This window comes from Urocitellus parryii, chromosome 9 (assembly GCF_045843805.1).
Source record: "Urocitellus parryii isolate mUroPar1 chromosome 9, mUroPar1.hap1, whole genome shotgun sequence".
Classification (NCBI taxonomy): Eukaryota; Metazoa; Chordata; class Mammalia; order Rodentia; family Sciuridae; genus Urocitellus; species Urocitellus parryii.
Window position 1 is genome coordinate 33,737,595 of NC_135539.1, and position 71,563 is coordinate 33,809,157.

General features: G+C 42.3%; 2 protein-coding genes across 2 annotated transcripts; one reads left to right on the forward strand and one right to left on the reverse strand.

Moving 5' to 3' along the window:
- The first annotated feature begins 379 nt into the window (after positions 1-379).
- Positions 380-26,643, forward strand: Rac1 (Rac family small GTPase 1). The gene is made up of 6 exons (XM_077802331.1): positions 380-698; positions 11,302-11,373; positions 13,724-13,841; positions 23,538-23,600; positions 24,505-24,664; positions 24,992-26,643. Exons 1-6 carry the CDS (start codon positions 664-666, stop codon positions 25,120-25,122), a joined length of 579 nt encoding a protein of 192 aa, XP_077658457.1. The 5' UTR covers positions 380-663; the 3' UTR covers positions 25,123-26,643.
- A 2,420-nt stretch (positions 26,644-29,063) lies between these two features.
- On the reverse strand, positions 29,064-56,534 carry Daglb (diacylglycerol lipase beta). Its single transcript, XM_026404133.2, has 15 exons — positions 56,350-56,534; positions 54,792-54,943; positions 48,286-48,457; positions 47,117-47,375; positions 45,134-45,256; positions 44,117-44,244; positions 43,239-43,365; positions 42,477-42,560; positions 40,718-40,795; positions 36,602-36,682; positions 36,391-36,518; positions 32,477-32,545; positions 32,319-32,391; positions 30,028-30,278; positions 29,064-29,918 (listed from the first exon to the last, which is right to left on the reverse strand). The coding sequence occupies exons 1-15, from the start codon at positions 56,442-56,444 to the stop codon at positions 29,720-29,722; spliced, it is 2,019 nt and encodes a 672-aa protein (XP_026259918.1). The 5' UTR covers positions 56,445-56,534; the 3' UTR covers positions 29,064-29,719.
- Between the last annotated feature and the right edge of the window lie 15,029 nt (positions 56,535-71,563).

The window sequence follows — 71,563 nt, forward strand, 5'->3', positions numbered from 1 at the left end:
ATTATGATTATTTTAATGGTACGGGGTACAATTTTAGATTTCGAATTTTTTGGAAAGACCCATATCAATGACATAAGTTATGGTTATTATATAAAAAGGATAAAAAAAGGGGATGCAGGTGGTTCGGCGGGCCTGGTCAGGAGCTGACGAGGGCCCGTGGGGCTCCCGGAACCTGGGTCTCCTTTTCAGACCCAAAGCCGGGCGGACCGCGAGGTGGGGATCTCCAGGCCTGGACACGCCCAGGAGTATTAGCGCGCAAACATGGCGGCCACTCCGCTGCCCTCCGAGGCGCGCCCGCGGCCCGAGCCGAGCGCTTCCGAGCATTCCCGAGCGCTCCCGAAGCCCAGAGGAACCCCGGGAGCCGCGCGGGCGGGAGCGGCCCCGCCCGGAGCCTGGGAGCGGCGGCGCCGGCGCGGGGGGAGGGGAGGCCGGATGTGAGTGGAGCGGCCATTTCCTGTTTCTCTGCAGTTTTCCTCAGCTTTGGGTGGTGGCCGCTGCCAGGCTTTAGCTTCCAGTCCGCGGAGGGCGAGGCGGCGTGGACAGCGGCCCCGGCACCCCGCGCCCCGCCGCCCGCAGCCGCGCGTCCGCCCGCCCGCCGCTTTCCGCGCCCGCCGCTTCTCATCTCAGCGCTCGGCCGCTGCCGCGGCCCCGCGAGCGGCCCAGATGCAGGCCATCAAGTGTGTGGTGGTGGGAGACGGGTGAGTGCCGGCGGGCTGGGGGCTGCGGGGTGGGCCAGGGAGGGCCGGGGGCGGCGAGGGCGGCCGGCTGGGCCCGGCTGCCGGGCTCGCGTGGCCGCCGCGGGCCTCGCGGGGCGCTGGCTCCCAGCCTCCCGGGCCGCGGCGCGGGCCTGGTTCTGGCGCTTCGGTGGGGGAGGGCTTGGGCGCTCCGGGCCGGAGGGAAAAGTGAACTCCACCCTCCGCTTTCTTCCCGGGCGGACGCCGCCCGCCCTGGTTGGCACGAAGATTAGGCGGGTTTGGAGGTGGTTGTCCCTTTTCCCCATGGAGGAAGGAGTTCTTTTTGGTTTCTTTCTTCATCTCTAACCCGGAGTCGGTCCTGTTGGATGCCTGTTTGCACGGGCCACTTTGGCGGCCTCCAAACTTACTTAGGACCACCAGGTTGCTTCTGATTGGCACGTCTCCACTTTAAGGGTTCTAAAATGATCCTTTTCGTGGAGAAACTTAATTGAGATGCTATCTGTGAGGAGCCCGATCTGATAGAGAAGGTTCTGAAAAGAGCCTGGTGTCATAAAGATTAAAAAAAAACAACAACAAAAAACCAGACCCAAACTTCCAAATGGACCTTCGTTTAATGCATTAGGTATGGCTGGAGCAGAACGGGCTCCGTGTGACTCTAGGCTTTTCTTTTCATTACTGTCCGTGGTGGTTACAGGCCCTTGAGGAAGACAAGACTTGTCTTATTCGTCCCCCCCCCCCCCCCGTATAGAAACAAGAATCTCAGTGTAATCCGAGCAAAATTGCGCGTCTGAGCTTTGCTTGTGTAGGTTAGTGTTAACAAGGAAGCTCAGAGAATTACTAGCAGTTTCATGAAACTCAGAATGCAACTGGTACGTTGTGAAGTTGAGTAAAGTCGAAGGACAAGTTCTGGCATCCCGTTAATTTTTGGTTAATATTCTCCAAACTTAACTTTAGCATTGATTTTACTTTTATGCTTCTAAATGTATTTGTTGATTTTCAACTTATTTAGATGATTCTAGGTAGGACATTTGAAATTGTTTCTATAACTAATTGAGATGAAAGACAAACAACTGATATTTGTAAGATAACCAGTCTTTGGGATTTGCCCATTTGCTGGCTTCTATGTATATAACTAGAAATTGTAAAGTTCACTTAATTTGAATGTATCTGCGTCTTCAACTTTTTGAAAGAAAGCTTTACTCTGTCACTTGGAAAAGATGTTCAGTTTTATAGTGAATTATTTTAGATGAAGTTTTCTTCTTTTTGCATGTCATATAGTTATCTGAATTTCCTTTAAAAGTTAAAAATACTGAATCAGTAGTGGCATGGGATATATAAAAGTACTACATACTAGTTTTTTAAAAGTTAAATTGGCCAGTTGCAGTGGTGCAAGCCTGTAATCCCACTTTATCCTAGATACTTAGGAGGCTGCTGTAGCCCAGGCTGGCTTGGGCAATTTGGTGGGACACTGTCTCAAAAAGTGCTGTGGATGTAGCTCAGTGGTAAAGCCCTCCTGGGTTCAATCCCCAGTACCAAAAAATAAATAAAATAAAAAGTTGCTGCTAATTCATTACTCAATCATAGTATGTGATGTTATTTGAAGAATTCCAAGACTAAAATCTAAGGAGAAACCTGGTGTGGTGGCACCCAGTGGTTCAGGAGGCTGAGGCAGGAGGATAGCAGATTCAGAGCCAGCCTTAGCAACTTAGAGAGGCCCTAAGCAATAATAAAAAGAGCTTAGGATGTAACTCAGTGGTTAAGTGCCTCCAGAGGCACTTCTATTCCTGGTATCCTCCCACCCCCCCAAAAATATATATGTATGCACACAACAGTTACATTTAATTTAATTAATATGAGCAAGTCATGGACCTGTAATGTCTTGTTTTGGCTCCCCAGCTCCTGTTGCTAGGTATCAATCCAGGGCTTTGAATGTGTTAGGTAAGTGCTCTAACCACTGAGCAACACCTCCATCCCTGTATTAGCTTTTTTTTCTTTTTTTTAAAAAATATTTTAGTTGTAGATGGACATGATATCTTTATTTTATTCGTTTGTTTTTATGTTGTGCTGAGGATTGAACCCAGTGCTCACCTATGCAAGATACGCCATCTGCCCCTGAGCCACAACCTTAGCCCTAGCTTTTTAAAATATAGTCAGATACTTGTTGAATGCCCACTATGGGAACTATATCCTTCCTTAATCCCCACCCCACCACTTATGGGGTAACCTTGAACATATCACTCATCCTGAAGAGATGCATCAAGGGAAAGGTAAATATTAAGAGCCTGATAAGTGCCTTACTCTTTGCTAAGTGCTTAGTAATTGCCAGTTATTGTTGTCATTGTTACTATTGCTCTTTTTATTACTGGAAGACTCTGAGGGAATATGTAGTTCCTGCTGTGCATAATGTTGCAGCAACCTAGAGAGGCGGAAGTGGAGGATGGCAAGTTCAAGTCTAGCCTCAGCAACTCACCCAGACCCTGTCTCAAAATAAAAAAAATAAAAGACCTGGGGATGTAGCTCAGTGGTAGTAGAGTATTCCAAGAGACCCTCATACTGGACACCAGAAAGCCACAGTTCCTGGCTTTTTTTTTTTCAGTATGATTTTTAAGATTGCATTTGACATTTGGTATTGACTAGTGATATAGCTAAGTGATGTAAATGAAATGTGCCTTTACAGAAGAGTTTAAGCTGTATTACGTCAAGGGATAATATGTAGCAAACATTATTTTAGTGAAAAATCTAGGTACATACGTAATTTTCACACCAGAAATATTTTTCTGCTTTTAACCAAATAATATTCCTGATATTATAGTTTGAATTTTTTTTATTCAGAAATTGCTAATTATAAATATGGGCCTAAATTTTGTGGGGCTTAAAGCTACTTAATGTTGAAGCTACTTAATGTTATAGAATTATAAGCAATTAAAAATAATAAAAGCAATGAAGGCAAACTGAGGTTTCACAAATTGCAAGCTTTCTTTTTTTTAATATTTATTTTTTAGTTGTAGTTGTAGTTATTTTATTTATTTATTTTTATGTGGTACTGAGGATCAAACCCAGGGCCTTGCACGTGCTAGGTAAGCGCTTTACTGCTGAGCCACAACCCCAGCCCCAAGCTTTCTTGTTTAAGGAATTATAAACTATGTTATAACCGTATTATAGTGAGAATAATTTAGCTTGTATTCTTTTTGTTTTTAAATTTTATTTATTTTTTTAGTTGTAGTTGGACATAATACCCTTATTTAATTGATTTATTTATTTATAAATTTTTTGATGGGGCTTTATTTTGTTTATTTATTTATATATGGTGCTGAGAATCAAACCCAGGCAAGCACCCTACCACTGAGCCACAAACCCAGCTCCAATACCTTTATTTTATTTATTTTCATTTGGTGCTGAGGATGCATGTGCTAGGTAAGTGCTCTACTGCTGAGCCACAACCCCAGCCCCTAGCTTGTATTCTTTTGGTATATAATTTCCTGTATAGCAGTAAATTGGCATTGGGTATAAAATATGAGATAGGATTTATTTTTTAAAGATAGTCTTTCCTGGCACTGGGGTTATAGTTCAGTGATAGAGCACTTGCCTCACATGTGAGGCACTGGTTTCGATTCTCAGAACCACATAAAAATAAATAAAATAAATAAAGATATTGTGTTCATCTTAAAAATCTTTAAGAAAAAAAGGTAGTCTTTCCTGAATGTAGGACCTATAATTTTTATTTGAGGGGGACCTCTGCCCTAAGATTGTCTCTTTACTTAGGTAAGACAGCATCTCACAACTGTTTTGAAAATTTTTTTTTTTTTTTTAGAATTTTTAATGTTTATTTTTTTAGTTCACAACATCTTTGTTGGTATGTGGTGCTGAGGATCGAACCCGGGCCGCACGCATGCCAGGCGAGCGCGCTACCTCTTGAGCCACAACCCCAGCCCCTGTTTTGAAATTTTTTAAATAAAAAAAAATTTTTGATGCTGGGGATAGTATATGCTTCACCACTGGGGTATACCCACAACCAAAAACAGTATTTAATAGTGTTGTTTTAACTTTGGTTGACTAGAAGGTGGAGGGTGAATAACTTGAAGACCTCATACAAAATGATTTTTGGTTGGACCAGTGATCTGTGCGCCACAGTGTCTGACTTAAGACATAGCTGCCTACGTGTTTTTTTTTTTAGTTGAGTGTGATAAATGCCTCTTGTGACATCATCTTTATAAGAATGTGTGCCATTTAGTATTTCCATTGAACTGTGTGATAACATGAAAAATGAATTTCAGTTCTTCAAAAATTGTCTTGGTGTGTTTTGAGGTTTACTTTTTATCTTCTTTAGTTTTGACCTGTTATAAAGGTATTTGAATTCTCTGTACTGGCTTACAAGCTTAGATTTAATGTATGACTGATAATGGTTGGCAAAATTATATATAATAATATACATTTTTTTTTTTTTTTAAATACAGGACTAGGGATACAAGATACAGATACTAGTATGCCTGAAGCCCTGGGTTCAATTCCCAGCAATGTGGGGGTGTGGAATGGCAGTACTAGTAAAAGTTTGGGATTGGGTTAAGTGGAAGAGTATCAGGAAGCCATTTTTAGAAACCTTCAATCTGTCATAATCTTCTGTCTTTTGCATTTGTCATTTAATATCTTAGTGCTTCCTACTTTTTCACCTCTGTATCACAGATAGCTCTGTCTTCTGATTGTAGTCTTCCTAGAGGGAGATGTTTCTATCAGGAGTCTTGTTATCAGTGTAGTTATCACATGTCATCAGAAGGAACATTTTTCCACCAACAGGTTAATATGAAAAATTTCAAGCATACAGAAAAATTGAGTATAGTCAACACCCGTATTCTCACCACTATAATCTGTAGTCAGTATTTTACTCTATTTGCTTTATCACATATCATCCCACTAACAGGGGATTTAATAGAGGAGTTGAAGGAGAATGGAGTGGTATGCAGTTAAGATATGTATTTTTGAACTCTGTATCTTGAGCTCACTCATATCTGCTACACCATAGTTGGACTTGATTCTAGAAGGGTGGACTGGAAAAAAATCTGCTTCACACTTCAGTATTCATTCTCTCTCTCTCTCTTTCTCTCTCTCTCTTTTTTTTCCTTTTCAGAGACACAACTGTTTATTTAGGAAAGTAAAGATATTTAAGGGATAATGTAGGCTGTGTCAAGAGTGAGAAGTTTTTGAGATAAAGCAAGAAATACACATTCAGGAGAGAATGTGGGCCTTCTCCAGAGGAAGAGACAGCCCATAATTCAACAATTCATATGTAGTGTCTTCAGCCTTGAGTGTTTGAGAAACTTTAAACAGAATCTTAATTTGTATGTGTGTGTGTTTGTGTCTGTGTGTGTGTGTGTGTGCACATGTGTGTGCGCTGTGCTGGAGATTGAACTGGGGTCTCACACATGCTAGGCAAGTACTGTCCCATTGAGCTATATCTCCAGTCCTGGAATCTTAATTTTTTAGGGAGCCTCTAATGGTGATGATGGCTAGCTTTCTGTTTTTGTTTGGTTTTGGCTAGCTTTCTGTTCATTTGCTGTGATATTCACTGTTGGAAATAGAACTTAAGATTTCAGATTGGGTTTTGTGTTTTTGTAACACTGAACTTCTGTCTCTCTCTTTTTTTTAATATTGGTTGTCACTGTGCCTTTCTTTAAATTTATATGTGGTGCTGAGAATCGAACCCAGTGCCTCACACATACTAGGCAAGCGCTCTACCACAGAGCTACAACCCCAGCTCTGACCTACTCTTTTTAAAAATAATTTTTTTGTAGATGAACGTAATACCTTTATTTATTTTTATATGGTGCTGAGGATTAAACCCAGTGCCTCACACTTTCAAGGCAAGTGCTTTACAACTGAGTCACAACCTCAACCCCTGAACTACTCTTACTAGTTCATATTTTTTCTGTACATATTCTCTTTAAGCATTTGTTACAGAATCCCCATACCTTATTTCTCACTGTAAATTGAGGCTGAGGCAGGAGGATCTTGAATTCAAAGCCACCCTTAGCAACTAAGTGGGAGTGTAAACAACTTAGTGAGATCCTGTCTCTAAATAAAATATTAAAAGGGCTGGTTATGTGGCTCAGTGGTTGAGTGCCCCTGGATTCATTCTCCAATTAAAAAAAAAAAAAACTAAAACAAAACTGTGTTTTTAGATGACATTGCATGCTCTTTGTTTTGGTTTACAGTTGTTCTTGGAAGAATGTTTTTTCTTTCCTAAGATCAGTTTATCTTAAAAAGCAGTGCAGAAAATTATTTAAGCTTCCTAGATCCCTTAAAAATTTTTTTTGACTTATAGATGGACACAATATCTTTATTTTTATGTTGTGCTGAGGATCAAACCCAGTTATCTCAGACATGCTAGGCGAGTGCTCTGCCTCTGAGCCACAACCTCAGTGCCCCCCTTTTATTTTTATTTTTTTAATGTGAGGAAATTGCCAGTGTTTCGTAATTATTGATTTTATGTGCTTTTAAGTTGTGGTTTATAGATTGCAAGAAATAATAAGGTTTGCAGAAAAAAAAAAGTAAAACATTCTCTTATTGGGAAAGTGAAGAACCTAACAGAATGTACGTTATTGGCTTTAGTCAAATACAGGTTTAAAAAATTGTAATGTCGTCGTGAACTTGGAGAAATCCAATATAGAACTGACATGAGCTTTCTCCCTGCAGGCCAATCCAGGTTCATTTTCTAGAGTGATGACATCTTTCAAAGATTTTTTTTTTTTTTTGAGAGAATTTTTTTAATATTTATTTTTTAGTTCTCGGCGGACACAACATCTTTGTTGATATGTGGTGCTGAGGATCGAACCCGGGCTGCACGCATGCCAGGCAAGCGCGCTACCGCTTGAGCCACATCCCCAGCCCTCTTTCAAAGATTTTTAACTGAGCAGTTAAATATATAAAACTGGAAATTCCAAAGCAAAACTTCCAGAAATTCTACAAGAGCCTGTCCACACTGTGATCCAACATGGCTGACATTCTTCATGCATTTATATTCAAGTTGTTTTGCCAAGTGCAGACATTGACTCTGACCTCTAGAGTTGATTTATATATGTTTGTATATGTATGTATGTATGTATATATAAACACACACATATTTAGTTGTAGTTGGACAGAATACCTTTATTTTATTTATTTATTTTTATGTGACGCTGAGGATTGAACCCAACGCCTCACATGTGCTAGGCTAGCGTTCTACTTCTGAGTCACAACTCCAGCCTCTGATTTATATTTTTATATATACAAGGAATGAATAAATAAAATTTTTAATTTTTTTGTTCTTAATAATTAAAAAAAGGTAGGGCATGTACTTATTTTAAAAATCAGAATTCCACAATTTAATCTTTTTCGCAAAGACTTATAGATTAGTGTCTCCGGAGACTGAGGCAGGAGGATGAGAGTTCAAAGCTAGCCTCAGCAAAAACAAGGCACTAAGCAACTCAGTGAGCCCCTGTCTCACTTTGTAAAATACAAAATAGGGCTGGGGATGTGACTCAGTGATTGAGTGCCCCTGAGTTCAATTTCCGGTAACCGCCCCCCCCCCCCCCAAAAAAAAGAACATAGATTTGTAGCCAGTAATCAATAATGATTGATAGTAAATTATCAGCCAGTATCAGATTATGCCAATATCTTTTTTCTTTTTTGGTACTGGGGATTGAATCCAGGAGTGCTTTACCACTGAGCTACAATCCCAGTCCTTTTTATTACTTATTTTAAGACAGGGTCTCAAATCGTCCTGCCTCAGTATCTTTAGTGACTGGGATTACAGGCCTGCACCAGTGTGTTCAGCAAGATATTTTATCTTAAAACATTTATAGTTGCTTGTCTTAGACATTAAGTGACAAGAATTGTTATCGTTTTCTACACAACATTTGTCATTTTGAAAAAGGGTTTATTTATCCTGGCCTTAGACTCCACTTTCTTTCTCAACTACCACATCCAAACCATGGCCAAACCATGATTGTTCTGCTTTGTGTCTAAGTAGCTCATGAAACAGCCCGTTTATTTTCACCCTACAGTCCCTCTCTGTGGTCCAGACTACCACTGGAACACAGCAGCAGCTTCCTTATTTTCCTACCTCATGTCACACCTTCCTCAGTCCTCTTTCCACAGTGTATTTGGATATTTCTTGGAAAATCGAATGCATTCTTGGCAATGTACCTTCTGGCTTGTAGGCAGGATCAATCCCACATCTCTTCTTAAGGAGATGACACCTCTTCAGATTTTCCTCTACCACTGCCCCCATATTTCTTGTTAAGTTATGCTGGGCTTCTTTCAACTCTGGGCCTCCCCATCTGCTGTTGCTTTGTTTGCCCATTCTGTCTCCATTCCTCATAAGTTTTTAGCATATATTGCAGCCTTCTCTGTCTACCCCAAAGACAAGGTTAGATTTTCTTCTGTGCATTCCCAGATTAGGTTAGATTTTTTGCTGTGCATTTCCAGAGCATCTTTACTAATATCATACTGATGATGATGATGATTATTTATTTTTTGGACTTATTTATTTGTTTGGACTCCAGGGATTGAACCCAGGGCTTTGTATATGCTAGGCAAGCACTCTACCACTGAGCTACATCCCCAGCCTCATACCAGTACTTCTGTGTAATGATTGTGTTCTTCATTTTTTAGTTTAATAAGTGCACATACTCTGTGAGGCCTTGTTCAATGAAATATCTTCGGTGCCTAATATACTTCTTATAGTACACACTTGCTATAAATTAAAACTGAATTTATGCTCACAATAGTTTGCTGAATGAGTTGGTAGTTTTGCATCTGTTTGATAAACACAAAAACTGAAGCACATAAAGAAAGTTGGAACTTGCCAAAAGATTGGAACCACTTAGTGATAGTTGGTTCTGGATCTCAAACGCAGGCTTCTGACTCTAAATCTTTTGACTCTTGCTTATACAGGTTCATTTTGAAAGTCTAAGCCTTTTACAAAATGTATGTCCAATGACTCATTTCTATTTAGGAAACCTTAGAAGTTGGAAGTTACCTTCTGATGATGTAATGTTTGATTGTGAGATCTTTGGGGTGGAGAGTTCCAACTTTTGTTAAGCCCTTAATAATGTTAGGAGTAAAACAAGTACTGACAAGACTGAATGAGCCTGTAATCTGCCCTTGTTGAGACATTTTCACTTTAAAACTTTAGAGTGTGAGGGAAAAATAGTAAAGCACTAAACTTTCTTTATGGTGAATCCATTTATGGCATTTGGGATTGAACAATAAAAAACTTTTAAACCAATACCATAGTGAACTCTTATCATCTTAACTTTGGTAAACCAACAGAAAACAGCAAGAAACTGGGCTCACTATAGAGGACATTTGGTGAATTTAGCCCTTAGAAAGCCCTGAAGAAGTCAACCTATGAATGCTGTAAAACTCCAACCATGCCCCTGCACAGTGGTGCAGTGACCTTAATTTATTTTTGTCCATTGATTGGTTTGTACTGGGGATTGAACACAAGGCCTTGCACATTCTACACAAGTGTTCTACCACTGATTACATACCTAGCCCCTTGTAAATTTTATTTTGAGACAGGGTTTTGCTAAGTTGCCCAGACTGGCCTCCAACTTGGGAGCCTCTTGAGTAACTGAGATTATATGTGTGCTACTACACCTGGGCTAGGAATCTTAATTTTTATTTTTTTTAAATTTTTTTTTAATATTTATTTTTTAGTTTTTGGTGGACACAACATCTTTGTTTATATGTGGTGCTGAGGATCGAACCCAGGCCACACGCATGCCAGGCGAGCGTGTTACCGCTTGAGCCACATCCCCGGCCCCAGGAATCTTAATTTTTAGAAATATTCTCTTGAAAAACATTTCAGGTGGTTGGGAGACTGAATCACCACTTTGACTTTTGCCTGATGATTTACTGGTAATATTGATCCAGTCTGTACCCATTACCAGTTGTACAGGTGGCTCTTTTGCCCTGAATATTTATTTCTACATGGTTCTCTTTTACTTTCTCTTTGTAACTGTTTGGGATGTTTACACTATCATCTCTGAGCTATTAATTAATATGTGTGGACTGTATTGTTAGACCCTGTTTTTAAAAGCTCATGACGTGGCAAATGCATACAGATAAATTAATGTGAGAACATTTGTGTAAGGTGGTTTTTAACTAAAAGCTCTGGAGAAGAGTCAAAACTGAGGGAAGCCTTTAGGAAGTGGGTGGGAGTTTGAGCTGTGTCCCTGAGGGATGACAAAATAAGTTAGTTCTTACAGAAATAACTGCATGTATGTTGCAGGGGCAAGCTATGTTTGCATTAGTATTAGTGAACTAATACATTGAGTATAGAACTTAAAACTTCTTGTATGAAAGGCTTGTTCACAGAAGAAACTTTTTTTAAATTTTAGAATGTTCTTCCTTTTGTAACTTCCTTTTGCAATTTGTACAAACAACTGTACAAATATTGACTATTGGTGCTAATACCACATCACCTTAATAGAACTAGATGGATCCAAAGTCTTACCTTTCTGAAAAAATGCTGGTTTGTTTGGATTTCTAGAAATTATTTTAACAGAACAAAGAAAACTATAATTATGTTCATGTCAACTAAGCAATCTTATTTTTCTCCTTTTAGAGCTGTTGGTAAAACTTGCCTACTGATCAGTTATACAACCAATGCATTTCCTGGAGAGTATATCCCCACTGTGTAAGTATCTTCAGTTATATTTGTATTGTCTGATATGTTTTTTTCTGATTTTTTTCCCATTTGTTGTTAACCCTATCTTAATGCTTGTATATGTGGATATAATTTGTTTTCCTCTCAAACATTGTCTGGGATTTAATTGTAAGTATTTTGGACTTTTATGAAATACCTGGTCAGTTTAATATAGTTTTCTCACATGATGGAACAAACACAGCCTTGCTTTTCTAATTTTTAGATACTCAAGAAAACAAAGTTAAAATTTAGTGTGAGATATAGCACTTGGTAGTAAAATAAAGAAATCCAGAGCTAGTCAAAAGGAAGCTGACCAGAGATTGGTCAGAGAACAATTCTTGTGAATGTAAGAGTTTTGGATAAATTTGGCTCTATGGGAAGTGAAACGTGAAGTATTCCATTAGATTTTAATTGGCTTTTTCTGACAAGTCATCCATCAGTTGGTTCTAGGTCACTGTTAAGTTACAGGCTTCACAGTTGAAACCAGGTAGGATAGAAATGGCCATTGAGCTGCATCTTCCCCAAGGGCAGCAGAATTGGGTGGAGAAGGAAAAGTGCTTTTTTGTTTTCAGTTGTAGTTGGACACAGTACCTCTATTTTATTTTTATGTGGTGCTGAGGAATAAACCCAGCACCCCGAACATGCTAGGTAAACTCTACTGATGAGCCACAACCCCAGCTCCAGCAAAATGCTTTTTTGATGTTGGGTTACCAGGGAGTTTCAAGTAGCCAAGCTTCACTGTGGCCCAGTGAGTCTTGTGCATCCCAGTGAAGGCAGAGACACTGTGGAGAGGAATGGCTTTAAGTCCCGCCCTGCTCAAGCACAGCACACTGCTTAGGTGCTCTCTGAAAGTGCCATTGAACATTTTAAAGTATGTAAATGGTAACACTCTGTCCTAGTTGTCTTGTATTTATGGTGGGAATTTACTTTATCTATGCATATAGATAGAGCTTAAATCCCTAATGATTATTGATTTTGAAGTACTATACCTGATTATACCACTGGTCACTTTTTTTTTTTTTTTTGCCTCGATGCAAGAATATTATCTAGTATTTTTTTTTTGTAGGCTTTTTTTGGCTAATGTTTTTAATTAAGTTTTGGTATAGTATGAGGCAAGCATCTGATTTTCCACCCATGTCAGTGGGGGGAAAATACAATACTGTTTATTGAATATTTATTGAATAATCTGTCCTTTCCTCATGGAAGTAGAATTACCACATTCATTTAACCTACTTTGCTACCAGTAGGGGCCGTGGGCACCTCCCAAACCTTTTCTTTATAAAAACAAGTTAGGTCATTAAATTCTGTAAATTATATTGGGAGCTTGCTTAGATCTCGACTCTGCTCTTCTTGCAGTATAGTAAGAGGCAGTATAGTATGAAGTATTAAAAGCATATAAAAAGTAAATCCTTGACTTTATTATAGACTAATAATGTATTAGGGTATTTGTCTTGGCTTAAATTGCAAAGCTTGAAAAAAATCATAAAGCCCTTATTTTTGTTTTAATTGGCTATGATACCAGTAGCACTTTTTAAATATCTGTCAGCCTATAAGCCTTTTTTCTCTGTTGCCTTTTCCTATAGTAACTAATTTGTGTATAGTAGCTTTAAGTTATTTTAAACATTGATGTGATCAGGTGTGCTCATTTTGAAAACATGGGTGGCTTCTAAAGTCAGGTATGTCTTGTTACCACTGTACTTTGGTTGCAGGCATGGATGACCAAGACTGTACCAAGTATCACTCCATATACTCAGATGTTTTAAGACTGGAAACACTTGTTGAAAATTATAAGACATGTACATGAAAAACCCCACACGTGGGATTTGAAGGAGGAACTAATTCCACTTTTTCCTGGGAAAAAAAGTCTTATTAAACTTTCTGTTTATTTTATTTTTTTAAATTTATTTTTTAGTTTTAGGTGGACACAATATTTTTATTTTACATTTATGTGGTGCTAAGGATTGAATCCAGTGCCTCGTGCATGCTAGGTGAGCACTCTACCACTGAGGCACAACCCCAGCCCCAACTTTTTGTTTATTAAGGCAAAGATTTTTTATTGCTGACAGAAATTTGTTTCACTTAAATTTAGTAGTTTGTCCTTTGTTTCTCAGGCATTTTTCTTTCTCACGTGTGTGTTTAGTTGGTTCCTCATACATTTCAGCCAGCCTGCCTGCCATTCTCTCTCAGAGCTCTTTCTCCTTTTGCCAGGTCATTTCCTGGCCTGGCAGTATCCAGGTCCACTTGCTGCCTTTTAGCAAACCTTCTATGAGATGTGAGGTACTGCTGGGACAGTGACTTTGATTCTTTGTCTGCGACTAACCACTTTTATCTCATTCTACAGTTTTGACAACTATTCTGCCAATGTTATGGTAGATGGGAAACCTGTGAATCTGGGCTTATGGGATACAGCTGGACAAGAAGATTATGACAGATTGCGCCCCCTCTCCTATCCACAAACAGTAAGGACTAAACTGAATTTTAATGTTTTATTCTTGAATGTTTTATTAATGCATATCTATGGTTTGCTTATTTTGCTGTGATTTGGGTATATTGAGTAATAGCACTCAATATAAATTGGTTCCCTACATGCAATTCAGATTTTTACTTTTTGAGCATTACCAGTTATTTAGCCTTGTGCATTCTACATTCTTTCATTTAATTTTATTAGGCTTTTTTTTAGCTAAAGGTTTTATCTTTAATTTATAATTCATTTTTGGTATAGTATAGGCAACCATCAGACTCTCCTCCAAGTGGGGGTAAAATATAATACTATTTATTGAATAATCTGTCCTCTCCTCATGGAAGCAGAATTACCATATTTATTAAACTTCCCCCACTCATAATAAAACTGGTAATCTTTTTATTGTCACAAACCAGTTTTTAATAGCAGTTAATTTGAAGATGATTTGCTTTGGGACAGTTTTTCACTACAGTATCAAATTAAGTAGTTAAGATTAAGGTCTCTTTAAACCACATTAGTAATTAATCAGGGCTTAATAATTTTTTTTTCTTATAAAATATATAATTCTTTGACTTTAGACCTAAATCTTTTCCATGTAGATTGAGGTTTTATTTTTATAAAATGGGTCTGCTGTGCCAATCAGAAAAAATTTGTTTTGCCTTTCTATAAAACAACTAAAAGATTAAAAAGTGAATTAGAGCAGAAGCTGGCAAGAACAATGGGTACTTAAAGAGGAAGCAGAGCAAATTCCTTGGGTTCAGATCCTGCTTTTCCACTTCCTAGCTGCTGTGTGACCTTAGTGTCTTCTCTAGTTTTTGCCTCTTTGTTTCTTGAGTGAGTTAATACATGTAATGTACATAGAAAATTCTTAGCATATTGCACACACTCTAGTGTTAACTGCTATTTGGATTCCTCTTCATTCTTATTGATAAAATTTGATCAATCTAGAGGCTCATTAGGTGAAAGTTGTGTTTGGTGAGTGTCATTTTCTGTGAATGTGCTGGATGGGATCAGGAAGAGCTTAGAGAATGATCATATTTGAGCCCTGATTGGTAGGCCCTGATTGGTAGGGTAGCCTTAATTGACTTAATCATTACTTTTTTTTTTTTTTAATTGAGTGTTATGTATTTAAAAAAATTTTTTTTAGTTGTGGGTGGACACAATACCTTTATTTTATTTATTTATTTTTATGTGGTGCTGAGGGTTGAACCCAGTGCCTCACATATGCTACTGCTGAGCTACAACGTACCCAGCCCAACCATTATCTTCTTAGATCTTGTTTTTTAAAACAAACTTCCTATGTAGTGATAGTTTTAAGATTTTGAATACAGCCTTTTCCCTCTAACCAACAGTCTCATGCATTTTGTTTCTAGCTGGAAATATTGCCAAATACAGTTCTAAACTATGTAGTTTTTGCACATTATACTTTAGCTGAATTTTAGTTAACAGTGCTAAATATAGTGTGGGAGGTTTCAGTTGGGTGGTTTCTCAGTTAAATCTATAGCTAAAAATTAAATGTGATTTAAGTATTAAAAATCAGCCCATAAACATAAAATGGTTCAAAATCTTAAATATCTTGAAAACTATTCTGTAATCAGTGAGTGTTGAATCATTCCTTTTTTGGGGGGGGGGTGTTGAACTCAGGGGCACTCAACCACTGAGCCACATCCCCAGCCCTTTTTTGTATTTTATTTAGAGACAGGGTCTCACTGAGTTGTTGAGGGCCTTGCTAAGTTGCTGAGGCTGGCTTTGAACTTGTGATCCTCTTGCCTCAGCCTTCAGAGCTGCTGGGATTAGCATGCACCACTGCGCCTGGCAAATCATTCCAAATTTTAAGTGGATTTAAAAACAGTGACTGGTAGAATAGGAATATCAACCCCTAGATAATCTGGAAGAGTGTGGCATCATTTCTGAGAAATGAGAGCCACCCCATTGTGACTCAGGGGATATAGGATAGGGCAAGGCCATTTTCTCTGAGGGAGTCACTCATAGCAAGTCAAAGGTGACTTGGCAAGAGTCCCATTCTGCTGAGGAGCACAGATAAGGTGAACTCTCAGATTGAAGAAAGCTATGTTGTTATGTTAGAGGCCTGAAATCAAAGGGGGTGTTGCCCTGATGGGGCTTAAGACTAAACTTTTTAGGTCTTGACTATGTACATCAGTGGACTGTTTTCCTATAAAGCGCTTGAGTAGGAAAAAAGGAATAAGACAGGGTTCTTGCTCTCAAGTAACTTTCAGAAAAGACCCATAAACTGACTGCTATGTAATACATCATGTGCCAGAATTGAGGAGGGTGAGTGGGGGTGCTTAAGGAGCATCTGACTAGAAGTTAAAGATATGCTTGTTTCAACTCCTTTTTGCAAGGGAATGATCTTGGGAGCTCAGGGGCAGGCCCAAATGGTTCGGTACCAGGGCCCAGATGTCTCATTACTTTGAATCACTTTTTACCAAGAGGATTTGGCCTGGGAGTTACAGGATGGCACCTTGGTGTCTTGTTGGTAATGGGGAAACCTCTCAACCTAAGTGTTGAATGGAACTTGATCTCTGATTTTGGCTCTTTGGACTGCAGGGCTTTTTATGTGGCTTACCCAAGACTTCTCAAACCCATTCCTGAAGGGCCAGGTTGAAGATTTCTTATTTAGGCCATGCAAAAAAGAGATATTATGCTCTTCATGTTATTTAAAGTTGGCATCTTCTCTGTTGTATAGTTCTATGTAACTAAATCTTGTCTAAACCATTAATTTCTACTTTGTTCTCCAAAAGATAGTGAGTAGCTAGTCATCATTTTCAGTTGAAGTTACCCTTCAAATTATTTTTCCAAATTAAATAATCCTAAGAGCTTTTCTATCCTTCAATAAGTTACCTATATTTTTTTGCAAGTTCTGCATGTTCATATAGGTAGATCAACGTAATGCTCAAATCCAACATCTTGTATTTCACTGTGTGGACTTAGTGACAGGAGTAGGAACATGAGTGGTATGTCAGCATCATAAGGCTTATGCCCTGTGGGTGTCTGATCCAGCTGATGTAGCCTGTTTGCTGAGATGGTAGGCCTCTGTTTAGGTCAGCCCTCCCCTCACCTTTTTTTTTTTTTTTTAAATTTTTTTTTTTTTTAATATTTCAGTTCTCGGCGGATACAACATCTTTGTTTTGTATGTGGTGCTGAGAATCGAACCCAGGCCGCACGCATGCCAGGCGAGCGCGCTACCGCTTGAGCCACATCCCCAGCCCTCACCTTTTTTTTTTTTTTTTTTGCTGGGAATAGAACACATGATTTACCACTGAGCTATATCCCCAATATCCTGTTCCTACCCCACCATTTTGAGACAGGGTCTCAACAAAGTCTGGGTGAACTTGTGATTCTCCTGTCTCAGCTTTTTGAGTCACTGGGATTATAAGTATGTGCCACCACACCTGCTTGAAGGTTTTAACCCATTAAGTCCCAAGTTTTCAATTCTGCAAACATAATAAATATTTACACATTTTTTCAAAATTGCCCAAGTAGTATATTTTTTGCTTAGTTTAAGGTCTTTTTTTTTTTGCCTTTTGACTTTTTATTACTCAAGCTTCAGTTTTTAATTATTACTTTTTAAAAATGTAGGTTTCTGATTCTGCTTGTCCGTTCAACATAGCGGTTTTCTGTCCCTCAGTAAGGAAAGCATGCTTGATCCTGTCATGGGCATATTTAGCAAGCGTGGACCCACTGTAGGCCTTGCTGATGTATGAGTATTTGTTTTAGATATCTCGTAGGTCTCACAGCACATACCCTTGAAATCTGCCTGGGCACACAGCACATGCAGATTTTGATGCTTTCCCAACCTTCTTTGTATAAAGGTAAACGATTCTAATACCAGGGGTTTGGGACAGCCTAGTTTTGTTAGAGGCTGTATTATAGGAGAAGCCTACAAAAGTATGTCAGATGCATTCTGAGTCTGTCTTCGGAAGGACTGCCAAGATTGAGGAGTTTTTGAAGCTTAAAGTAGGGGACTTGCTCACCACCAGCCTTCCTCTTTCTCCCCTTACCAATCCTCATGCCAATTCAAAGAACTATTTGGTTTAAGTTTTTGTTTAAGGGCTGGGGATGTGGCTCAAGCGGTAGCGCGCTCGCCTTGCATGCGTGCGACCCGGGTTCGATCCTCAGCACCACATACCAACAAAGATGTTGTGTCCGCCGAGAACTAAAAAATGAATATTAAAAATTCTCTCTCTCTCTCTCTCTCTCTCTCTCTCTCTCTCTCTCTCTCCTCTCTCACTCTCTCTTTAAAAAAAAAAAAGTTTTTGTTTAAGTTTTTCATTCCACATCTGGAATGAAATTAGAATAATTCTCATTTGCCCTTAGAAGAATCCTCAAGAGTTCTGTGTTGAAAGAATAAGTCTATTGATTTTTATTTGAAGCAAAGAAGTGAATTAAAAGCATTGTGGTAAACACTGGAAATGTTAACTTTTGTCTCTAAGGAACAACCTCACCAAATCCATAGTGGGGCTTGGAATTGAGTCTTACTTTGAACCGCATTGTTCATTTCAGTAATACAAGTCTAAATCCAAACTACACACAGAACTAGGAGGAAGACAGGAACACAGCTCTGCACAGGAGCTTTTAGTGTTCAGTGTTAGAATTGTCAGCTCTCAACTCTGGCTGTGTCCTGGAAAAACCCTCAAGTCTGGTCTATTAGGCATGTTTCACAGGCAGGTGCCTTTTCTGTATTCAGGCTTCTGCAGGACTTGTCTGTAAGAACTTGCATGCAGCTCTTTGAAGAAGTGCCTGTTGCTGACTTATGCCAGTGACAGCACATGAGCAGGCCTTTATGTTAGGGGACACTTGCTAACATTTCCAGCTGCATGGGAATGTGTTAAATTCTGGTGTGTGCTCTACAGGTAGAAGGAACACCTTTGTGGCACCCTAGTGGGTTAATAGTGGGTTAGACTGCTGCAACATTGGATAAAAGAAAAACCATGCTTTATAGCTGGGAATTTTTTTTTGGGGGGGGTAGGATACAGGGATTAACGAAGGGTGCTTAACCACTGAGCCACATCCTCATCCATATGTGTGTGTGTGTGTATTTATTTTAGTTGTAGTTGGACACAATACCTTTATTTCACTTATTTATTTTTATGTGGTTCTGAGAATCGAACCCAGGCTCTCGCATGTGAGGTGAGCACTCTACTGCTGAGCCACAACCCTAGTCCCCCCGCTTTTTAAAAAAAATTTTAATATTTATTTTTTAGTTTTTGTCAGACACAACATCTTTGTTTGTATGTGGTGCTGAGGATCGAACCCGGGCCGCACGCATGCCAGGCGAGAGCGCTACCGCTTGAGCCACATCCCAGCCCCCCCTAGTCCCCCTTTTTATATTTTATTTTGAGACAGGGTCTTGCTCAGTTACTTAGGGCCGTGCCGACTTGCTGAGGCTGGCTTTGAGGTTGGAATTCTCCTGCCGCAGCCACCCGAGCTGTTGGGATTACAGGTGTGTATCACCATGCCTGATTTAGCTGGGAAATTTTGATTTTTTTCAAAAGGCCTCAGTGTCCTTCGGCTACAGGTCATTAGGAACACACTTACAGTTAAGCAGAATTGGGTTTGTTACTTTTTGCCATGAAAGAGAAATACCTGAAAACTGGGGTGAGATTTGCTCTTGTGCTGTATGGTTGGGGGAGTGGTAGGGCTCAAAAAGGAAGTTGTTGTTTGTGGATGCATACCATCAGGAGCAGGATAATTCTTCATTGGTATATTTTGATCATCTAGTTGGTGGGGAGATGAAGCAAAACTAAAGCTGTGGTGGAAGTATGTAACTCATTTATTAGGAGTGGTGGATGTTTAGCAGTTTTGTAGTGTGCAGTGATTCTTTTGACTTGTCTGCACTTAGACAAGATTATAAGTTTGTCTTTTTCTTTACTTTTGGTCTCATTTCATTGTGGTCACATGGGGCCTTGTCTGATATTGGTGTTCTGAGAAATTATTACATTCAACAGGCCCACTGTGACAAAGCTGTTGGCACCAGGCTACTTCCCAGGTGTTGGGCTGCTTCTTTTTTTTTTTTTCCCTGGGGCTTATTTTCTTAGAGGTTCCACAGTGATGACACATGTCCAGCTTTTTTTAGTTCTGCCTTTTCTCTGTCATGTATGTATATCCTGGTCCTTTCTTTAAGCATAAAATGCCCGTATTAACAAAAAGAAAATTTCACACACTTGTAATCCTAGCTAATTAGGAGGCTGAGGTAGGATGATTGCAAGTTCGAGGACAGCTTGGGCTGATTAGTGATTCCCTGTCTCTAATCAATCCCCAGCCTCTGGCTGGGGATTGATAAAGCACCCATAGGCTCAGTCCTCAGTACTAAGTTGAGGGCAGGGCAGAATTCCAAGATTTACGGGAAAAGAGAATAAAATGAAAGAAACAATACTGCTTTTGGAGTAGTGAGATTTCAGCCATGCAGATGTCTGCCCAGTCACATTCTACCAAGACCAGCCCATCAGTGTGAACTGTACTGTAGACAGGCAGAGGAGCAGCTGGTGGAATTGTTTCTGTCTGTACTTTTGACCAGTGAGGAAGGGAAGTGGCTTGTGATAGGAGACTAATAAAGACATGGAAGACTTGCCACTTTCTTAAAAGGCATGTTGGGCGTCTGGTATAGTTGGAAACATCATAGTGATCTGAGGAAAGTATTAGTGTTCAAGTCACAGGAAAGATAGGCCAGGACTAGAGGTGTTCTAACAGCCACGTGACTTGTGAAGAAGGAAAGTGAGAGACCTTGAAAGAGCCAGGTATTCCTAAGGAATGCTTGCTGATGGTTCAAGGACAGGGAAGAACAGAGAGCCAGGTTGACCAGCACAACCTCACATGCCACGGTGTTAGGAAAGTAGTGTTGGAAGGAATAGGTGGTAGAAAGTAAGTGTCAGAAGCACCAGACATGTTTTCTGAAAGCTATATTTAGGCTGGAGGAAGAAAAAGCAACAAGGAAGGAACAGGCAGATGGTGCAGTGTTCACATAGGAGGAGAACTGGAACTGCTTGGCTCCTGTTGTGCATGTCCTTTATCTATCAAAAAAGATGTTCTTAAAAACTGAAAAGGGTACAACAAATGTGATTAGATGGTATTTTGAGTCTGTTTTTTTGTGTGACTGATCTCAGCAAGTATGGATCACAATGAATATTTGGCCCCTCATCAATTCCTTCAGAGGACAAATCTTTAAAAACAGCCCAAACATTAAATCAGGAGGGTTAGGGGAAACAAATATTATCTTTGAATTATAAATTAGAGAATCTTGAGTGAGATGAAATTAGAATAATTCTCATTTGCCCTTAGAAGAATCCTCAAGAGTTCTGTGTTGAAAGAATAAGTCTATTGATTTTTATTTGAAGCAAAGAAGTGAATTAAAAGCATTGTGGTAAACACTGGAAATGTTAACTTTTGTCTCTAAGGAACAACCTCACCAAATCCATAGTGGGGCTTGGAATTGAGTCTTACTTTGAACCGCATTGTTCATTTCAGTAATACAAGTCTAAATCCAAACTACACACAGAACTAGGAGGAAGACAGGAACACAGCTCTGCACAGGAGCTTTTAGTGTTCAGTGTTAGAATTGTCAGCTCTCAACTCTGGCTGTGTCCTGGAAAAACCCTCAAGTCTGGTCTATTAGGCATGTTTCACAGGCAGGTGCCTTTTCTGTATTCAGGCTTCTGCAGGACTTGTCTGTAAGAACTTGCATGCAGCTCTTTGAAGAAGTGCCTGTTGCTGACTTATGCCAGTGACAGCACATGAGCAGGCCTTTATGTTAGGGGACACTTGCTAACATTTCCAGCTGCATGGGAATGTGTTAAATTCTGGTGTGTGCTCCACAGAAGAAGGAACACCTTTGTGGCACCCCAGTTGTTTTGTCTGACTTGACCATTGTTGAACTGCACTGATGGAATGAAACCTTTGGCCAGGTTTCATTGAATGATTCAGTGGTGTTTGGCATCAAAGATGTCTTAGGTTATTAAATGCTTTTGGATCCCTCAGGAGGGTTGAGCTGAAATTCTGATAAAGAATAAATAACAGGTTACGTTGATTTTTTTTTTTTTTTTAATTTTTCTTCAGTTTGTACTGAACTCAAACAAAGTTCTCATACGTTACTAGGTTGGAGACACGTATGGTAAGGATATAACGTCCAGGGGCAAAGACAAGCCGATTGCCGTATGTAAGACTTTCAATCGACTTAAGCCTCAAGCTTTATCTCTTCTCTCATTTCACTTAGTTTTCCTAGGAATTCTTATTGAACCTCAAGTTCCTTGAGTGTTTTGTTTGTAATTCACTCAAGGTGAGGTTTTGCTTGATGAAAAAAAGCTTTCATTGGAGCGTGACAGGTCACCTACCAGCTTGATTGAAGCAGTTTTTGAACTGCTTGCTTCCCTCCTTCCAAGTGCAAGGAAGGGTTTGTGAGAGGGCCCCTTCTGGGCTGATTAGAGGAGGTGGTGTGAGAATCCACCTGGGAGCTCACAGGGGTGGCTTCATGTTGAGCCTGGGCAGGACTAACCTTGCTGCCAGAGCATTCTCTCTTTGCTGTGTTGTCCTGTGTGGTGGGCTGTCTGGGTGGCTGTGCGGCACTGGTGAGCTAACCCACTCATGCTTTGAGATGGTTGCAATCAACTTGGATGCTGGGGTGCCCTGGTGATTCTTGGACAAGCTTGTGCATGAGCCAGTATTTAAACAATGTTATTCATAAAAAAGCTGTTGTATGGGATGTTTCTTTCCTTTTCAGGTACAAGATAACCAGCTGGATGGTTTAAAGTGCTAGCTTGGGAATTGTATGCATTTCAAAAGCAGCATAATTGCGTTTTTCTAGGGATATGTTTTATAATCCTAGCATTTTAGAAACTCTTGGGCATTTTTTATACAGGTAAATATTTGAATTTTACATTATGTGTAGTATTAGATGGGAAGAAAAAGTCAAATATTTTCTGTTTAACCAGCAATTCTCTTCAAGTATTTACTCTGCGCAGCTTTTCCTTTGCATCTCTATTTAGCAACAGCTGCCCTGGGGGCAAGTTCTCCAGAGGCCCTGATTGTGCTTGAGAGTCTGTGACTGTATCTAGATGGTTCTCAGCTAGGAAGATGTTACTTCCACATTTAAATTACCCTTTGTTGGAGAGGGAAGGGTGGGGACAGCAAATAAGCCAGCCACTATTTTGTGGCCAGGGACTGTGACAGCAGTTTAATTGGAACTCAGTAATAATCTAAAAATGTTTGTACTTAACCTGCAATTAGAAAACTTAATGAAAAGCATATTGTTTGTAGCTAATGTTTTTAAAATTGACTCTGCTTTTGGGAAACTGAGAGATCATATTTTACAGAAGTATTGGAAGAGCACTACTGTACATTTTTTGCCTGTTTATAACAGATAATTAGGTCTCCAGTTGAGAGTTAGGGAAAAGAGGCCCCCTGGGGGTCTGATTTGATGCTTTCCCAGCCTCCAACAGCTTTCAGTATTTTCCTTCTCCCTTCCTTTCTCATAATTCACTAGTTGCTTGATGTGCTGGTTATGATTTGGGAGTCGTCTGACAGACTGGTGGGGTGAGTGGGGGGAGCTGGCCTCTGACATCAGCTGCTGGTACCAGTAAGCACCGCACCCAATGACTCATTCCCAGCAGCCTTTAGGAAGCAAATCACCTTCCTCATTTTAAGGTTGTTTTCTGAATGCTTTCCTGTTTCCTTTTTATAGGATGTTTTCTTAATTTGCTTTTCCCTTGTGAGTCCTGCATCATTTGAAAATGTCCGTGCAAAGGTAAGTAGGATTTTGTTTTGTTTTTTCTTTTGGTATTGAGGATTGAATCCAGGGGTGCTTTACTACTAAATTTACCTCCCTAGCCCTTTAGTTTTTAAATTTTGAGACAGGATCTCACCAAGTTGCTATGGCTGGTGTCCAACTTGTAATCCTCATGCCTCAGTCTCCTGAGCAGCTAGGATTATAGGCATGTAATGCTTATTTCTTTTAAATATTGGAAGGAACAATAAAAAAAATCATTCAGTGCTATGAATTTTCAGTTATTCAAATTGGTCTTAGTGATTTTATTTCTTGGGAACTTTATCAGGTTTATTATTATTATTTCTTTGTGGTGCTGGGGATTGAATCCAGGGCTTTGTGCATGTGAGACAAGCACTAACCAACTGAGCTATATCCTTAGTCCCATAATCAGTTTTTAAGCAATGCCTTTAGGATATAGATTTCTAAAGCTTCAGGTCTCATTCAGAAAATAAAGAACATCTTTGGAGTCAGTCTAATGACCATTTCTTTTTGCTTCATCTTTGTCAATGTAGTCAAACAGGAGGGAGAGAGACCTTTTTGTTGTAATAATCGGACATTTTCAGGGTGGGCAATGGTGGCAGAGCCAGAGTACTCCACTAGGTAGTTTGTGTATTTTTATCCCTGAACAGGTGATGAATTTTCTGAGATAATCCTAAGAATTGGATGTTTTCCCCCAAATAAAGTGATTTCCTCTGATTTTTTCCTTAATCACAGGAGTCCTGGCTTGCTAGGATTATTTCTTGCAGTTCTTTCAGGCTGAGCTGGAAGGTGTGAAGGACAGGCAGCAGCTGAAGTGGGGTGGTTGGCACAGTTTGGCACCTTAGTTGTAATTTAGGTCATCTGTGGAGGAGAATGGTACAGACTTTGTTCTTTTCACATCTAGTGGTATCCGGAAGTGCGACACCATTGTCCCAACACTCCTATCATCCTAGTGGGAACTAAACTTGATCTTAGGGATGATAAAGACACAATTGAGAAACTGAAGGAGAAGAAGCTGACTCCCATCACCTATCCACAAGGGTTAGCCATGGCTAAGGAGATTGGTATGAAATCCTGCATTTTCCTACCTGATCTGCATGTCTTTTACTCTAGTGAGAGGCTAAGGTTCAGTCTGGGGAAGTAGAGAGAATGTATTTTTCCTGCTTAGGGTTGGCTTACTTTTGGGGAACCAGCAAGGCCCTTCTAGGCCTTAGTGTTAGTTAGCCCTTGGGAGGTGGAGGTGGGGTTAGAGTTGGCTCTGCAGTGCCATGTCACATCAGCAGAAGAAGGTGCAGGGTTCCAGGGGAGCAGCCTTTTGCTGCTGTCCTAATCAGGAGAGTCGTGTCGTGCCATGCTGAGTGTACATTGCTGTGTGGCTGTGTGTCTCGTAGGTGCTGTAAAATACCTGGAGTGCTCAGCACTCACACAGCGAGGCCTCAAGACAGTGTTTGATGAAGCTATCCGAGCAGTTCTCTGCCCACCTCCTGTCAAGAAGAGGAAGAGAAAATGCCTGCTGTTGTAAATGTCCAAGTCCCTCGTTCTTGATCCTGCCCCTTGGAACCTTTGTATGCTTTGCTCAAAAACAGTGGAGCCTTCGCACTCAATGCCAAGTTTTTGTTAAAGATTAATTTTTCCATAAAACCATTTTGAACCAATCAGTAATTTTAAGGGTTTGTTTTAAGTGTATGAGTTCCAACTCACATTCTATTAAAATTTAGCCCTGAAGTGACAAGCCTTCTTAAAGCCTTATTTTTCAAAAGCCCCTATTCTTGCTCAGATTAAGAGTTGCCAAAATACCTTCTGAACTAAGTTGCGTTGTGCTGAGAACACTGAGCACTAAACTGTTGGGAGACCTTTGTCTAAGAAGACTGCGCTTCTGAAGTCAGGAGGTGCAGACGCTTTCCAAGTAGTTTGAGATCGTGTGAAGCAGCACAGCCTCCTTAATGAAATGTTGCCGTTTAATGCATCAGTAACTTATCAGCCCATGTTCACCACGTAACTGTACTGTATGTTGTAATGAAATGAGTATAACTCAGCTCTTTGGATAAGTTTCTGATTTCATAGTGAGGTTTTTTTTTTTTTTTTTTTAAATCAGTCGACTAGCTTTTGCAGAGACTTTGAACAGAACTCTCATTCACGTGTTTCCTCTAATGAAGTATTCTGTTCCTAGTCGTGGGTGTGCTGGGTGGAGTGTGTGAAACACGACGTGATCAAAGGATGAAGACAGTATTTTGACTAAATATAAGTGGAGATTAATTTACACTACATTGTACACAGAATAATTCAACTGAATAAAGTGTCACGGGTAAAGATTTTTAAAGATTAATTTCTGTCAAATGCAGTAGATGAAGAAAGGTCGGTATTAAGTGTCTTTTCTTAAGCTTCTCCATTTTCCTATACTTGCCATCCCTCCCAGAATTGGGCATTTAATTCACTTTTGAACGGCCATTCCCATAGTTGCTAACTTAGTAAGTGCTTTTCTTATAGAACCCCTTCTTAATGAGCAATATGCCTAATTGTACTATAAATCTTTCTGATAATGCATTAGTTTTTTTGTAGGTTAGTAAAAGTGCATTCCTGTTTTCATGTTACTTTATTCAAAGCTAATAAGTGCTTTCCTTAGTTTTCTAGTAACTAGGTGTAAAAATCATGTGTTGCAGCTTTACAGTTTTTAAAATATTTTAGATATTCTTCAACCATGAACCTTCTTAACATCACTGTCTTGCCAGATTACCAACACTGTCACGTGACTAATACTGACCCTGTTTACCTCACACACACACACGGACACACGCTTCCTGTTGTGGCTTTGCCTAATGATGTTCCTTTGGGTCTGTGAGGTTCTGTAAACTGTGCTAGTGCTAACAATGTTCTGTACAACTTAAACTCACTGGCAAGAACACAATGTTGGACCTTTCAACCACTAGAACAAAATTTTTTAAATTGACAGTTGCAGAATTGTGGAGTGTTTTTACATTGATCTTTTGCTAATGCAATTAGCAGTATGTTTTGCATGTATGACTTAATAAATTCTTGAATCATATGACTGGTAATACTCGAATTTTTGAGAATTTGGTGAACAAGCTCCTAGTGTGTTTGTCTCACTTTAAAGTGGATTTTAAAATCCTGGATTGCTAGAGGTTTTCATTTTCACACTGGAGGGACAAAGGGAGTGTCACCTGCAGGGGAAGGGAGTGTCACCTGCAGGGGAAAAGTGGGCGAGTCCACAGCTGAACCATACAGTGTGTGTGTGTGTTGGCGGGGAGTGGGGGTCATGTTTGGGCCTGTTGAATTGTTGCAAGCTGTCCACGTGGAGATAGGCATGCTGGGACGCGTGTGTCCTAGGCCAGAGCTCAGGGCCAATATCCCAGTGTTGAGAGCTTGGTAGGGTGGGGGGTGGACTACATCACCTCAATCCATTATGTCTCAAACATACATAAAAAGTTGATGTTAGAATCAGTTTTCCTTGAAAAGTCTTATATTTTTATAGAGTTTTTTTTTTTTTAAACCAAAGGTAAGTAAGCAGTTTTTCAAGATAAAAATTCTGAAAGTTACAAAGAACAGCAGTCTCTTATTCCCTTCATGCCCTCTAGAGGTAATACTCCAGGTTATTTTTGTAGTGCTGGGCACTGAACCTAGAGCCCTGTTTGCAAATGCTGTACCAATTGAAAATCTGATATTTACTACACACCTAAATTTATGCTTTTCCTGTTTGTTGAATCTTTCAGATATACTCCCATGGTGAAAGACTTGAGGCTTTCTCTCCTGACTGCAACCCTCCTCCTCGAACACTTCCCATTCTTAAAATACTGATTTTTTTTTTAAAGCATCTATGTGATTATTGCTATATAGACTAACTACTTCTATTTTTCCCTTGTAGTAACTCTTTTTTTCCCTTCTTTTCCTACATTTTTGGTTTTCTTTGGGATGTTTAATTTGGTTTTCTGTGTAGGGGTAGGGTCCTGGGGATTGAACTCACTGAGCCACATTCCCAACCCTATTTTTTATTCAATTAGAGATGGGATCTTACTGAGTTGCTCAGCGCTTTGCCATTGCAGAGGCTGGCTTTGAACTCAAGATCCTCCTGCCTCAGCCTCCTGAGCCTCCGGGATTACAGGTGTGGGCCAACACACCCAGCTTCTGTGTACTCACTGTTCAACAGTCAGCATCCATCTGTTATCTGAGTCTCAAGATTTTCCTAAGCCTCAAAATCATTTGATGACATCCACCTCTTATATGTTGATCTTGTATTTCCTTCATCCTGATGAATAACTTCTCCAAGAGATTCCTGAGAACATGGGGGAAGGGAAAGCATCTATTTTTGAGCCTTTACATCTTTGAAAATAGCCATTCTACTGTGATACTCATGGCCTGTTCTAAAATTTTAGATTGATAATTTATCTCATGCTTTCGGTTCAGATGTTCTTTAACTCTTCACTGTTTAGCTCTTTAGGTCAGTTTTGTGATGACAGCACTCTCTGGCCCCAGCTTCAGCTTGGGGTTTTTTGGAGCTTCAGCCTATGTATTCTTTGTCACTTCTGTTCTTGTTCCTCATTGGTAAGGGAGCATGTGGTGGCACTAGGGCGGCAAGTCAGTTCTCACCATCTGCCCCCAGGAAGTGTAGAAACTTGTGTTTTGAGGCAAACCTGGGAGCAGTGGGGTACTCTTATGATATTTGTCCCCTTCTCGCTTCAGAAGGGGGATTGAACCCAGATAAACTTAGAGACATGGCTGAGACAGCTAGGGGCCTACCTGAGCAAGGTCTCCAGAGGTCAGATTTGCCTGGCGTGTTCGCCCCGATTGTCCAGGGAGTACAGTGAGAAATGCTGAGGAAGGTCATTCCCTTTCCTCAACTGCTGATGCGCAGACCCCACCCTCTGCCCAAGAGCAAAGGGCCAGACCAGATTTTTCCTCCCCCTCAGACCCTTTGGACCGAGCCGTTTTCACTCTGCTCAGTTCCTAGGAACCTGGGTGGTGAGCCAGCTAGCTCATCTTTCCTACTTGGGAATCTTTTTTTTTTTTTTGGTACCAGGGACTGAACCCATGGGTGCTTAAACCTCTGAACCACATCCCCAGCCTTTTTTATTTAGAGACAGGGTCCAAATTGCTTAGGGTTTCACTTGCTGATGCTGGCTTTGAACTAGAAATCCTGCCTTAGCCTCCTGAGCCACGGGTATCACAGGTGGTCACGGCGCTTGGTTGGGAGTCATTCTTGAGCCAACCATTCTTGTCTCTGGCTTTCCCCCATCCTTGTGGGTTTATGCTTTTCAGAGAAATTCCTCAACCATCATTTATTAGGTGTCTTGTGGGTGAAACAGGGTACTTGTGCATCTTTAATATTTAGCCAGAATGCCCAGAAAATGTAAGATTTCATTTTTGTTTACAGTAGGCAGAAAAAGCCAATACTTAAAACACAATTGCTGTAAAACAACTCAGTAAAGCGCACCTACCTGGAAATACTACTCATGGTGTGCAAGTACTTTATTTTTTAAACTTCTGAACCCACTGGCTGGCCTCAGAGCCAAAATAATACATGAGAATCAAACTATCAACTCTCACTGTTTAAACACCCAGGTGGTGTAAACACAGGCAAAGCCATAGGCTGAGGGAGCAGGAGTGGCCTTTGCTTACCTCCCGACCTGGCTCATCTTCATTTGAAGACGGAGCTCAGGGCTGCCCTTAGTACCCTGAGATATGGAAAAATAAACTATACACCTGTCATCTAAGTTCAGACCCAAGTGGTAGCAGGACAAGACCCTGAGGGGGGAAGGCTACAGTCCATTTAGGGTCTTCAAATGCCGTTGGATTCCTGCCCTTTTGGGGCCATTCTTAGGTGGCGTGGGTCGGGGAGCTGCTTCCACCTGGCTTCCCCACATTGCTGTCTTGGCAGTCCCGTAGTCTTGGTACGCTTCCCTGACTCCTGATCCTGCTGCCACTATGATCAAAAGTAGTTCCAACGGACTGTTGAGTCATCTTGAAGCTCATTAAATTGAGTACCCATCAGATTCCTGTCAGTGGGCATCCAGTGTACTGGCATCATGGAAGTTATTTGCGCATTAAGTTGGTTTAAGAATTAATGTATGAATTCATTGTTCTGGGGCCATTCCCAGGATACCTGATTACACCACATCTGTATTAGAGACCCCTTGTCCTGGACAGGAGAGACAGGCTGCTCTGTCGGCCACCATGCTGTCCAAGGCTCTCATCAGGATGTCTGGCATGTGGTCTGTCAGCATCTTTGGGCCTATGAGTATTTTGCTGAATTCTGCTTCATGTGACCACCTTGCTCTATACCGAGCAGCAGCCCAGCAGCCAAACCTTCAACAGAGAAGAAAATACTAGCTAGTGAGCGTTTCTTGAGTTTGGTCTCCAGCACACGCTTTCTTCCCCTGGTGGTGAGTGCAGACCTGCACACCCTCACACTCACCTCCCTGAGTTGCCCTCTTCCTCCAGGTAGATGATCCTGCCAGGAGGATACAGAGGCGGGTACTTGGGTGGAGAGTCAAGTGGGGAATCACTGGAGGAGCTGTATGCTGGGGACCAGTGTGTCAGCAGACTCTGCTCCCCAAGAAGAGGCTGTGTCAGGTCTCCCTGGTCACCCCCATCCAGTTCAGTTGGGAAGTTATCAGGGTTCCCTCCAAACAGTTCGTACCAGCAGCCTTGCAGCAAGATCTTGTACTGAGGGCGAGAACCAAGACAGAACATTGGTCCTCTGAGGATTTGCCACCCTTACCAGAGGGATCTCACAGGACTGCTAGGTGGCAGCAACCCTCGGGTTCAGGAAGTCCTCTCAGCCAAACCAGTGTTGGGTGCCTCTTGCGTGATAAAGCCAACATACTTGTAGCAATATTTAAAAACTATATTATGCATATTTTGATGAGAAAAATCACTATTTTGGTGGTGCTGAAGATGGGACCCCTGGGCCTTATGCCTTAATTCTTTTCATGAAATTTTGCAAATTAGTTTTACCCTGCCCTTAAAGATACTAGTTATTTTTTCTTTCTCTCTTTCTCAGGGTTGTGGGGAGCTAAAGATTGAACCGAGGGCCTTGCATATGCTCTTCCACTGAGCTACACCCCAGCCTTTAGAAACTACCCTCTAGGAAATTTGGAGAGGATGGCTGATAGAAGGATAATTTAGTTTTTTTCCTAATTAGCAACAAACCAAAAAAAAGTTGAAGTTAAAGAACTGAAGACACCTCTGCTGTATGGGCTGTGATGGAAGGGGGCCTCAGCTGTTTTTCAGGCACCTGAAGGCTATTTTTGCTAAAATCCCTGACTTCACTTGGGCTAACAAGTATCAAATGGGTGACTGGGATATGACCACTTGGCATCTCTGCCTTCATGTTGTGTCTTTCTCCTTTGCTGCCTTAATCTTTGGGTCAGATTTTACTCAGCTTTGCATATAGACATATTGATCATCTGAGAAATGTTTTGTCCAGAACTATAAGATTGATTTGACTTGAATTTGCCTAATGTCTGTGTCTGTCTGTCTCCCTACTCTAAGGCTAAAGACATATACCAGCTGCCATGATTGGAAAAACTGGACCATAAAAGGAATAAAAAGAGGTGGCACCTGAGTTCTGGAAGATCTTTACCTAATCTCAAAAAAGTCACGTGTTCCTCCCCTTTACTACCCAGTCTCTCGCCATCATTAATCCCATCTGTGTCTGTAACCCTGGCCCCCTTAAGTGGAGAAGCTGATTCATGAGCAAAGCTCCCTCTTTTCCATTCTTTGGCTACTGAATAAAGACTTATTTCTCCTGTCAAAAAAAGAAAAAAGTGGGCTGGGATTGTGGCTCAGTGGTAGAGTGCTCGCCTAGCACGTGCAAGGCCCTGGGTTCGATCCTCAGCACCACATAAAAATATATTGTGTCCAACTAAAACTAAAAAAATAAATGTTTAAAAAACAAAAGAAAAGAAATGATCATCTGCAACTCCATTATCCAAATAAGATCACATTTTGGAATTTGGTATATATTTTTCAAAATTTTTGTCAAAACCCAATCATACATGTCTATAAATAGCTCCTTGTCTCCTCCCTCTGCTCATATAATGTTATCTCCTCTAAAATTAATTAATTTATAGCCGTACTAGGGACTGAATCCAGGGATACTTTACCATTGAGTTACATCCCCAGCCCTTTTTAGTAATTTTCAGACAGGGTCTGAATTGCCCAGGCTGGCCTCAAACTTGCGATCCTCCTGCCTCAGCCTTCTGAGATGCTAGGATTACAGGCATGTTCCTGTTTTTTCAGTGCTGAGAATCAAACCCAGGGGTTGATGCATGCTAGGCAAGTGATCTACACTCCCAGCTTCTATCACTGTCTTTACAACTGCATAATATCTATAATGTGGACATAAAATCTGATTTAGCAGCCTTAAAATCTATTTTAAAATCTTATTTTCTTAACCACAGACAGTATTACCAAAAGCACCAGAATAGTCACAAAACAGGCCTAGGAAGTCTGGCAGAAGGCAAAACACTTCAATAGAACAGGATTATTCTGTTACATTACTTTCTAACTGGCATTTTGTGTACTTGCTTTAGCCATTTGCTTTCTTAGGTATCAAAGTCCTAGACAAAAATCTGTTCAGAGGGCAGCAATAGAATTTAGGGCAACAGCTTAAAGTGCCCTCCCTGAGGCTGAGTCCAGAGAGCTCCTGAGCTCCATAAGGCCTCTCCCTGCAGACCCTCTTAACACTGGTGCCCAGATTACCTTAGGCTTATTAGAGTGAGCAATCACTCGCAAGATCCTTTTCTTCAGATCTTCCAAGTTGGTCACACTTAACCTGTTTAGCAAAAGATGAGATTGAGACTCAGTACTCAGTATTTTCAACTACCCCAACCCACTGACCAACCATCCAGCACACTGACCTGGGAATCACATCCTTTCCCAGGACAAGTGACACAATGAAGTCCTTGGAGTATTCGTAAAGAGATTTGCTGAAAATTTTAAACAAGAGATGCCAAGTCAGTCTTCTGCAGTTTCAGAGAGAAAAAAGCAACACTGCCAGGTCAGTGGGAGGTTTGTATAGCTCTTCTCTGTCCTCCAGGGGGGGAGAAGTGGCTTGAGCCAGAGCAGCTCTCGCCAGGTTCTATTAGAGCCACACGGACATTCAATGAAGACTCCACAGCAAAGCGTCAGACTGGATCCAGAGAGCAGACCAAGGTACACGTTGACCTTTGGCCCTGCCACCCCACCTAGCAGAATCTACCTAAGAATGTAAGAGGCAAGAATGTAAGAGGACAGGCAGAAAGCTATTCATTGTGGTGCTACTTGAAAAGCAGAGGCTGGTCACCACCCAAACATCTGTCCACAGAAAACTGGGTCCAGCCTATAACCGTCCATTTGAGTTCTCTACTGCCGTGAGACAGGGTTCTGGGTACTGTTATGGTGCACTCAAAGATTATGCTGTTGGGGCTGGGGATGTGGCTCAAGCCGTAGCGCACTCGCCTGGCATGTGTGCGGCCCGGGTTCGATCCTCAGCACCACATACAAAGATGTTATGTCTGCAGAAAAACTAAAAAAAAAAATAATACTAAAAAATTCTCTTAAAAAAAAAAAAAGATTATGCTGTTGAAGTTAAAGGAATAAAAATGAGGCACAAGAGCAGGTATAATAGCTGCCTTTAAGAAGAGGGCCGGGGCTGGGGCTCAGTGGCAGAGCGCTTGCCTAGCACTTGTGAGACACTGGGTTTGGACCCTCAGCACCATATAAAAAAGTAAATAAAAAAAAAAGTTGAAGAAGATATGCTTGATATATGATAATAATGAAAAGTAAAAAATCATACATAGTTACTTCTGGAATGAAAGAAAGGACATTTTTGAGGGAACAGGATAGAAATTAAATTTCTCTGAAGGTATCTGCTCTGTAGGGTTGTCTCTGGAACCATGTTAACATTTTGTTAATGTAATAATTAACATAATTAGAACATAATCAAATAACACAAATAATCTCTAAAATCAAAAGCTGAATGAGATACATGAATCAGTTATTTCAAGTGACTTTAAACAACTGCAATTTGATCGTATATCCCTAGCAGGAGTAGATCCTATGAACAAACTAACTGCAAAGAACTGGAGCTACTTCTGATACTCACACTGTTGGAAACTACATTAGTGTTACTATTCTCAATCCCTGATCTCTGTGTTTATACACACACCAGGAGAAGGGTTTGAACAAAACCATTCCCTGCCTCTTTATGCTGAAAGGAGCCACAACTGACCCTGCATTACAGTCTCTTAAGTCCTGTTTTCCACAATAGGAACTGACACTCCTTGAAGTATGATTGATTCCAAATTTGAACAGAGAAAAAAAACCATTAAGGCCATTTTAAGCCCAAAAGTTTAGGAGAGTTTGTTTTACCAGAAAGTGAGAAAACTAGCCGACAACTGGGGTTGGTCAAAGGCTGGAGAAACCAATCTGAAGGGACACCCTGTGGCTGTGACCGTGGCCGTGGCCAGGACAGCTCATATGTTGACAGGCTAAGGAGTCAATGTGGGCCAGGGACTGTTTCCCAGAAGTGCTAGGTGGAAAGATCCCAGCGTTTATGTATCTCTCTTGAATTTCCTGTACGAACTACGTACCTCAAAGTAAGCAATATTTGCAGATAGGTTTTTAAATTTTCAACTAATTAACAGAGAAGGAATAACAGAAGCAGGCTATCACCATTTTACAACCTCCAATAAAAACCAAATCTCAGTAACAATCATTAGGGCTAACGCCATGGGAGGCAAGCAGACACAGCGCAGCTGCTGAGGCAATGCAACAGGAAGCACATCCCCACGATGTCATACGGACAGGAAGTGCACCCTGAATCTGATCAAATCCTTCAGTACCATTTTCAAAGAACTACAAACAACCTAGGTGAGACAGATAATGTTCAATGGCACTATGGATATATATCCAGAAGGGGACAAGTTCTTCAGCACACATGATGTGGTTTCTTCAACAAATACAGAAGAGAGGGAAAAATCTGTATGTTAAAAGACACAGGTACAGCTGGGCACAGTGGAGCACGTCTATAATCCCAGCGGTTCGGGAGGCTGAGGCAGGTGGATTGCGAGTTCAAAGCCAGCCTCAGCAAAAGTGAGGTGCTAAGCAACTCACTGAGACCTTGTCTCTAAATAAAATACAAAATAGGACTGGGGATGTGGCTCAGTTGTCAAGTGCCCCTGAGTTCAGTCCCTGGAACCCACCTCCCTCCAAAAAAAGACAGTTGCAAGGCAAATGTACCATATACAATGTAAGAACCTTGTTTTGGATCCTAATACAGACAAACCAATTGTAAAACATTCAGGAGATAGCTGGGGAAATGTGATTCTATTACTAGATATTAAGACACTATTAAAAAGAATCAAAGCTGGGTGGCTGGGTGCAGTGGAGCATGTGCCTGCAATCCCAGTTACTCAAGAGACTGCAGCTGTAGGATCACAAGTCTGAGGCCAGCCTGGTCAACTTGGTGAGATCCCATCTCAAAAAATAAAAAGGGCTGGGGATGTAGCTCAGTAGTAGAGTGCCCCTGGTTTAATCCCCAGTTCACCCCCCAAAGCAAAAACAAAACAAAATTACCAAGCCCTTTATCTTTTCTTCTTCTTTTTTTTTTTAGAGTTTTATACTTACATGGAAATCAGTTTCAGTTTGTGATCCCCCCTTTTCTCAGCCCCTAACCCCTTTATCTTTTACTTATATTAGGGTTATTTACAGATAAAATGATATGCTCTCTCAGATTTGCTTCCAAGTTAACTCAGCTGTGGGGGACGTGGGAAGTAGGGTGAAGGCACATAAAAAGATGAGCCATATGTTGATAGATTATTGTACTGAAGCTAATTAAACAGAAGCTCACACAATGAACTCTCTCTACATGAATTTTTGGGATGAGGTTTCAGGCCCACCTTAAACTCCTAGGCTCAAGTAACCCCCCACTTGCCTCAGCCTCGTGGTAGCTGGGACAACAGGCTTATACCACTGCACCAGCTATGCTCCCTACTCTGAGTTTTTAATTTTATTTAAAAAATTGTAGGGGCTGGGGTGTAGCTCAGTGGTAGAGCACTTGCCTACTACATCTAGGCCCTGGCTTCCATCCCTAGCACTGAGAGGGGGCGAAAAAAAAGGATCTTTTATCTCTTCACTTTTCTATATTTTCCCAATTTTCTATAATTAGGCACAAGGCCCTTTTTTATTCTCTTATTTTTTATTCTTAATTTGTCTTTTTTTTAACTGTGGTACAATTAAAAAAATAATCAGGGTGAAAGGTTACAGAGGACAGTCCAATCAGAATAATGAATCAGCAAAGAAAAATACTTTGCAAATTCATAAGAATGTCATTATTTATCCAGATCCATAGAATGTACACGTCCAAGAGACTCCCTAACACAAACTATGGATACTAGGTGACAGATGTGACAATGTAGGTTTATCAGAGGTGACAGGTGACAGCTGGGGTGCTGACAATGGGGGAGGCTTGCAAGTGTGGGGGAGACAGGGACTTTCTGTACCTTTGCTCAATTCCGCTGTGAATCCAAATCTGCTCTAAAAAATAGTCTATTATAAAATGAATCTTAGATTTACATCATTTCAGCTCAGGAGGCTAAAGCGGGAGGATCAAGTTCAAAGTTAGCCTCAGCAATTTAGTGAGGCCCTAAGCAACATAGTAAGACCCTGTCTCAAAAAACGGCTGGGGATGTGACTCAGTGGTTAAGCACACCTCTGGGTTCAATCCCTGGTTCCCCAAAAAAGATAAGTGGACCGGGCAGCCCCTGTTAAGCGCTGGACAGCATGGCATTACCTTAACAGCCCTCGGGGCGGGGAGAAGGCATAGGCCCGGACTTGTGGGTAGGAGCTCCGGAGCATGATGGCCAACAGGGCAGCTGCTCCTGCGCCCAGGCTGTGCCCCACCACAACCAGCCGGTATTCCTGGAGGATGAAGAGCAGAGTGAGTAACTGCGAACAACACACGGCTAAAGACAGGGGAAGGAAAGAACGAAACAGGATCTCACGGGAGCGACGCTGAATGCTTGGCTCAGAATCCCATCATTGATGAGTCGTCGGTAAATGTATCTGGCAGCCTGAGCAATGCCCTGAAACAGACAGGCAGGTCAGCACGGCTCACACACAGGACCCCACAGTGTGCACTCACTGCTGACTCCCTAATGACCTCCCCAACAGACCTGACCCAGCGGTCAGGGGCCCTCCTGTTCTCTGCTGCCTTCCTGGCACCTGGGCCAGACCTGGCATGAAACAGGTGCTCACTACATACATAGTCGATTATAAAATAAATTAAAAAAATAATCAGGACACCCTCAGGTGTGGGAGACCAACCTTACACGTGACTGAGTCACACTCCCTGGCTGGGTGCTGAGGTGCTCAGTCACAGAAAAGTGGCAGAGCTTTCCCCACCCTTCTTGGGTCTGAAGGTCGGTGTCTTGTGCCTGGGTGTGTCTTGCTACAGCCCCATGGGTGAAGCCTACGCTCACCTGTTCCTTTGTAATATAAGCCCTTGCCCTGTTTTTTTTTTTTTTTTTTTTAAAGAGAGAGACAATTTTTTTAATTTTTATTTTTTAGTTTTCGGTGGACACAACATCTTTGTTTGTATGTGGTGTTGAGGATCGAACCCGGGCCGCACGCATGCTACCGCTTGAGCCACATCCCCAGCCCCAACCCCTTGCCCTGTTTAGGATAGAATCTTCCATGGAAGTGCCTTGTGTGTTTCCCCTTCTCTTACTGTACCCGTGGGCATGGCCTACCCAGGTGTCAGTCAACCTGCTGACAGTGGACATCATGAAGATAGACTCCGCCCCCTGAAACCTGACCCCTTGCCTCATTTGAATAGCTTCTCCTCAGCGAGTGCTCTTGCTCTCTCTTTCTGTGGACCCTTAAGATTAGAGGAGCCATCACAGCGACCCCAAAGAAAAAGGTATTTGTGTCTCTTGTGTGGTTATTTTGCGCAGCCCAGTTAGCCCAGTCCAACTGGAGTGACCCCTGAGCCTTGTAGTCTCGAGAACAGAAACCGGCACCCAGGAGCACCCTCCCACGCCTGCACATACACTTCTGCAGCTTCCACTGTGGCTGCCTGGTGCTTTGCTGTGCGGACCTGTTGCAGTTTACTTCAGCCAAGTTCCTGTGGTCGGTCAGATTTTGATCATAAATGACTGACCACTTCTGAACAATGTTAAAGCTTACAATACAGTTATCTTTTAGTTTTATTTTTGGTACTGGGGATTGAACCCAGGGATGCCTAACCACTGAGCCACATCCCCAGTCCTTTTTATTTTTTATTTTGAGATAGGGTCTTGCTAAGCTGCTGAGGCAGGCTGAGACCCTCCAGTCTCAGCCTTCTGAGTCACTGGGATTACAGGTGTGTCATCATGTCTAGCTACAATACAGTCCTTAACCAATGACACTGAGTATCCCCTGGCTCTACAAAGGCCAAAAAAAAAAAAAAAAAAAAGTTCGTCAAAAGTGAGTTCTAGGAAGTTCAGGTTTGGGCTTAACTTCAAAGAATAAATTTTAAAACTTTCTAATACAGCTATTTAGCTATTTTACATCAGAGGCTCCTTGAATTATGCAGTCTCAACAGAGGAGACAACCCCGTTGGCCGGTCCACTTGTGGACAGCCTCCTCATGACAGTTTCTCTGCCAGGCCCCAGACAAGAGGGCCTTGCCCTGTCCTTGTGTGGCTCACAGTCTACGAGGAGGAGGGAAGGGGATCTGTTATAAGATGGGAGACTGATTGTGACCATCTCTACAACATCTGCAAATAAGATTGCATAATGTGCTAATTCTGCAAGCAGAACACCACACAGGATGGATCAATCGGAAGTGCTGACACTCAGACAGGGCTTCCTGACCCCAACTCCAGACTGCCCCACAGTTCCCTCTAGGCGCTGTTTATCAGGTTCCTACCCTTGGCCAGTTCTGCACACAGAGCCAAAGAGACCGTGGCACGTGGTAACAAGGGAATGCCGAGATGGCTCCCAGAGGCACGGGGCTGGGCTCTGACCACTGAGGACAGCGGCAGGGCCAAGAGCAGACAGCAGGCCTGGGGCAGCGGCGCCCCAGCCGGAGGACGAACTGTACTGGAGATGGCAACTGGTGCGAGGCAGAGGCCTCCGCTTGTGGTCACAGAAAGCCTTTCTCTTAAAAGAGCCCATGAGTTCTGAAGGCCTCCAGGGCTCCCTGAGGTGTTCAAAGTTCTTCACACACAGGATAACAGTTAAACTGCAGTCTTTTGTGAATTGATGCACAAAAGGACAGCTAAAGGTTAAAGAAAAAGTTCCCACTGGGAGTGTCGCTCCGGGGCAGAGCCCTTGCCCAGCACGCTTGAGGCCCAGGTTCGGTAGGTGCACAGCCCTCACTCACACTCACACTCGTGGATTTTAAAGTGATGACTACAGAAGTAGCACCTGTTCATAACAAGGATATAAAAGCAAGTCAAGTCCTTGCCTTCCTCTGACCTTTGGAAGTGAGTCATTCCAACTTTCCCTAAATGTTAACAAACTGCTCTGCAAACGTCATGAGTCATCAGGGAAATGCCAACCAAAACTACAGCGAGATGCCGTTTCACACCCCCCAGGACAGCTATCATCAAAGCCTGCAAATAACAAGTGCTGACGAGGACGCAGAGAAAATGTAAAATGCCGCAGCCACTGTGGGCGCACTTGTGCTTCCTCACCTTCAAACACAGGATCACCACACGACCCAGCAACTGCGCTCCGAGGTACCAACCCCAAGATTGAAACGAAAGGAGGAACTTGAACAGATGTTTGCACACCCATGTTCACAGCCATACTAGTCACAACAGCCAAAGGTGGACACACCTCAAGTGTCCACAGGCAGGTGAGTGGGTAGACGAAGCGAGCACAGCAGTGCGATGCACAATTGTGAAGATTTAAAAAGAACGAAATTTCGATACATTCCACAATGTGGACGGACCCTGAACACTGTACTAAGTGAAAGAAGTCAATTGCAAAAGGGCAAACCTGGACGAATCCACCTACGTGAGGTTCCCAGAACACACAAATCCAAAGAGACGACACAGGACAGAGGTTACCAGGGGCTGCAGAGGGGGCTGTTAGTGTTTAATGCGTACAGACTTTATGGTGGGGATGATAAAAAATTCTGGGTAGAGTGCTGGGGCTGTAGCTCAGTAGTAGAGCACTTGTGCAGCATGCGTAAGGCACTGGGTTTGATCCTCAGCACCACATAGAAATAAACAAGTAAAATAAAGGCATTCTGTCCATCTACAACTATAAAAAAATATTAAAAAAAAATCCTGGGTAGAGATAATGGTGATGGGTACACAGCATTATGCAAACACTTAATGCCACTGAACTGTACATTTACCAATGGTTAAAATTAGTCAGGTGTGGTGGTTCATGCCCCTAACCCCAGCAGCTTGGGAGGCTGAGGCAGGAGGATCACAAGCTGAAGGCCAGCCTCAGCAACTCAGCAAAACCCTTTATAAAAAAATAAAAAGGGCTGGGGATGTGGTTCAGTGGCAAATTGCCTCTGGGTTCAATCCCCAGTACCCAAAATATAAAACAAATGGTTAACATAACAAATATTATGTATATTATTATGTATATTTCACTATCACTAAAGAAATGAAAAAAATAGAACACTGTAAGCATGGTTTAAAAACCTAAGGCTGTGCTCCGTGCGTGGGGGCTTCTTTGTCCCATCAGGTGGTGCTCCTGTGCCCCACCCCACGGCACAGTGAGAAATGGAGGCCCTGGCTCCTGACACATCCACAGAGAACTTGTGAGATGGTGTGCGGCACTGCCAAGGTGTCCCTGCTTCTGTGTCAGGAGCTCTTTTTCTGCTGCTCTGTATTGCACAAGAGCTTTGTCACCGTGACAGTGGACTTTAATTAAGAGGGAAGGAAAGCCACAGCGTTTCTGGCTCACACGCCCAGTCTGACACTCCAATAACTATGTGGGTTCAGTAAGCTACTCCGCCTCTTTGACCCAGTTTCTAAAACACATATACACACGCTGCCCATAGGTCTGGTGCGGGGACCGCAACAGTAAGAACTAGCACTTGCTGTGCGGGGCAGCTGGCATGTGGTGACTGTCACTCTATTAGCGCTGACAGAACCTGCGACCCCACTGTACCTTGTGTGCCACACAGTCCTGCACCTCAGCCTCCAGGTGGAGGCTCTCGCTCTCTGCAGACAGATCGGTGAGGATGTCCTATAAAAAAGGCACAGACAGGAGAAGTATCAGCCTGTGGTGTGCACTCATGTCCTCTGAGGGATAGTGGGTGGCAGGCTCCTGGTCAGATTGCTTAGAAGGGACCCTGGGATGCTTGACCTCAGCAGAAATGCCCACGAGTCAGGCAGGCCCTGAGGCCTTGAGGGCAGCAGCTTGGAACAAGGCACGTACCTGAAGGGACTGTGGGTACATCCAAGTCATCCTATACCCAACAGACTGTACAGAGTCCACAGACCCTCAGAGCACAGAGCCTGTACCAGGTTTGTTTTTTTTATCTTATTTTTTTGGTACCAGAAATTGAACTCGGGGGCACTCAGCCACTGAGCCACATCCCCAGCCCTATTTTATATTTTATTTAGAGACAGGGTCTCACTGAGATGCTTAGTGACTCCATGTTGCCGAGGCTGGCTTTGAATTTGTGATCCTCCTGCCTCAGCCTCCTGAGCTGCTGGGATTGTAGGCAGGTGCCACCATGCCCAGCTCTATCAGGGTTTTGAACAAAGCACTGCTCCTGTCCTGAGGCCCACAGTCAAGAGCTAAACTCTGGCTGCTTGCTGGGACGAGGCTCCACACCTACACTGCACAAAGCCCCTCAGGTGACTTGCATGGGCTTCATACTAAAAGCAGCAGGAAGCATGGGCAGTTTTTGAAAAGGATGGGAAAGGACACACTGGGAAGATGAGAGCCGAGACAGGGACGGAGATAGGGCCTTTCCACTGTAAGAGGAGGCCTGGACAGAATGAGGGCCATGGTGCTGGGAACGGAGGACATGGCCAGAGGCTGGGGCTAGAACTTCACACAGAATGGACTGGGCAGTGACCAGAGAAAGCAAGGACAACTCCACTGTTTCTTCAGGAGCAACTGGGGGGTGCTGGCAGAGTGGGCATAAACAGGAAGTCCTGAGGAAGCTCAGGCCTGGGAGGGGGGAGGGTCCTGGGAGACCCAGATGGCCTTGAAGGTGCAAGTATGGAGTGCTGGGAACCAGGTGCGGGCACCCCAGAGTTGGTCCACAGCAGAAGAGGGCTGAGGGCACAAGCTGTGGAGTCTCAGTACATTTTATGGGTCAGCAGAGAAGTATGAGGAAGTGAGAGAGGAGTAGTCAAGAAGGAACCGGAAAGCACGACGAGAGGGAAGAAACGCTGCTCTGGGATGGAGACCACGGGAGGGGCCGCTGGGCAGGGGGAGACCAAGGGGGCCTACAGCTGCCTGGGGACTGGCAAGAGGACTGGGCCAGTGAGGAACCGGAAGAGGAACTTGGGAAGCATCATGTGACTTTCAACAGCAAGACTCAACTAGTCCTCTCTGGCTATGGGCACAGGAGATTTGAGGGGACGGTCCCTTGGGTTTGGGGCCTTGGCCACATATCCAGGCAAGTTTCAGAAGGGGAGCTAAACAGGTGCTCCTCTCAGAGCCCCCCAAGATGGGGACGAACCTGCTGGCATCTCTGCTCCCAACAATCCCACAGTGTTTTGAAAAGGGAGCATTTCACAATTCTGGATTTGCTTCCGCATTTTCTGTCAGGGCGTTTCCCTGTGGTTTTGCTGTTGCCTAACAACGTTTCCTTCATTTTGAGCCAGGGTGCCTAGCTGATCTGTACTCCCTGCTCCCAGCACAGTCGTCCGCCCCCGCCCCCGTCTAATTTGTCAGGGTCTAGTGTTACCTGGAGAGACATGGTCCCTCTCACAGCGACCACGACGGCCTCCTTCCTGTGGTCCAGAGCCACCAAGAAGGGCAGCTCATACACCTGAAGGATGAGAAACAGTGTGAGGCCTACATAATGGAAACATGCAGCTAATGATACAACGTTAGAACAGGTCTGCATCCCTTGCAATTGCCACAAGAAACCTGGAGGAACATCCACCTCGTCCTCACCAGCCAGGGCTCCACTTGACACTATACACCAAAGGCCTTCATTAAACACTCAACTGTCATGACCAGCGGTTTTCTTTCTTAGCCTCTCTCACCCCTGCCAGTAGGTCAAATCTACTGTGCAGCTCCCTGGTGGGTTCAAGGCTCACTTCACCTCCCTCATCTGGGTCCCGGCACCAATGATCGTTCATTCGATGGATAAATTCAGTCTTGTGCTGAGCAGCTACAGGCCATCCCTGGAGGCCAGGACCACAGGTGCTAGCCACCAGATTCTCAGGCTGCACTATCCTGTCACCTACTGAAGTCAGGTGAGACAGCATGGTATCTCTGATGAACCCTGGTTGTTCTACCTTGTGTTAAACCTGGGTTTTAAACCTGGATCCATGGACTTGTATGAGATTCAAGGGGGGTTTGTGAACTCCTGAAACAGTACACAAGAATTGGGGTGTGTGTGTCTCTCTGAATTATATAAAGGATAATTCCTAATTTCCACTGGAATCTCAAAGGACTCTAGGACGCAAAATTAGTTAAGAGCCCCTGTTTGATACTGCACCTTGTCATGAAAGCTTATGTGAATGAAGTCCCTGTATTGTAGCCTCGTCGTTTGCAGGATGGAGCTGAAATGGCAGTTGAGCTGATCACCTCCAACCAAGTCATATTCTGTTGTTCTGCTTCTGCAACTAAAAAGAGGGCAAAGAGGTTACGGAGGAGCTGTTCTGAGCTGAGGGAGACTATGCAGAAGAGTTGGGGCTGCAGATGGTGTGCAGTGGCACAGCTCTTGCCTTCCACGCACGAGGGCTGGGTTCTGTACCCAGCATGCAAACAAAAAAGGGAGCTGTGACAACCACAGTGAAAAGTACCATCCCCGGTGGAGGAAAAATCATGAAGAGGGATATTACTGATTGCAAATTAGTTAATAATCAGAGATAAACTTCTTCAATTTTATTGGAGGTCTGTAAAAGAATGTCCTGAGAAAATTCAGGCTGAAGTAAAAAAGCATGGAGTAATAAGTAAATCTTGAACGGTTCAGGGAAAAAGAAATATGCCCATGGAGAGAGGCTGACAGAGTACACATGGGATGAGTCAGAACTGGTGGCTCCAGATAAAGGATTGAGGGATGTCTTTGGTCACCTTTGTTGCTTTTTTTTTTTTTTTTTCCCCTTCAGTACCAGAGATCAAACCCACCAGGGATGCTCTGCCACAAAGATATATCCCCAGCCCTCCCCTTTTTACTTTGAGATAGGGTCTATGTTAAGTTGCCTAGGCTGGCCTTGAACTCAATCCTACCACAGCCTCCTGAGTGGCTGAGATTCTAAGGTGTGTGCCACCATGACCAACTTGAAAACTTCTGATTTCAAAATAAAACATTTTTTTTTTTTTTAAAAAAAAGGACAAATGTGGACATGGAAGCCTCACCCCAAGCCAACCTACCAGTCACCTCCAATCTTGCACAGTCCTGTAAATGGGTTTCTATAAATGTAGAGAGGCCACCCATAGGCAGCTGCTGCAAACTGCATATAATGATGGCAATTTTCTAATTCTGCATCCAAATCAGCTTCCTGTAAGAGAAGGGGAAAAAAAAAAAAGCTTTCATTTAGAGGAACTCATTACAGGGAGGATGAACACACTAAGATCTTAAAACTGAGAACTCTAATTCCTGATTCTTCCCACTCTTTCCTCACTGACCAGAACTCTCAGAGAACTTCTGCAGGGAAAATCAATCCTTAAATACAGACTAGATGGACCCCAAAACGCAGGGAGTACGGAGGGAGCTAACATCAAAAAGACCGAGGATTCTTCTGACTCTTGCCTGGAGACATTAGCAAGGTTCTAACTGCAAGAGGTACTGCCAAGAAATGGATGTTTCAGCAAGGAGCAGGGAAACACAAGTAGTCTGTTTGCAGTTTTCACTTTTGAAAACATAAAAATCTATGGCAGATGGGGCTAGGGCTCAGCAGTAGCCCACTTGCCTGGCATGGGTTTGATTCTCAGCACCACGTATAAATAAATAAAGGTCTATCAAAACTAAAAAAAAAAAAAAAAAAAAAAAAAAAGAAAATTAAAAAAATCTATGGCAGAAAACCACCATAAAGCAAAGATGAACTATTTCTATCCCTCAGAGAAGAAAGCACGCACCCCCAGGAGGTAGGAACCAGGCTCAAGTCCCACCCTAGAAGGAATTTTTCTGGTACACAGAATCCAACAGTGAGTTTCCTAAAACAGAGGGCCTTGAAAACATGATGGATGGTAAATTGGCTGAGAATGGGCTCCCACCTCCTGGACTCCAGATGAGGAGCTGCCTCACAGACAGGTGATAAAGTACAAGGAGAAGCCACAAACTGGATTCAACTGCTATTGAAATTGCTTGTGGCTAATTGCGTTATCTTTGAAGATCAACACAGAGGTGTGAGTGTCAAAACTGTCAATCCAACAGAAATTCAGGATTACCTGGGAGTCCCCTGGGGAGTGGCTGATCACCTCACTAGGCTCCTGGCTGTTGCTCACATTGTCCTGTTGCTGGTGGAGAAGGGCGAGACCCGCCGCGATGTCACTGGGCACCAGATCTGTGTCCTGGGAAAGAAATCAAAATGGCCTGTCATTAAAACCCAGCAGGAACTACCCAGTAACTCCTTAAAATTCATTTTATACTGTTCACTGGCACATGTGGACACACATAGATATAATGACATGTACAAGTCATTGAAGAAGCAATTTCCTTGTAGGACTCTTTCTATATGTGACCTTAATATTTTTTCTTATCTTGTTCTCAGACAAATCTATGATTATTCGTTTTAAAACTTCCTCTTCAAGTGACTTAACTATTTCTAGTCTATTTTAAATCTTTTATAAAGTCGAGGAGTAAATGGGTAAATCCTCCACCATTTTAGTAATGCACAATTTGAACCCAAGCTTACATCATCATTTCAAGTTGGTGTGAAAGTTTTTTTTAAAAGTATTTTTTTAGTTGTAGATGGACACAATATCTTTATTTTATGTATTTATTTTAATGTGGTGCTGAGGATCAATCTTAGTGCCTCATGCATGCGAGGCAAGTGCTCTACCACTGAGCCACAACTCCAGCCCCGTTGTGAAAGTTTTGTTAAAACAGTCTACAGCAGAGATTTACGAGGCTGAATGTATGCTTACTGGGTGCAGCATACAGTAAAAGAAACCCCAAACAAGAAAAGCAACAGAGCTGTCCTCTGGAGTCTGACCTTACCCCTTACCCTTTTTCTTCAGGACAGATATGGAGGAGCAGAAGTCCTCTACCAACAGCAGGCACTTCTAGCACACAAGAAAGGACCATGTACTGGTCATTGGGCCTCTGGGTCATCAATTCTGCCTATGATGAAGAATAAGAAATCCTGAGAATATCCAGCTTCTCTTCTTCCTCCTTCTAAATATCTTTAGATATTGGCTGAAGCACTCCTTCAAGATTCAGGGGAACACCCTTCTCTAATCCCCTTGAGGCTGCTGTGGCCTGGTGTCAGGCTCTGGGGCCAGCCCTGAATAGTACAAAGTTGGGCACCACTGAGAAGTGAGAGAGAGAGACAGGAAGGTATGGAGGATGTCGACACTTTTCCTCCTTACTTGGTCTCAATATAGAAAAGAACAGCAGTTTATCAGAGAACATTACATGAAAAGACAAAATCACACACCAAATACGAAAGAAAAACAAATATTTTCAAATCAGTAGAAGGCTCTAGAATGACATTCTTTTGTACCGCCTCACTTCAAGCTTTCTTTCAAAAGTAGAGTAGTCTATCATTTCTATCATGATATGAAGTGGTAAGAAATCACAGGTATTACCCTGGATGCATGACTCTGCCTATGCAGGTAGGTATCCACTGAGTCAGCTGGACAGAGGATGTATAAGAAGACAACTAGAAAATCATTCTCGAAATGTACAGCTTCCTTATTTAGTTCCTTAAAAATGAATTCAAGATCTTGACAGTATAAACCAGTGAAACACATCTGTAATCAAAGCTATTCAGGAAGCTGAGGCAGAAGGATCAAAAGTTCGAGGACAGACTTGGCGACTTAGTGAGACCCTGCCTCAAACATAAAGTAAAGAGTGCTGGGGATATGGCTCAATGGTAGAGCACTTTCCTAGCATGTGTGAGGCTCTGGGTTCCATCTGCAGTATTGGAAAAAATCTCTCAACAATGCAATGAACAGGTGTCAATGACAGGACGCACCTGACTAGCGAGATAGAGTTTGAGATAGCCTGGCCCCTGCAGTTAATGGCTCCCCAGAGCATTCATCCCAGACACAGTGTCTGCCCCCCCACCCCATGCCCAAAGGTTCCAGGTTCTCAAATGCCACTATGGAAGACTAGGGGGCTCAGCTCAAGATGCAGTGCGCTCATCTTCACAGAGAAGCATTTACTGAAACAGAAGAAAGGGACCAAACCATATCCCTTCAGCTTACTGAAAAGTAGGTTGAGAAAAGCTCTGCCGTACTCGAAAAAGCAACTCGAGTATGGTCGTCTTTCCCAATGCAACAGCACAAGAACTTGATTCTGGTTTCCCACACGCTTGTAGCTGCTGTCTTGAGGCCATTAAGTAACTGGCTTGAATCATTACTATCCGGGTGACTGGGACCAGCCGAGGAATATGGGGCCATTTTCCCCCCCAGTGGGTCAAAGACAATGATAATGGTGACCACCGTGGCGGCGATGATGATCCAACTGCAAAACAGAGAGTGGAAAAGGCTCAGTGACGGTGGGCCCCACCTCCAGATGGCTCAGCCCCTGCATCTCTACAGAGGTGCTCCTTCCCGAGGAGGATGTGGATTTCCCAGATCCTGACTGAGGCGAGCAACTCAGTTCTTCAAGAAAGTTCCTCATAGCTAACCCAGGCCCCATAAAGATTAGAGTAGTAAAAATAAAGAAACAAAGGAAACAGAACTATTTGGTGGGCAGAGCTGCAGTATGAACCCAGAAGCAGCTGGAACTAGCTCTTCACAGCACTACCTTTACCAAAAGAATTTCCATATTGTGCGCTACCCCATAGTTCTTTTGTTCATGTGTTTACATATTTCTAGGTTGCCCCACTGTGCGCTTGCGCCCCACCGAGTTCATGGAGTATGCTGCTGGGAAGATGCATATGGGTGAGGAGACTCTGCTGCCCCCTGGTGGTATGGCTGAGGAAAGGCAGCAACAGCAGGAGCCCATTATTCAGAACAGGAGGAGATGGAATTAGATCATCTGTCAATTTTTAGCTTAGAATATATGAAACCATATTATAAACCTTACTACAGTATTATTCCCTGATGCCACTCCTGTCACTCTATTTTTTCTCATCCTACTTTTAGTTTTGGTCGTCTGTAGTCTTCCTTTTTAGAAGAGAGGGAATTCAAAAAAATGAGAACCAGTAAGAAATAAAACATCGACAAATATATAAGGGAAAACGAATTATTTCTCATGTACAAACCAGTGTCTCTTAAGGTTCCATGAGTCACTCAATCTGATTCTAATTCTGCTAGGAAGCCACTGGACACTGGGCTACCTGTCCTGTTTCTCAGAAAGACTTGTTCACCTGCCTCCCAAAGGCATCTGTGATGAGAAAAAAACTAAAAGAGAAGATAGAAGGCCTCACCTGACAACGACGGTTGCTACAATGCCATTCACAACAGTCCTGTCACACTGGACGCCCTCTGCTACCCAGGCTGCCCCCAGAGAAGCCCAGACCATCTCCGGCAAAAAGAGCGCTAAGCGGATGTATAGCAGCTTAGACATCGACTTCCGTGGTCCAGGGTTACAAATGGTTCCTGAAATACAGAAAATAACCAAGGGCTCACTTACCTCTTCAGAGAAGAGCTTTCCTTCCACATAAGTACAGCTAAGGGGGCACACATCTGTGCACACCCACACCCGTCTTGGTAAGCATTGCCCTCACTGGAGAGCAGCTGACAAGGTGAAGCCTGACTCACGACAAAAAGCCTGATTCATTTCTCAGCTTCAATGGGGGTTAAAGCTCTAACTGGGGTGAACACATAATCAATCACTGCCCAAATGGAGAGAATTCTGAGAGCAAAAGGGGACACTGTTAATAATCAGGCTGGGGCAACAGGCACGCCATAGGGCTGTCCCAGACCAGCAGGATACAGTCCCTCAGGTTCTTTTTATGTTTTGCTTTAATTTGGACCAGGGGATTGATCCCAGAGGTGCTTTACCACTGAGCTACCTCCCCAGCACTTTATATTTTTATTTTTATTTATTTATTTATTTATTTATTTTTTAAAAGAGAGAGTGAGAGGAGAGAGAATTTTTTAATATTTATTTTTTAGTTCTCGGCGGACACAACATCTTTGTTTGTATGTGGTGCTGAGGATCGAACCCGGACCGCACGCATGCCAGGCGAGCGAGCTACCGCTTGAGCCACATCCCCAGCCCAACTTTTTATTTTTTGAGACAGGGTCTTGCTAAGTTACTTAGGGCCTCACTAAGTTGCTGAGGCTGACCTCAAACTTGAAATTCTCAAGGATTACAGGTGTGCTTGCCTGGTGCATTGCCCAGGTTCTGATAGTCAGAAAAACAAACTCCACACTCACAGAAAATTGTGTTGTCCAAAGCACCATTCTAAACCCTGTATGTCTGTTATTCTTTAATCTTCATGAACTGTGATTTAGTCATTATACCATTTTACAAATGAGGAAACTGAGACTCAGATAGAGTAAGAAGTACTTTCTGAAATATAATCTGGGTCTGTAAGATGGGGGGACAGGGGCTCTTTGACTTGTGGTCCTCACTTTGGGGAAGTGAACTACTCTTTTTTGTTTAGTGCTAAAGATGGAAGCCAAGGTCTTTCTCATGCTAAGCAGGAGCTCTACCACTGAACTATACCCCTGTTCCCGGAAGTAAAAAGTCTGATGTGTGGGACCCCTTGAGGAGGGCTGATATTGAGACATGACATTTTTATTGTATTTGTAAAACAAATCCAAGTATCAGTAGAGGTCTTCAGTAGAGGTTCCCGAAATACAGAAAATAACCAACGGCTCACTTCCCTCCTTAGAAAAGAGCTTCCCTTCCACTTAAGTACAGCTAAGGGGGCACACATCTGTGCACACATGCTAGGCAAGTGCTCTACCACTGTGTGTTTAAATTCTTGATGTAAAACATCAACTCCTTTTGGGAAAAAGTGGAGATACACTTATCTAAGTAACATAAAAATACCAAATGATTAAAAAACAAAAACAATATTGAAAAAAAATCTAAGATCTAAAGAATGACATGGTAAAGAAATAGTCTTTAAATTTCAAAAATTATCCTCTGTTAATATTTTTAAGTGAGAATTAGAGTCTCACTTAAAAACATTAGGCATTCTCTGGACTCATTTGTGGCACAAAGACAAATTTTATAAAATAATTGTTTCTAATAGTTCTCTCTCTCTGAGGGACAGATAAAGAAGCAGATCTGTAAAAACAGTTCCACATAACTGACCCTCCTAGAGAAACAGAAAACAGTACCCTGACACTGCCTCCAGGGGAGCTGGGACCCTCAACAAGAACGTGTCTTAACACCGTATGTCCCAACGCTATCTGAAACGCCAACAGTGACAACAGCTACAAATGCTGCATTAAAGAAATACACACATAGACTAGGAAGCAAAATGGAGTGCTTCAGATTAAGGTTCCAGAAAAGACATGAGACACTGAAGGTCCCTTTCCATAGTTACACCTGCCTAAGAGGAAAGTGAATGTGCAAATAAAGATAGAGTCTTCCCAGTCTCTCTTTTTTAAAAAATATTTTTCTCAGTTGTAATGGACCTTTCTTTTATTTATTTATATGTGATGCTGAGAACTGAACCCAGTGCCTCATACATGCTAGGCAAGTGCTCTACCACTGAGCCACAGCCCAGCCCTAACCAAAGCCTCTTATAGTAGATATGAAGTTAAACTAGTACATCCACACCTTGCAATACTGCTCAGCAATAAAAAGATAAACCAACAAGGCGTGGTGGCACACACCTGCAATCTCAGCTACTCAAGAGGCTGAGGCAAGAGGATCCCAAGTTCAAGGCCAGCCTCAGCAACTTAGTGAGACCTGTCTCAAAATAAAGAAAAAAGGGCTGGGGACATAGCTCAGTGGTAAGGTCCCTGGATTCAACTGCCAGTGCCACTGAAGAAAAAAAAGAAATGACTCAATAATAGTGATCGCTCCCAACAAAGCTATGTATTTACAACCAAGAAAAAGAGGATCAGTCTCTTGGATAAGGATGACTCAATTATTTTGTTCCAAATACTCCCTCTACAACGTGTGATATTTCTTTCAGAGAACATCAGTGTAAAGCTAAATACATATTGTCTTTCTGCTCAAATGACAGATTAATTACTAAGACTTGACTAATAAAACAAAAGGGGCAATGGAAGTTATCCTTGTACCAAGAATTAAAGTTACCAATGTGTTAATTATTTTAAAATAGACCTGAAATTAAAATGTAAAAACAAACAAACAATACCCCCCCCCCACACACACAAATATACACACCTCACTGAATCAGTAGAGGTAAAATGTTCAAATAGGTCAAGTTGATAAAAACTCAATTTTAGGGTTGAGGTGTAGCTCAGTGGTAGAAAACTTGTCTAGCAGCATAATACCCAGGAATCCACCCCTAGTCCACAAAATAATGGTGGTGATGATGATAATAAAAGTAAATTTTAAGCATTCCTTCCACCCCGGAACCCCAGTCCTCAGTTCCCTTCCCTAGAAGTAAGCCAGTAGCTGTGTCTCCTTCAGGGAGAGTCTGCACATAAACAAACACATATTACATTTTGTGGAAAAGAGCAGCAAACAACATACAATGTCCTGGACCTTAGCCCACATGAAATCACCCTTTACTGTTCACAACTTATTTTCTCTTTCTTTTTCCCCCCACCACTGTGCAACTTGCTTCAGTGCCAGCAGCCTAAAGGCAGAGGTCACCAGTGGTTCTGGGCTCGTCTGCCCTGGGCTGGGCACTATCAGAGGTCCAAGGGAAGGGGCCTGCCACAAATCCAAATCCAGGAATCACTTTCTCACGTAAAGGAGCACAGCAGACCACGACAAGGATGAAGTACAGTTCATCTAATCAGTAACCTTTGGATACACATAGTGTTATATGATGTTTTATTTCTAGGAACAGCATCTCAATGAAGATCCCTATAAGTGCACCTTTGCACAAGTCAATTATATAGGAAAAAAATAGATACACACACTCTTATTGCCATATTGGTCTCCCAAAGGACTCAACTAATTTACTTTCTCACCAACAAATGAGCTGCCTGAGGGCTGAGGATGTTGCTCATGGCAGAGGGCTCACCTGGCACGCTGAGGCCGTGGGTTCCACCCCAGCACGGAAAACAAAAAGAGCTGCCTGTTTCTACCCAGCATCACCATGCAAGGTTCTAAGGGATTTTATTTTGTGATTGAGGCTAAATATTTTATACATTTGAATTTGCTTTCTCTACTGCTCATGCTGTCTGCCTGTGTTTCTATTACCTGTGGGTTCCCTTCCTAGTCACTGTAGAAATCCTTATATACTGAGGAGTCTCTTTCTTTGTCTCAGGTGTTACAATTGCCTTTTCCCATTTGTCCTTTTTTTTTAAGCCTTTTTTATGATATTCATCACTGAAATTTCTATACTGTTTTTAATGACATTCAATAGTAATTACTTGTAATAACTTGGTAATTAAAAAAAAATTTTTTGGTACTGAAATTGAACCCAGAGATACTTTACCACTGAGCTACATCCCCAGCCCCTTTTTAAAATTTTTTTATTTTCGGCCAGGCATGGTGGTGCATGCCTGTAATACCAGCAGCTTGGGAGGCTGAGGCAGGAGGCTTGCAAGTTCAAAGCCAGCCTCAGCAACTTAGCAAGGCCCTACCCAACTTAGTGAAACCTAAGTTGAGGAGGCTGGCCTCAAACTTGTGATAATCCTGCCTAAACTTCTCAAGCCACAAGGATTACAGGCCTGTGCCACCACACCTGGCTACAAATTGGTAATTAAATTGACAAGTTCTTATAAGATATTGCTTTTAGTTTATCTGGGATACCTCTAGAAACAAATAACAGAAAAATCTAACTCAAACTGGTTTAAAGGCAGGAAGAACCTGTGCAGACTCAAAGGACAGGTCCTGAGAAGTAGATGGGAATCAGGCTTCTCATGGGGCTGCCTCCTCAGTGTGTGGGTAGAGAAGCAGCACCACCCAGGACAGCCATGCTGATCTCTCCTACAGCAGCAAGGAAGCACTTCCCTAGAACCTTCCAGCACATGCTCCTGACTTTCAGTGGCCCACACTGGGTCCCACATCCACTCCTAAACCAGTCACCCACATGTGAGGACCACCCTGAGCCTGGCTCACACCAGCTTTTCTCACACTGTTGGAATGTGAGGGGTGGGGATGGACTAAACAGGCTTGGTTAGGGGAGATGGTGGGGCAGGCAACCCACAACTACAGTATGACCTGCAGAGGACTCCTGGGGTCTGACTAGGGGTGTGATGGTGCAGGCATCATGTGAGCATTTAGGAGGAGTGAATAGGGGCACCCACCACAGAAATACAAACGTGTCCTGACACCACCAAAAACAGTAGAAAAACATTTAAGAGGAAAGGGAGTTCACACTTAACTGTTCCAAATCTGAACCTCCCATAACAGTTAGAAACTCAGTGGTTCAAATGGAATGTGACTTGACAAAAAGGGCATGTGAATTAGAAAACGCTATGTCTAAAATGACACCTGTCCAAATACTTTATCTTTCAGAAAATCGGCCTTGACTGGGAAGTGTCACTGCACTGGGAAGTGCCATGCTGTACACATTCAGTTTCTCCTTTCAGCATTTGTACCAATAAAACCCAGACTAGAGATCAACAGAGACCACAGAATGGAGACCTTCTTCAATCCAGACCCAACAGATCCACAGTTTGACTAAATACTGAAATACATAGAGCTCTGTTTTCTGTATATTCCCATCATAAATGAGTGCATGCTCTGCTTCTTAGTGATTCTGGAGCCCTAAGATCTTTTTCTTATTAAACACTTTACTAACATTTGTTTCAGCTGGTCATTCCTAACTGTCAGGACCTACACTCTATCACCCACTGTATAACCGTCCTTCCAGTTGGCCATCCACAATTGGACATATCTCACTGGAAGACTACAAGTTTAGCACATGCAAGGGCCTGGGGTCAATCCTCAGCACCAAAAAGGAAAAAAAAAGGATAATCTTTATATAATAATAATATAATCTTTATAAAGGATAATATATTTTTAGAGTAGACAATTATATTTTTAGAGTTGACAATTCTCCAAAACTGATATAAAAATAGCCAATAAGCACATGAAAGGATGGTCATCAAAAAATGCAAATCAAAACCATGAGATACAATTTCCTGCTCACTAGGATGCCTATAATCAGAAAGTCTGATAATAATGTGTTGGTAAGGATAGGAAATTAGAATGCTTATACACACTGATGTGAAAGCAAAAGGTGCAGCTGCTCAGAAGTCTGGCAGAAGTCTTGCCAAAAGGTTAAACTTAGAGTTACTACTTGACCTAGCAACTCTACTCCCAGGTACACATCTGAGAGAAATGAAAAGACACATCTATACAAAAACCTGCAAGCAAATGTTCAAAGTAGCATTATCTGTAGTAGCCCCCAATGGAAACCCAATGTTCACCAACCGTTGAGTGAGTAAAATGTGGTCTATCCTTCAATGTAACCTTATTCAGCCATGAGAAGGAATGGAATACTGAATGTGAATAACATGAATGAATCTTGAAAACATTATGCTAAGAAGCCAGACCAAAAGGCCAATTAAGGACAACTCTACTTCTGTGATGTCCAGAACAGGCAAATCTATGGAGACAGAATGTAGACTAGTGGATGCCCAGGGCTAGGTGAACTGGGGGGGGGGGGGGAGAGGGAAATAAGTGACTATTAATGGGTACATCTTTTGGAGATGATAAAAATATTCTGAGGTTGATTATGGTGATAGTTGCACAATTCTGTTGGGCAAAAACCATTGACTTGTGCACTTTAAATGGGTGAGTTGCAGAGTATGCAAATTTCATTTCAATAAGGTTATTTAAATAAAAAATAGGTAACAAATAGGAAACTACTACCTTTCATGCTGACACACACGATGGCCGAAACAGTACATATAACAACTGCCAGAAGGACCATGAGGACGATCAAGTAACTGCTGAGAAGAACTCCTCCAGCACAGTCTAGCTTCCTTCTGTGCATGACATACAAGGTCAGAACGCCAATCCACCTGTCCAGAAACAGGGAGGGTCAGAATTGGAATCCAAGGAGCAGCTTTGTAAAACATGATTCAAAGAAGTAAAGAAAGTTAATATTTTTCAAAACAAGGCTGACTGTGAAATACAATTTTCATCAATAAAAGATCAAGCAAGTCAACAAAAGAGCATGGCTTTCTATACTTTCCATGCTTATACCATTGTTCTTATTCTGTGCGTGCTATAATCCCTTTAAAGTCACAAATAAGCAAATATAATGTGAGCTGCTGGAGGAAATATGCAACTGGTAAGCCAAAAATTATGTGTTTGCTAAATTACTAATGAGAATTTGTACATCGGTGGTTTAACAACAAGCACACTATAATCTGCAGTATGTAATTCAAAACCAAGAGGGAAGGAACTAAACAGAAATGTAAAGATGTTCATGCTGAGCACAGATAAGACAGGAAAGGAGTTCTGTGGCCCTGTGACTACAATTTTGTAATTCAGTGCAGAACAATGAAAGACAGCACTGAACACCACAAAGTAATAATGACCCTGACCTATCCCTAGAGGTATTTTAGCAGAAGGCTGCGCAACACTTGGCAAGATCGCCTTATTACATAGATTCAAGCCCAGACCTTTAAGAAGTAGAACTTGGGGGCTGGGGATTGACCTCAGTGGTAGAGTGCTCGTGTGAGACCCTGGATTTGAGTCCCGTGACCACCTGGAGGAATTAAAAAAGAAAAAAGAAAAGAAAGAGGAAGGGGTACTGGACTAGATAACTGCTTTCTTCAGTTTTGTGAAATCAGGACTTCATGTCTAGAAATAACAGGGAAATGACCTCAGAAAACCTGGCCCTGAAAACTAGAAAGTTCCTGGGAAGTAGCTCATAACTCTTGTTTTCAAATTCCTTTCCCCTTGAGAATCTACTGTTTGAGAACGATGATATTACTCTTTGCCCACACCCTTTGCTAACTGACTTCATGCACCAGTGTCGCTTCCCATTGGTTCCACACTCCGAAAGACAACACTTGAGGAGTCTTTCTGCTTCTCGAGAAATTCTGCCACCACCGGCTCAAGAATGCAACGAAGGGCATTATTTTCCAACTTTCGTCTTGCAGGGGCAGGAGCTTTGCTCTCCCACGCGGAGTTAGGGAATGAAGCAAGTGCACCCGGCTCGAGAAGCAGAGCTCGAGGCAATGGTATTTGGTCTGCAACGAGGACCCCGCTCCCGTGTGCCAGGTCTCAGCGTTGCAACCGGGCGCTGCTCGTGCCCTGTAGCGCCGACGTCCGGGCCGCGCACCTGACGCCGACACCGCCTCCCCTGTCCCGGCTTCTGCAGTCAGCAGGCTGGTACTTTTGTCACTGTCTCAAGGGACAGCGCGCCCCCAGCCCATCCTCGGCGCGGTACAGTCGCCCGCAGAGCGGCCGCCCTTACCACAGCACTCGCAGGAACAGCTCGAAGAACCCGGGGAAAACCAAGTCGTCACTGGCGATGGCCCAGCGCCGGCCGAAAAGCACCATGCCCGGCATGGCGCAGGTCCACCAGCGCACGGAGCAGCTCCAAACCTTCCGGACTCCGCGGGCGAACCGACTCGCGACGCCGCGCAGGCGCCCACGAGGGCGAGGCCTTGCGCAAGCTCTCTCCGAGCCGAGGCGCACGCGCAATAACCCCCACGTCCCCCCCCCGCCCCGCCGCCGTCTGCGCCTGCGCGGGCTCGCCGACCCAGCTGATGGCTGTTTACTTTTTAAATATAATACGAAATCTTATTTCTAAAATGAACTATCCAGATCAAAGTATAGCTCCCGAGAAGGCAAAGGACCCTCATACCTCTTTTTTTAGCTATGAAAATGTTTCATATGTAGAGAAGTTGGCCAGCACTTAAGGACTTACCAGGCATCCTTTTTTTTTTTGGGGGGGGGGTACCGGGATGGAAACCAGGTGCACTTAACCACTAACCACTGAGCCACATTAACCCTCTTTATATTTCATTTTGAGACAGGGTCTCGCTAAGTTGCTGAGGCTGGCTTTGAGCTCGTGCTCCTCCTGCCTCAGCCTCCCCAGTTGCTGGGATTACAGGTGTGCGCGGCCCGCTCTGCCCTACCAAGCATCTTTAACAAGGGATAACATCCTACCGTTTTGCCTCGTGGCTTTTGAAAAAATAAAGATCTTTTAATATTATTTTCTGTTCTTTTCGGTTTAACTTCACCATTTGCACGTTGCAGGAAGCAGTCTAAGAGACGTGGCATTTCATCATGAATTTATATTAACTTGGAGAAATTTATCTTAAATCTTTGATTCTTACTCCCTCCATTTCCCCGTTTGGGACTTGATTTTCTTGATTCGGGTAACTTCTATGATTCAGGTGAAATGAACATCCTTGCATTTAGTGTTTTCTACTCTTGCCTACTGTTCCCCAGGTGTTCAGGATTTTGAGTAGTTGTTTTTCTGAGAATTCATTAAAATCCTGAGATCTTCAATTATCAGATTGTGAAGTAAATAAATCACGTTTTTAGTTTTAGGACACAGCAATTTCCTATGACAAACCCATTTATTGTCATAGAAACTTTATCAGATGAGTAAACAGGTTTTTTTTTTTAATTTGAGAGAGAGAGAGAGAGAGAGAGAGAGAGAATTTTAATATTTATTTATTTTTTCTTAGTTCTCGGCGGACACAACATCTTTGTTTGTATGTGGTGCTGAGGATCCAACCCGGGCTGCGCGCATGCCAGGCGAGCGTGCAACCGCTTGAGCCACATCCCCAGCCCCAACAGGTTTTATCTTTTCATTGTATTTTGGCAGCAGAGTCAAGTATAGTGTAGGTTAACTAAAGTCTAAAGACTCACACCTTTTAAGTGCCCGAGGTGAAAGTAGGACAGATTTGCACTGTGTATTTTAGTATTTTTTTATGGCTTGAATATGAAGTGTACCACCCAAAGTGTACACCCAAGTGTACAACAATGTAACAGTGTTCACAGGTGAAGCAATTAGATTGAGAGCTGTAACAAGATCAGTGGGTTGATCCACTTGATGAATTAATCATTTGAAAGGATTGCTGTACTGATGTTAACTGTAGGCAGGTGGGGCATGACTGGAGGAAGTGGGTCACTAGGGGTGACCTGCCTTTGGAGTTTATATATATACTTTTAGTTATAGGTGGACATATCTTTATTTTATTGTGGTGCTGAGGATGGAAGCCAGTGCCTCATGCATGCTAGGCAAGCACTTTACTTCTGAGCCATAATCCCAGCCCCTGGGGTTTATCTTTTGTCCCTGGCATCTCACCCACTCTCTGCTTCCTGGCTGCCATGAATTGAGCATCACAACCACTAGGATATTCTGTTTCACCTGGGGCTCAGAATAATGAAGTGGCAGACCATGGGCTGAGACCTCTGTTACCAAGAGCCTGAAATAAAATTTTCCTCCTTTAAGTTATGCTTGTCAGGAGTTTTGGTAACAGCGACAAAAAGCTGATTAATCGTTTTATTAAAAATTACCCTTGGGTGGGATTGTGGCTCAGCAGTAGAGCACTCGCCGAGAACGTGCTGGGTTCAATCCTCAGCACCACATAAAAATAAATAAATAAATAAACAAACAAAAAATCAAATAAAGAAATTGTGTCCAACTATAACTTACTAAATAACTAAGTAAATATTTTTTAAAAAATTTATCTCTGCTTTGTCATTTAAAACGATTAGTGCTGTGTTGCAACTTGCTTTTAAATTTGCAGGTATAAAAGCAGGCAATACTTCAAACTTGCATGATAAACACCTAAAGATGTGCAAGATTCCTCACCGTAGCTGGGCAAGGTGTTGTACACCTATAATACCAGTGATTAAGGAGGCTGAAGTGGAAGGATCTCAAGTTTGAGATCAGCCTCAGAAACTTAGTGAGATACTGTCTCTAAATAAAAACTTCTTTAAAAAGGTCTGTTGGGGGGGGCTGGGGTTGTGGCTCAGTGGTAGAGCGCTCGCCTAGCATATGTGAGGACCTGGGTTTCGATCCTTAGCACCACATAAAAACAAATAAACAAAATAAAGGTATTGTGTACAACTAAAAAACAAATATTAAAAGAAAAAAGCTGGGCCTTGTGGTGCATGCCCATAATCCCAGCAGCTCAGGAGGCTGAGGCAGGAGGATGGCAAGTTTGAGGCTAGCATCTACAATTTAGGCTGTAAGCAACTTAGTTGAGACCCTGTCTCTAAATAAAAAAAATAAAGAGGCCTGGGGATGTGGCTCAGTGGTTGAGCACCCCTGGATCCAATCCCAGTACAAAAAGCCTGGGGATGTAGCTAAGTGGTATAGCAGGGGTTTGAACCCCAATACTATGTAGTATACCTACACTGTAAAGATTAACTCAGATAGGTGGGTGGGCCCATTCTAGGCAGGTGTTCAGGGTCCCTGAAAATTCCACATCTGACCACTAGAGGGCAACACAGCAAAAATCCCTGGTGAAGCCCAGACCTGGATTCCAGTTCAGGTACCCTCCTTAATAAGATGTCATCCTAATTGACCACAAAAAAATGGTGGTGACATCTTAGCCAATTTTATTTTCACTTGGGAATAGGACTACAGGAGGCTTTCACATGCTGAGGTTCCAAATCTTGTTCTGTGTATGGTGCTCTACAGTGAGTGACCCCAGCTTGTGTTATTTACATGCATGAAGACAGGTATAAACCCCCTTTCCCCCAGTCTGGGCAGCAAGTGGTTGGCTTGACCTACTGCCACTGGAATTGCCACCCTTCCTGCACACTCTGAATTGTCCAAGGAGGATGAAAACAGACCACACCCACTAAACCAAGATTAGGATGCTGAGAAAAAAATGTAGACTGCTACATAAAGCAAAAACAAGGAAGCAATGGGCTGGGGTTGTGGCTCAGCGGTATAGCGCTTGCCTGGCACGTCCAAGGCCCTGGGTTCAAACCTCAGCACCCCATATAAATAAACAAAATAAGGGCATTGTGTCTAACTACAACTAAAAAATAAATATTAAAAAAACATGAAGCAAAAGGGGAAATAATTGAGGATTAAACTATGCGATTATGCTGCCAATTCAGAAAGCTGTTACAATCCACATAAATAAACGTACAACTCTTCCAGCTCCCTTCCTCCACAAGACAATTTAAGGCAGGAAGTAAAAATACTATATCCTCCCTGTGGTAAGCACTGTTAGTATTCAACACTTTCATATTGATGGTGGATCAGGTAAAATCAAAGTCATATACTTATGCATAAATCAAAGAAGTGTTACAAATCAATATAAAGACAAAATCGAGAGGAAGAATTCTAGTATTTCTACAAAATAGAGAAAAAGTTTTCCAGATAATGTGAAATGCTTGCAGGCTGAAAGAGCTTTTGCTATCAAATGAAAACAAATCACATCAACATAGAATGTTTAAATGTCTAATTCGACAGCATATAAATAAATAAAATAAAGGTCCACCAACAACTAATAAAAAAGTCTAATTCATAAAAAATTCTGTGTTTACTAAAGCATTTATTTAGGATAATAACATAAGTCATGCAAGAGCTCAGTTAAAAACAAAGAATATAAGGAATGGTAATTGGTGCTTTAAATTTAAAAAGAATTGTAAATCACTTTACTATCTAATATTGATAGGAAAAATCATTCGACTCTGAGCATGGACATGGTTGTGGCAATCTTTTGGGAACTGCAAATTAAAGTGATAGGAACTGCAAATGAAAGTGATAGATAAGTTGTGCTCTGTTCCTCAGAAAAGTAGGGTCTCATATCCAAAGTAATCACTACAGTCCCTCCAGTCACACTTGGATAGCAAGCAGTCCAGAGCCCTTGCCTGTGAGTTCTTCTGAACTCTTGGGAAAGTCTTAAGGGAGAAGGGCAGTCTCCTTTGGCAACTCTTAGTTGACACCCCATCTACATTCAGAACCTTAAAATTTTGGTTCTGAGGGACTTGCAAGTCACCAACACTAACCTTAAATGTAGTGTTGTGATGTCCACGGAAGTATTTCCACTGCTGGCAGGAATAAACTTGGACAGATGTACAAAATTCAACATACTGTCTCAGATTTCAAACAAATATGACTCACCTTTTGGCAAAAAATAAATGTAGTGGAATTCAAATTTGATAGATGTTAGAATACATAATTTACCAACTGCCAAGAAGTACGATTTCATTGTAGACACACTCAACCTTCAAGAAGTTTTTAAAATAAAAAAGTTTGCACTTACTCATCGTAAAATCATGACTTTTGAAACTACCCCAATTAAACTGCACACTGAATTTATTTATCTATTTATTTATTTATTTTTAGAGAGAGAAAGAGAGAGAGAGAGAATTTTTAATATTTATTTTTTTTTATTTCTCGGCAGACACAACATCTTTGTTTGTATGTGGTGCTGAGGATCGAACCCGGGCCGCACGCATGCCAGGCGAGCAGGCTACCGCTTGAGCCACATCCCCAGCCCTGCACACTGAATTTATTAATACGGAAGGGTATGGAAAACAACAACCCGCAGGGAGAAAAGGAAAGTAATGGGCTCTGGACTTTCACAATTTCCCATTCTACAACTATTTCTCTGACTGCCCAACCCACATATTCTGCTATGATTAAGTGTGTATGATTAAGTCTCACTTAACTCTATAAAAATCAGATCCCTATTGTAACCAATTGCCATTTTCCTCCTGAAAAAGTGTCCCTTTTTGCTTAATAAAGCATGCGGCAGGGGTCCCTCAAGGTCTGTCCCCTTTTGTGTGTTTTTTTTTTTTTTTTTGCTTTCAAATACAGCATTAAGTTTCTTTGTGTTAAAAAAAAAAGATAAGGCAAGATGCATTGGACAGAAACATTCTGGTTCTTTTCCTCTGCATTCTTAAGGGCCACTGATGACTGCAACAAGAGTTAAGTTTCTGATTTTCCAGCATCGAGCATCTGGTCCCTTTGCTGTGGTAAGAATTGTGTCCCTGGACATTGATGGTCTTTGGCACTTAGGCTGGCAAACTGAGCTAGAATTGCAAAGAAAGAAGGAGAAACAATCGGTTACTGAAGTTGACAAGCTCAGTTTCTTGAGCTAACCCTAAACGTGACCTTGGAGAGGCAAGGCCACAGGTGTTCTTTTTCGGTTTGTGTGTGCTGTTTTTTTTTTTTTTCCTTTTGCAGTCCAAGCGCATTCGTTGTGCGATCTGGAAAAGCCACTGTTTCGGTCTTCTTTCCTTTCCTTGGAAAGCATCGCTGGGCATCTGGAATAGCCTAGACTTTTGAGGGGGAACTTCTGCTAGCATCTTAGTTCACTGAATAGGACGCATCCTCTCCTTCACGTCACAACCCGAGGCTCTGAGCAAAGAGGACCTTGGTTCCTGGACCAAACACGCGGGCAGCCACCGAACGCAGAAAGGGACTAGAGTCAAATGAGCGTGCGGTTCCCGGCGGCCAGGGGCTCACAGCAAAGCGCCTCTGAACCCCTGGATGAGGCGGATACATTTTCGACATTCCCTAAGGAGTGAAGACCCACCGGAGCCGCCGGGTCCGCCCCCAAGCCGCGTGCTGAGTCCAGATCTGGAGGCTGAGTCCGGAGCTGAAGGATCTGGGACCTGGAGGGAGGCGCGGCCTGGGCTCTTGGAGCACACCTACTTGGCGAGGAGAGGTAGGAGGCTGGGAGCAGCAGTGGCCTCTGGAAGCATCCACGCCTCGGCCCGCTCGGGAGTAATAACGGCCCCAGGAACCGTACTCTGGACCCATAATGGCCCTCGGAATCGGCTGCACCTAGATCCATCGAGAGCAGCAACGACCAGCGGCGGAAACCATCGCCCCCTTCATCGCTGACCCCTCAGGACCTGAAATTCCACAGTTGCGCATTCCCAGGAGGTGCAGGAACCACGTGGCGGGTTATCGCGTGAGGCAGGGCAGGGTTTAGTGGCTTCAGGAGAGACGGATTGGGGGCAGCAGTCACTGGGACTTCTGCCTGCACTCCTCCCTCTCCCCTCCCCCACTTATGCTCCAGTGTCTCCAGGTGTGTGTCAACCTCCAGGAGCACCTCAGATCTTTGACTCTTTCCCTCTCAGGTCCGTCCTTGCAGAATCAAGCAGTGTAGTGAGGACAAGTCTCTTATTGCCTCATTCGATGGAATCTTGGGCTTAACGTGGGCTTCACCAAGGTCTTGGGCTGGTTTGTGGGCACTTTCAGGCCAGCATGCCTTCCACTGTATTCCACTCAAGTCCAAGTAAGTTTCTTAATAAAATACCCCTTTGAGCAGGGCCACTCAAGCTTCTACAAAGTCCAACCATGCTGACTGCATTCGTTATTCAGAGAATCCTATGGATTTTATGATCTTAAGTGGTTAAAAGAGTCAGTAAGAAAACAGATGAGTGCTGTAGAGCAGAATTTCTTTTTCAGCTGACATTTAAATGATGGCAGATGTTTTCATTTGGATTTGAAGTTCATTCACCCTGAAACTCTTATTCGTTCACTGCTAGAAACATATAGGTGGGGAAGGCCTAATGGGACAGCCTCCCATGAGGTGTCCTGGGAGGTTTCTAGGTAGGTTTTTATGCAGGAGATTTCTGCCACGGCAGGCCAGATCACTCAACCACACTGCTTGCATTTTCTTTTTCTTTTTCCTTTTAAAAAATAGGTTTTTTTGTAGTTGTAGATGGACGCAATATATTTATTTATTTGTTTTTATTTTTATATGGTGCCAGGGATCAAACCCAGTGCCTCACGAAGGGAAGGCTAGGGAAGCGCTTGGCCACTGAGCCACAGCCCTGGTCCCAGTGCTTGCATTTTCCATCCCCAGATCTGCACCTGTTTCCACATCTTCTATGTTTTCCAAGACCAGCAGAAAATGAGTAAATCTATTTTCTATTCATGTGTTTTCTCTACTTTTGCTTACAATACTCCATAGGAGTCAAATAAGTGTTCAAATCTGAAAATGGGAAAATAGAAATAGTTAAAAATATAGTCAACTACAATGGTTATTTTTATCCTTTCCCCTTACTCTCTCCTTGTTACCATTATTACAGTTTTGAGGGTTGATTTTGTTTCTTTGGACTCCTGCAGAAACTTCTTTCCTTCACTGGCTCAAGTGCATTTTCTGCCTTGAGTATTTCTCCTAAAACCATAATTTGATCATGCTGCCCCCATGTAGAAAGCACTTCAGAGGCTCCCTGAGTGACTAGGAAAACTAGGTTATCATTAAACTGGGAGTGGGAGATGGTGAAAAATCAGGTTTGAAAAAAAGGCCAGAATTGGATTTTAGCCATTTTGAATCGGCTGTGTTAGCATGAGGTAAAGCAGAGATAGCAAGAGGGCAAGGCTTGTGTTGGGACTTCAGTGGACAGCCTGCACTGGAAGTCAGCATGGAAAGCTGTGTTGGGAGGTGGACAAGGAGGTGAGCCCAGGACTCTCCCATGTGCAAAGTGCTACAGAAGGTGGGACTGGGTGGGGCTGGTGGTAAGGCCAGAGTGAGGACCAGAGACATGAAGTTTTAGGAGCCAAGGAAATGAAAAGATCTGGGGGTTAGAGGAGGAACTGTATCAAATGCTGTTCACAGTCAAGCCCAAGGACAGAACTGGCTATGGGATTCAGTCCTGGGGAGATCCTGTGACTCCTTGAGGATTTGTTTAGCTGGGTCTGGAAGGGTTTGAGAGAGTGGTAGAATTGGATTTAATATATTCATAATTTTAAGTAATTGTTGACCCAATGGGAAAAGAGGATTTGGTCAGTAGTTATAGGAGTTGAGGCCAAGAAAACATTGTTTAGTTTTGATTTGATGGGAGGAATAAGAATGGGGTTGAGCCAGCAGAAAAGGAAAATCTTTTGACTTGTGTTTTATGCTGTCCTAATTTGGGAAGTGATAAGCCAGAATTAGACACGTCATTGACAGGGGTGGTATGCACAAAGCTGCATTAAGTCCTCTCCATGGAGTCCCTGCTTCCTGCTGATGGATCTTACTGTAGAGGTGATGACAGTAAAGGATGCAGTTATAGTGCTGGAGGGAATTTTTGTGAATGGGACAGTTTGCTCAATGCCGCAGTCTGGTTGGGCACAATTCAGGAGCCACTTATCAAAAGAAACGAACTTTATTTTTAGAACCACACAGGCCAAACAAAAAAGCTCCTCAGGAAAAACCTTCAGAGCCCAACTGCCACCACCGGCTTCCCACAAGCCTCTCTCCCAACCACAAGCCTCTCCACCTCCCACAATCCTTCTGCTCTTGAGGCTGATTGGCTGGGTCATGTGGGCGGAGCCAAAAAATCCCCCAATGAGCAGCTCCGTGGTCTGAAAGGGCAGGGAAACAGCCCAATGAGCATCACCGCAGAGGAGCGAATCAGCTAGAAGTTGCTGGGGCCGCTGTGAGCCAATCATCAGCTGGCAGTCTGAAAGTTTGCTGGGGTCCCTTCTGCTGTGGCTCTCAACAGGACAGTTTGCTCAGAGGATGCACATTAAAAGTCAATTTACAGGTAAGCTGCTATATACATTGATGTGGCTGCATCACTGTAGTATGCTGATTTTAAGTCCTGTGGGTATAAACTGAGGACTGGAATAGCTGGGTCAAATGGTGGTTCCATTCCAAATGTTCTGAGGAATCCCCATACTGCTTTCCATAGTGGTTGTACCAATTTACAGTACCATCAATAATGTATGAATGTACTTTTTTCCCCACATCCCATATAGGTTTTTGGCACCTTTGTCTAGTATGAGTTAACTGTATTTATGTGGGTTTTTCTCTGGGTCTTCTATTCTGTACCATTGGTCAATGTATCTGCGTTGGTACCAATACCATGCTATTTTTGTTATTACGGCTCTGTAGTATAGTTTAAGTTCTGGTATTGTGATGCCTCCTGCTTCATTTTTCTTGCTAAAGATTGCTTTGGCTATTCTGGGTCTCTTATTTTTTCAAAGAAATTTCATAATTGCTTTTTCTAGTTCCATGAAGAATATCATTGGAATTTAATTTTTTTAGTTGTAGATGAACACAATGCTTTGTTTTATTTTTATCAAACCCAGTGCCTCATGCATTCTAGACGATCACTTTACCACTGAGCCATAACCCTAGCCCCATCATTATGATTTTAATAGGAATTGCATTAAATCTGTACAACAGTTTTGGTAGTATGGCCATTTTGACAATATTAACTCTGACCATCCAAGAGCATGGGAGATCATTCCATTTTCTAAGGTCTTCTTCAATTTCTATCTTTAGTTTTCATTGTAGAGGTCTTTCACCTCTTTTGTTAGATTGATTAAAAAAATTTTTTTTGAGGTTATTGTGAATGGGGTATTTTTTCCCTAATTTCTCTGGCAGTGGCTTCATCGCTTATATATAGAAATGCATTTGATTTATGGATATTGATTTTACATCCTGCTACTTTTATGAATTCATTTATTAGTTCTAGAAGTTTTCTGGTGGAATTTGTTTGATCTTCTAAATATAGAATCATCTCGTCGGCAAATAGTAATAGTTTGAATTTACTCTTTTCCTATTTGTATCCCTTTAATTACTTCCTCCTAATTGCTCTGGCTAGAGTTTCAAGGATGATGTTGAATAGAAGTGGTCTAAGAGGGCATTCCTGTCTTCTTCCAGTTTTTAGAGGGGATGCCTTCAATTTTTCTCCATTTAGAATGATGTTGGCTTTACGCTTAGTATAGACAGCTTGTACAATGTTGAGGTATGTTCCTACTATCCTTAGTTTTCTAGTGTTTTGAACATGGAGAGGTGCTGTATTTTGCTAAAGGCCTTTTCCTCTTGCTTTTCATAACGTGGCTACTCTGGACACACTCTGGAGGACACCAGCAGGCTGCACTATTGGCCTGTCATTCTAGGCTCCTCTCCAATGGTCTTGATCCACATTTCCAACACTCCTCTCCCACACGTCTACCATGATTGGTGATGCCACTGGTTAGGGCTCTTTGTTGCTCTAGGACTGAGGTGGGCACAGTCCAGACTCCTTGCCCCTTGCTGCTCCTGTCCCTAGGAATGCCAGGGTCCCCTAGTACATGTCTCCCAGGACCAGCTTTCCAGACTCCCTGGGATGTGATGTTCTGCTGTCTTACTTGCTTCTAGTCTCCTGAACCAGAAATCATGTGCTTGTGGCTGTCCCCAGTCACTATATGGTTGTTATGGTTTAGATATTATGTGTCCCCTAAAGTTCATGTCTGAGACAATGCAAGGAGGTTTAGAAATGAAGTGATAACCCAATAAGTGAATTAATACTGATAGGAATTACTGGGTGGTCACTGAAGGCAGGCAGGGTGTGGCTAGAGGAAGTGGGTCCCTGGGGGTTGCTTTTGGGGTTTAGATTTTGTGCTTGTTGAACAGACTCTCTATCCATATCTCTGCTTCCTGTTAATGTCCAGAGCCACCTTCCTCCACCACACTCTGAGCTACAAGGAATGGAGTCAACCTTCTATGGACTGAGACCTCTGAAACTGTGAGCCCCCAAGTAAATTTTTCCTCTAATTGTTCTTGTCAGGTCTTTTAGTCACAGCAGTGAAAAAATTGACTAAAATAATGGTCTTTCAGTACATGCCCCAATTTTCCAGATGGCCTGTGGGGCAGGGATGTTGACTCCACCCCTTCCCAGAGCCCACACAGTACCTAAAGCAGATCTAGCACCCACTTAACTTCCCCAGGGCAACATATTCAACATGACCAGCAGATGGCACCAGGGCTTCTGCTAGAGCTGCCAGGACCTTGTACTTTGGGTTGGATGGAGAGAAATCTTAGGTTTTCCCAGAAGACTGTGACAGCCACTCTCTTGGAGCCACGTGTGTATATTCTTTTGTGATTTCTGCCTGTTTGGGGAGATGAGGGATGCTGGATGATTCCAGTTTCCAGAAGAAACCCAGGATTTTCCAATTCAGAGAGGGTCTAGGGACCAAAAATAAGGCAGTTCTATGTGAGGCAATGGCAGGAATCCCAAGCTCAGAAGCCCAGACCTGGGACCTGGGTCAGCCTCATCACTGCTGGCCCAAAGAGGTGCCTTGGAAATTGCATTGTACAAATGGAGGAGACCCTAGGCTTCCTTTAGCCCCGCAATACAGACATGGCCCAGTTGGAGCAGGAAAATGCTTGGCAGCCTGGTGAGACTGAGAGCGAGCTTCCAGGTCAGACATGAGGCTGAATCCTGACTCCAAGGACAGTGGCGCCTGAAGTCAGGCACCTTCTGGCATTGTGCCTTTGGGTGACCTTAGCGTGTCTCTTCTTCAAAAGTAGTTGAGGGGGGCTGGGGATGTGGCTCAAGCGGTAGCGCGCTCACCTGGCATGCGTGTGGCCCGGGTTGGATCCTCAGCACCACATACAAAGATGTTGTGTCTGCTGAAAACTAAAAAATAAATATCAAAAAAATTCTCTCTCTCTTAAAAAAAAAAAAAAAAGTAGTTGAGGGCTTGAAATGAGAGGTCATGGAAGCATGTCCAGCACATGCCATGCATCATGCTCACTGCAGGCCTGTGTGGCTCCCTATCCTGCACACAGGACAGAGCACCTGCTTTAGCAAGTCAGTTTTGGTATAGATCAGAGACATCTTTATGCAGCCCTATACTTACAATGTAGATAATGCACAAATTGAGGCATTTTAAAAAATTTTACCCCACTTGATCATGGTACACTATCTTTTTGATATGTTTTTGTATTTGATTTGCCAGAATTTTATTGAGAATTTCTGCATGTATGTTCATTACAAATACTGGTATGAAGTTGTCTTTCTTTGATGTGTCTTTGCCTGGTTTTGGAATCAGGGTGATACTGGCCTCATAGAACGAGTTTGGAAGTATTCCCTCTTTTGCTGTTTCATGAAATGATTTGAAGAGTACTGATATTAGTTCTTCTTTAAAGGTCTTGTAGAACTGAGCTGTATATCCATCTGGCCCTGGGTTTTCTTGGTTGGTAGGCTTCTGATGACAGCTTCTGATAACATCTTCTATTTCATTGTTTGAAATTGATCTGTAAATTGTGTATATCATCCTGATTCAATTTGGGCAAATCATATGACTCTAGAAATTTGTTGATGCCTTTGATATTTTCTATTTTTTGGAGTGTAAGTTTTCAAAATAATTTCTAATTATCTTCTTTATTTCTATAGTGTCTGTTGTGATATTTCTTTTATCATCATGTAGGTTAATATTTTGAGTTTTCTCTCTCCTTCGTTAGCATGGCTTAGAGTTTGTCAATTTTATTTATTTTTTCAAAAAACCAGCTTTTTGTCAATTGAACTGTTTCTATTTCATTGATTTTCACCCTGATTTTAATTATTTCCTGTCTTCTACTACTTTTGGTGTTGGTTTGTTCTTCTTTTTCTAGGGCTTTATGATGTAATGTCAGGTAATTTATTTGTTTTTTCTTCTTTTAATGATTAAGCTCAATGCAATGAACTTTCATCTTCATAGTATCCCAGATACTATGAATATATACATATTTTGATATGTTGTATTGGAGTTTTCATTTACTTCTAAGAATTTTTTAATCTCCTCCCTGAAGTCTTCTGTTATCCATGCCTCATTCAATAGCATATTATTTAGTCTCCAGGTGTTGGAGTAGCTTCGATTTTTAATTTTATCATTGATTTCTAATTTCATTCCATTATGGTCAGATGGAATGCAGAGTAGTATCTCTATTTTTTTTTGATTTGCTAGGACTTGCTTTGTGGTATAACATATGGTCTATTTTGGAGAAGGATCCATGTGCTGCTGAGAAAAAAGTGTATTCACTCATTAATGGATTTAATATTCTATATATGTCTGTTAAGTATTCACTATTGATTGTTTTATTGAGTTCTATAGTTTCTTTGTTTAGTTTCTGTTTGAAAGATCTATCTAGTGTTGAGAGAGGTGTGTTAAAGTCACCCAGTATTATTGTGTTGTGGTCTATTTGATTCTTGAAGTTGAGAAGGGCTTGTTTGATATACATAGATGCCCCATTGTTTATCTTGTTAATGTATGAATCCCCTGAGTAGTATGAAATGTTCTTCTTTATCCCTTTTCACTAACTTTGGTTTGAAGTCCACTTTATCTGATTTTAGGATGGAAACCCCTACTTGTTTATGTGGTCCATGTGAGTGATATGTTTTTTCCCCATCCTTTCACCTTCTGTCTATGGATGTCATTTCCTGTGAGATGAGTCTCTTGAAGGCAACATATTGTTGGGTCTTTTTTTGTTTGATTTGCTAGCCTGTGTCTATTAATTGATGAGGTTAGGCCATTCATATTCTGGGTTATTACTGAAATATGTTTTGTATTCTCAGTCATTTTGGTTTACTTTTGGTTTTAAACATGACTTGTTTTCTCCTTTGATTGAATTTTCCTTTAGTGTGGTTTCTCCCTTTGCAGATTTTCATTTCTTCCTTATGGAATATTTTGCCAATAATGTCCAGGCTTTCTTGGTGTAAATTCTTTTAACTTTTGTTTTTATTTCAGCATAAAATCTGAAGCTTAATTTTGTTGGATATAAGATTCTTGGTTGGCATCCATATTCTTTCAGAACTTGATATATGTTCCAGGATCTCTTGGCTTTGAGGGTCTGGGTTGAAATATCTGCTGAGATCTGAATTGGTCTCCCCCAGATGTAATCTGATTCTTCTCTCTTGTGGCCTTTAAAATTCTATTCTTATTCTGTATGCTAGGCATTTTCATTATAATGTACCTTGGTGTAGATATGTTGTAATTTTGCACATTTGGTGTCCTGCAAGCCTCTTATATTTGATTTTCCAATTCATTCTTCATGTTTGGGAAATTTCTGTCTTTACTGAGGTTCTGTCTTCCAAGTGATCTAGACTGTTGATGCTTTCTATTGAGTTTTTTATTTGGTTTATTCTTTCCTTAATTTCAAGGATTATTTTTTTTTCAGAATCTCTCTTTCCTGAAGTAAGCTTTTACTCCCTGTATTTGTTCTCTTATCTCTTTGTTGGTATAATCAATGGTTGCCTGCATTTGCTCTCGTCTCTTTGTTGGTGTGATCATTTTTTGCCTGTATTTGCTTCTTAGGTCATTCTTTAATTCGCAGATCATTTTAATTATGTACATTCTGAACTCCTTCTCTGACATTTCGTCTACTGCACTGACAATGGATTCTATTACTATAGTATCTTGGTTTGTCTGGGGCATTTTTCTCTCGTTTTTCATGTTGTCTATGTGTCTTCCTCTCTTGCAGTGCAGCTCTGAGGTATTGCAGCTTCTACTCTATAATCTTGCAGAGTCCTTGCAGGTTACTCATACCTCACATTTAAGGGGATGATCAATGTTTATAGCACCCAAATGCAACCAGTGTATGCCATGAATCTATTAGCTTCTATTTAGATACTTACAGTTTGTTGCTATAAACATAAATGATGAGTTTGGTTATCCTCTATCATGGAGCCAGTATGTTTCCATAAGGGTTTACAATTTCTAATGAAAGAGAATGCAGGGCAGGGTAGGATGTGATGTTTATGAGGTAGAATGTGAGAATACAGAGGTATTAGTTTATGGGATGAGTAAAAGATGAATCAAAAGAAGATGTCTGTTAGCAGGATAACAAAGATAGGCAACCCCATGCAAGGCTCCCTGTTGCCTCTGCAACAGGGTGGTGTCTGTTAGCACACCTAGTAAGGATACCTCTTGTGCAACTGGACCCACAGGGACCTTGGAAATGGTCTTCCAGGACCTGGTTGTTGTCCCTAGATGGAAGTGGCCATATCCC

What these genes read in the sequence shown, in the direction of transcription:
- Daglb (XM_026404133.2), bottom strand. Translation starts at nt 56,444, where the DNA reads ATGCCGGGCATGGTGCTTTTCGGCCGGCGCTGGGCCATCGCCAGTGAC. An exon ending in ACATAAGCTTTCATGACAAG is followed by an intron (nt 42,561 to 43,238) that starts GTGCAGTATCAA and finishes CTCATCCTTCAG; the next exon opens with GTGTATGAGCTGCCCTTCTT. An exon ending in GAAGAGGGCAACTCAGGGAG is followed by an intron (nt 29,919 to 30,027) that starts GTGAGTGTGAGG and finishes TCTCTGTTGAAG; the next exon opens with GTTTGGCTGCTGGGCTGCTG.
- Rac1 (XM_077802331.1), top strand. Translation starts at nt 664, where the DNA reads ATGCAGGCCATCAAGTGTGTGGTGGTGGGAGACGG. An exon ending in TTGAAAATGTCCGTGCAAAG is followed by an intron (nt 23,601 to 24,504) that starts GTAAGTAGGATT and finishes TTTCACATCTAG; the next exon opens with TGGTATCCGGAAGTGCGACA. An exon ending in AGCCATGGCTAAGGAGATTG is followed by an intron (nt 24,665 to 24,991) that starts GTATGAAATCCT and finishes TGTGTCTCGTAG; the next exon opens with GTGCTGTAAAATACCTGGAG.